The following is a 72,089-nucleotide window of genomic DNA, read 5'->3' on the forward strand; positions in this document are numbered from 1 at the left end:
CACTTTCGAAGAAGCCCTTTACCACATATTGTACAAGTGGGCTTTTCACCGTTACCTTCTTCCCCTGTATGAGTCTCCATCATGTGTCTTTGTAAAGAACACTTTCGACTAAAGCCTTTGGCACAAATTGTACAGGTAAAGGGCTTTTCCCCGGCATGGGTTCTTTCGTGTCCTTTTAGACGACCTTTTAGATTAAAGCCCTTGCCACATATTGTACACTTGAAGGGCTTTTCCCCTGTATGAGTTATTTCATGTACTTTTAGACAAGCTTTTAGATTAAAGCCTTTGCCACATATTTTACAAGTGAACCGCTTTTCGACCGTATGAATCCTCATGTGACATTTTAGATAATTTTTGTCACTGAAGCCTTTGCCACAAACTGTACAGCTAAAGGGCTTTTCCCCAGTATGAGTTCTTCTGTGTACTTTCAGATGCCCTTTTTCAATAAAGCCTTTGCCACACATTGTACAAGTGAAGGGTTTTTCCCCTGTATGAGTCATCTTGTGTTTTTTCATATCACGCAGTGTAATACTGCCCTTACCACAAATTTCACAAGTAAAGGGTTTTTCCCCTGTATGAATCATTATGTGTGCTTTTAGTGAACTCTGTTGATTCCATCCTTTGCCGCATATTGGACAAGTATAGGGCTTTTCTCCTGTATGAGTCCTCTTGTGAGTGGCTAGCTGACTTGTTGTAGCAAAGCTTTTACCACAGACTGTACACTTAAAAGGTTTTTCCCCTGTATGAGTCCTCATGTGTGTTTGAAGTGCAGCCTTTACGCCACAGCCTTTGCCACAAATTGTACATGTATGAGGCTTTTCACCTGTATGAGTCATTATATGTCTTTTTAGTTCACCCATGGTAACAAAGCTCTTACCACAAACCTCACAGGTAAAGCGTTTGTCCCCTGAATGAAACCTCATGTGTGTTTGCAGTTCATACTTTCCTCTAAAGCCTTTGCCACAAACTGAACATACAAAGGGTTTTTCTGCTGTATGAGTCATCATGTGTCTTTTTATATCACTATAACCTTTGCCACATATTTCACAGGTTGAGAGCTTATCTGGCTTTCTGGTATGAGTCATCATGTGTATCTTTAGCTCGTCCTTTCGATTACAGCCTTTGCCACAAACTGTACATGCAAAAGGCTTTTCGCCTGTATGAGTCCTCATGTGTCTTTTTAGATCACTCGTTTGACTACAGCCTTTGCCACATACTGAACACGTAAAGGGCTTTTCACCTGTATGAATCATCATGTGTGTTTTTAGATGACTAAAACCTTTGCCACATATTTCACAAGTTGAGAGCTCATCTGGCTTTTCTGCGGTATGAGACCTCATGTGTATCTTTAGCTCGTCCTTTCGACTACAGCCTTTGCCACAAACTGTACATGTAAAAGGCTTTTCGCCTGTATGAGTCCTCATGTGTCTTTTTAGATCACTCGTTTGACTAAAGCCTTTGTCACATATTGTACATGTAATAGGCTTTTTATCTGTATGTGTCATGTGTTTTTCTAGATCCTCCTTTTTACCAAAACTTTCAGCACATATTTCACAAGTTGAGAGCTCATCATGCTTCTCGCCAGAATGAGTCGTTGTGTGTCTAATTAGTTCACTCTTTTGATGACAGCCTTTGCCACAAACTGTACAAGTAAAGGGTTTCTCCCCTGTATGATTCCTCATGTGTATCTTTATCTGACCCTTTCGTGTAAAGCCTTTGTCACAAACTGTACAAGTAAAGGGCTTTTCCCCTGTATGAGTCATCTTGTGTCTTTTTAGATCACCCAGTGTAATACAGCCCTTACCACAAATTGCACAAGTAAAGGGTTTCTCCCGTGTATGAGTCCTCATGTGTATCTTTAGCTCGTCCTTTCGACTACAGCCTTTGCCACACACTGTACATGTAAAAGGCTTTTCGCCTGTATGAGTCCTCATGTGCAATTTCAGATTACTCTTTTGACTACAGCCTTTGCCACACACTGTACAAGTAAAGGACTTTGAATGCATCATCGTGTGCCTCTTCAGAGTTCCCTTATTATCATACATTTTACCACACTCTGTACAACTAAACCTTTTCTTCCCTGTGCAACTCAACGTGGTGTCAGTTTGTTTTGATGACTTCTGGTCCTGAGCCAAAGTGTTGCTCAAAGACAATCTTTTTACTTGCAGATTTTTTGCCTTGCTTGATTTCAATGTGTTCAAAGCTGACTGATCTTCCATGGTTTCACTCTCATCACTGTCATCAGAGTCAGATTCAGAACAATGTGAAGAGAGGTGCTGGTCAACATTAGCTTGTTGTGACGGTACCCAGTGCTGTATGTAAGCTTGTGTTTTCATGTATTCAGTTGAGGTACCGGCCAGAGGCTCTGTCTCTGTGTATTCATCTTCATCTTCACTTTTCACTGCTAGTAATATCTGTGTTGACATATCAGCCTCCTCTGGTCTTTGAAGCAGCTTCTCTGGTTCTTCTTTAATGTGTGGAGGTTCTCCTTCCTCCTGGTCCAGACTGGAGCTCCTCTCCTCTTCAGAGGAAACCTCTTTACACACAGGGAGGTGCAGGAAGTCTAGACAAAAAGAACAAAAGAGAGAAAAACTATGAGATATTTGAAGTTCATATTGCAGTATTAACTCTGTTTTACAGTATATATATGCTAAAGGATCTCAGAACTTATTTTCACATTTTGGTCTTAGAATTTGGAATATATTTGATTTATTAGGGTCAGAGCACTGCACCAGTGCAAAGCCCTATTGTAATTGTAAAGATTATTATTATTTTATCCACTATGAATCGCGTTTGAGGTGATAAACACACTCCAAAAGTTGTGTAACTTTGCACACGTCAGAAGTGCCGTCCCCTACATTGAAGCCCCACAATATCTCACCCACATGTATGGAAATCGGTACACACATGTATCATGTCCTGACTTCGATTCAAGCTGAGAATCGTCCAGAAGAGATGCGCGCACTGCACATCAAAGAGGCAGTGCAAGACTGCAAGTCAGAGACATTAACACACTGACTGCCAGAAACGCACTAAACGTCATTTTATTAATGTGGTTATAAAACAATCTCATAATCTATCAATATATATATCAGTAGTGGCGTTTCCATAAAGCCACTTTTTGCGCATTAACGGCTTATTCGCTAAATCTTTTTATGGAAACACTTCAAAATGCGAATAAACTTTCATTATCAGCAAAAAAAATTATCCGCTTGGAGGAGGAGGATTTTGAGCCTTTATCGAATAAACTAAATGCGCTTAAGTGAATGGAAACGGGTCAGACATAAATGCGAATAAAATATGACGTTCTGGTCCATATCGTCCTCCTAAAACACTTCCCCCCGCCGCTTAATTAACGTCCATTGTATAGCGTCAGCCCACAAAACAAACCGGTTGTTGCACACGGGGTGACCCTTCGTCATCACACCGTGTTGCGCGTGCCAAACGTGGCCGTACAAGCTCACAGCAGCTCGCATCTGCGACGCTGCAGGATGCAGTCTGCCCGGAGGAATCAACCGGGCGGCGGGGCGGCCGCCTCGGTTCGGGGACGCCACTCGGGGCGCCCCGGCCGGGGTCGCTTTTTCTGTGCTCCCGCGGGCTGCACTTTCTCCGCGGCGGTGCGACCGGCTCTGGGTCAGGATGCGTGTGCAGCGAGTCACAGCAGTGCCCTCACGTCTCTCGGCCTGAAAAAATCAGCCCCCATCCCAGCTCTGTGCACTGTGTGCAAGCCCGTGGGAAGTATTTACAGCACGTCGGTTAGACGGACCCAGGCAGGATCTCCCAAGAATCGCATTTCATCAGTTTAATGGAAACGGGCTAAATTCGCTTTGTCTTAATGCGTATTTCTGATAATTCGCTTCCCTAATTCGAATAAGTTTATGGAAACATGGCTATATAGTTAAATAGTGTCTATTATGTATCTATGCCTGGATTACTCCGTTACAAGTTAAAGTGCGGAATTCAAAATTTAAGTAAAGTACAAAATGTTTGAAAAAGAAAGTGCGTTGTGAGCTTGTAGATCGGTTATTTTCAAACATCCTATGTATAAAAAGGGCTAAAGTGGATTTTGTATGTTTAACAATATTATAATGTATACCTACAAACTAACTAGTAACTAAAGTTTTTTTAAATAAATGTATTGGAGTAGCCTAAAAGTAGGCTTCAGTATTTGCATCCGAGAAGTAGCGGAGTAGAAGTAAAAGTATTGGAAATTGGAAATACTCAAGTAAAGTACAAATACCTCAAAACTGTAAAAAAAAAATAAAATAAAAGCATGGTGTGGCCACACCATGCTTTTGACAAGATATATCTATCTATAAATGTGAGAAGTCTCTGCGTGTCTGTAATCCGCGTATCGCGAGAACCGTTCGTCCCACCGGCTTCAGATTCGGCACGCGCGTTCCCCGCCGCGGCACGGAGTGCAGTGCCGGGTCTCGACTCGACCCGACGCGCGGTTTTCCCGAACCGGTGCGAAACGTTCGGAATCTCCTTATGCGGGGTTGATTGTTGACATCAGGCTGTTCCGGAGGAAATCGGCGCAAGCGCTGACTCATTGTGACATCACTTCATAAAAGGCTCTGACATCACGTACGCCACATGAGTCAACAAAAAATGCCATGGTTACGTATTCTGATGTTCCTATATGGGCATAAAAGGACACAGGTCAAAACGGCTCTTATGACAACAAGTATAATGGGGTTTGCAATAAAGGGTGGGGCATTCATTCCCTATTTCAAATTCGGCACGCGCGTTCCCCGCTGCATGCAGCAGGTAGTGCAGTGCCCGGCCTCGACCCGATCCGATACGCGATTTTCTGGAACCAGCACGAAAGGTTCGGATTCTGATGTCTGACATCAGGGTTTTCCGGAACCGGCACTGTGTCTGCATAGATCTCCATTTATGGGCATAAAATGGATGCAGACAGACAGATACGGATATCTCCTTATATGAGCATAAATGGACACAGGCAAACAGATGGTCAAAGATCTCCATATATGGACATAAAATGGACGTAAAAAGACAGATACATATCTCCATATATGGGCATAAATGGACACAGGCAAACAGATGGTCAAAACGGGTCCTATGACAACAGGTATAATGGGGTTTGCATTAAAGGGGGAACCAGCACTGTGTCTGCAACACAGTCGGAGGCACAGACAGATACAGAGATCTCCATAATGGGCATAAAGGGACACAGACAAACAGATACAGAGATCTCCATATATGGGCATGAAATGGATGCAGACAGACAGATACAGATATCTCCATATATGAGCATAAATGGACACAGGCAAACAGATGGTCAATTCAGATCCTACAGAGATCTCCATATATGGGCATAAAATGAACGCAGACAGACAGATAACTCCATATATGGGCATACATGGACACAGGCAAACAGATGGTCAAAACGGGTCCTACAGAGATCTCCATATATGGATATAAAATGGACGTAGACAGACAGATATCCCCATATATGGGCATAAATGGACACACACAAACAGATGGTCAAAACAGATCCTATGACAACAGGTATAATGGGGTTTGCATTAAAGGGCGGGGCATTCATCCCCTATTTACATTGTTCCCGAGTTGGCCAGGGCGCCGACTAGACGCTCGGCCGCCCTTGCTTCTAGTTTTATATAAATATTGGTCCATAATACAGTTTTATACAGGTTTTAGGATAAACAACCACTCTGATATTGAAATGTCATGTTCCGTCTGTCTCTAATTCCAAGCCGTTTCAGATGCAATACCAAAATGGCCTTTGATGGCAACGGGGCGTTGTCTTTGGGCTAAAATTGGAACGATACAGAGAAGATTAGCATGGTACCATGGAACAAGACCATGCTAATCTTCTCTGTATCGTTCCAATTCTAGAATGGTACCATGCTAATCTTCCCTGTATCATTCCAATTGTACCCCAAACCCCCTTCTCTTCAGTTGCCAGGAAACTGAAGTGGAGGAGCGGTACTATGGAAATGAGCCGCCTGTGACATCGAATGGGGCCAAAAGAGTACTGTTCAGACACGCCCATTCAGAAAATCACTGAAGCGAAAGGCAAGGCTTAGAGTTAAAGGAGCTATAGTCAACTTTTTGTTGAAAAACGGACGCTAAAATAAAAATAATGTTTCGAAAATATTTTATAAAAAAGATTAAGCTTCATATATGTGTTTCTATTCACAAAAATAATGACCACAAAAAGCATAAAATAATGATACAATAATCATTTTGGCCATTGTCAGACTGACTTTGTTTATATCCCTCTTCTATTCTTCTATAATGGATTGTATGTAAACAAAGTCTGTCTGACAATGGCCAAAATTATTATTTTATCATTATTATATGCTTTTTGTGGTCAGTTTTCAATAGAAACACATATATGAAGCTTAATCTAAATTTAATAAAATATTTTCAGTTTTTCAACAAAGAGTTGACTATAGATCCTTTAATGAATTGTTTTTGGGGGGGCTTGAAGAGACACTGGGAAGACCAAAAAAGGAAAACATTTTGAAAAATGTGAAAAAGACAGTACTTAAAGGAGTAGTTCACCACTTTTCAACCTGTCTTCATATAATAGGTCCTCACTAATGTTCATGATAAAATATCTCAATTCTTTTCTACTCAGTCCAAGTCTCCTAGGAGAGCTGTGGGAAGTTCAGAATCCATCGTCTTGTGACATCATCATTTTCCAAAAAAAAAAAGATTTTTATTATCGCGAGAACAATGGCTTCCACTTTAAAATTGCAACTTTTCAGGAATAGAAAGCCTGCAGTTTCTATAAGCTGTATTGGCAATCGATGATGTCACAAGACGATGGGTTTCTGACCTGCCCACAACCCTCCAACGAGAGAAAAAAGAAAAGCTATTTTTGAGTGAGGACCAATTATAAGACACGAGAGGAGATAGAGGTCACTACCACTCGCCTTGACGCTGCATATACAGACAAGACTGTATTTTTAGAAATTAAGAAATAGATTGACCTTTTAAAAACTAAAACCTACGATGAATTGCTGACCAAGAAACGCAAGAAGTTCAGCAGAGACACAAAAGACTACAAGAACGAGAACGTCTACTTCTGGAGGAAGACTACGGCACCAGACCTGGCACCAGATGGAGCTCAACTATCGCAGAGTGACCATCCCCCCCAGGGTCGCCTCCCTCCACTACCATCGTGGACCTCCACCTCATCCGTCGACTCTGATGCCAACAGTCGGGGGGGCCCTTTTTTAGGAGATCCCACCCGGCGTCAGCAGCGCGGCGGGGTGAGAGGACGAGGACGGGGACGTCCCAGAACCCACCACCACGGGTCAGACGGATCAGAAGAGGCCTACGGAAGAGATCGCGTACACTACACCCGGTCCTCCAAGAAAACACGGTAATGAACTTCTCCTCCAAGCCTCTGTCCGACCTGGCCATATCGGCCTTAAACAAAGGTCTGTCCTTTTCACCCACTGCAACCACCAATGATTTTGAGACTTACATTGACTTTCAGAAATTTTTTCGAACATTGAGACTCAGAGAATTTTTTCATCCAAGTACTTCTAATTATTTCCACTCTACTACTTCCAATGTGGATGTGTCTTCTGACAATGTACAGAATGATGTGGTTCCAGTTACTACTGAACCAACGGGGCTCTCTCTTACGAATAATAAAGTTACTTTCAGAAAAAAATCCACATATATGCCTCCTAAAAATAGAAACGCTTCTCTTGAAACTTACTGTCGTATGGTTGAACACGATGTACAATGTGCTTTGAAAAAGAAACAGGATTTTAAAACTTTCAATAATTTGTCTAAAGCTGAGAGAGAATGTCTAAATGACCTAAGAAAAGACACCACCATCATTATTAAACCAGCAGACAAAGGTGGTAGTGTGGTCATCCAAAATGCTACTGACTACAGCTGTGAAATTATAAGACAACTCAATGATACTACTTTCTATAGAAAACTTCCTTCCAATCCCACTGTTCAACTCAAAGCACGTGTACATGACAAACTTGATTTTTGGTTTAACAATGGCGAACTAAACAAAGATGAATTGAACTTCATGAAAACTGACCACCCTATTATTCCTGTGATCTACACCCTACCAAAGGTTCACAAATCCCAAATCGTTCCTTTGGTCGGTAGACCTATTGTAAGCGGGATAGGGTCTCTTACTAATAATACCTCTACTTTTGTAGATCATTTGTTGAAGCCTTGGGTCATTACTCTTTCTTCTTATACCAGAGACTCTATTGATTTTATAAATAAACGTAAAGCCATCGATGTACCCTCTGACTGCCTGTTGGCTACTTTTGATGTATCCAGTCTATATACCTGCATTCCCCATAATGGTGGGATTGAGGCCGTTAATTATTTTCTCAGGCAAAGAGACCCCTCTGACAGACCCAGTACTACCTGTGTAACCGAACTTACAGAACTTGTACTCACCACTAACTATTTTAAATTCAAAAGCGACTTTTATCTCCAAACCAAGGGCACTGCTATGGGCAGTACCATGGCTCCTAACTATGCCAACTTATATATGGGTCTGTTCGAACTCTCTTTTGTGCTTGATCCTGAAGTGAACCCTTTTCATTCCTACATACTGTCTTATCAGAGCTATATTGATGATATTTTTATAATTTGGAAGGGCACGGCTGAAGATCTGGGTCTTTTTCATAATTATTTAAACTCCTGCAATGAACATTTAAAGTTCACATGTGAATCCAGTGATTCACATATCAGTTTCCTTGATGTTCTAGTCAAAAAGAAAGATGGTTCTCTTCAGACAGATTTATTCCGGAAGCCCACAGATAGAAACACTTTACTACATGGTGACAGCTTCCACCCTGATCACCTGATCAGAAGCCTTCCCATTAGTCAGTTTCACAGGGCCCGAAGGATTTGCAGCATGTAAGCTATCAGGCAGATGTAAGCTATCAGGCTCAAGCAGCTGATTTAACCAACCGCTTTTTGTCACGAGGGTACAAACAAGAATGGGTTGACTCTGCAGTTAAACGGTTCGAATCTATCTCACAAGAAGAGTGTCTAAATCCAGTCAAGCGTCCTCAACATAAAGACAACCCTCCCCTATGTATCACTAAATATTCATCCATGGGCTTTAAACTCAGAAAAATTCTCCATAACCATTGGCATATTATAGATACTGATCCCAAATTGAAAGCAGTTTTCAAAGAGCCACCTAAATTAGTTTTCAGACGTTCCCCTAATCTAAGGGACCAACTGATACGGTCTTATACACCACCTCCTATCCCCACCACTTTTCTTTCTAACACTTCGCCTGGTAATTATAAATGCTCCAATTGTGCTCAATGTGGTTACACTACGAAATGCACAACGTTTACTCATCCCCACAGTGGAAAGGTACTGAGCATAAAAGGAGTTATCTCCTGTTCTACTACTTTTGTTGTCTACCTTATTAAATGCCCCTGTGGGCTAGCGTATATAGGTAAGACTACTAGAGCTTTACGCACACGCATTAGCGAACATAGAAGTAATATCAGATGTGGAGACATAAGCAAACCTGTAGCAGCCCATTTCAAGAAAATGGGACACAGTATTACCTCTCTACGTTACTGGGGAATAGAGAAGGTAGATAGGCCTCCTAGAGGTGGAGATCAAAACCGTTTACTGTTACAACGAGAGTCTTTTTACATTTATGCATTGAATACCATGGCCCCTCATGGGCTAAATGAAGAATTTGATGTGAAACCCTTCTTATAACTCTTATTTTCTATAATTGTTGCATTTCTGAGAACTTGTTTTTAATCTAGTCTCTTTATAATGTATACTTGTTTTGTTTATTTGTTTGTTTTCTTTGCCTTTCTTTATACTTTATTTTGTACTGCATATCTGTACCCACTATGTTTTTGTACCTACTCTTTTATTGGTCCTGTGTCTAGGCTTTTGATGAGGTGTTTTTAGGAATACATATGTGTATATATACCTTTATTCCTACTGTGTTTTGGATCCCAACACCCTTGATTATCCAGATTTTCTTTGGCTTTGCCTCTCAAAACTGTAAACTGTTTACTTTGTAAGCTACTACTAAAACATTTTCATAGCTACTACATTTTAAAAACAAATATATATTTACTACCAAAAAAGTACAACTTTTCCCCTGTAGAGGGGGTGGGTGTGTCACCGATCCTTTACAAACACAGCTGTGACAAATTTTGCTACTCATCAACTATGTACTTAACCTGCCTAGCATGCATACTGTGATCAGACCTGATGAAGACCCGCTAGGGTCGAAACGTTGTTTCCTACTAAATAAATTGTCGCTGGAGCTACAAGAATAGTGTGCGGACTTTCCTTCTTCTCTATGGTGTGTATTTTTTGGTCCAGCACCTAAAACTTTTTTTAGAGATGTGCGTGCTTCCCTCTCTGCTCTGAGGACCAATTATATGAACATAGGTTGAAAAGTGGTGGAGTGCCCCTTTAAGTAAATGTACTTGGTTACTTTACACCATTGGTTCTCAACCTGTGGGTAGGGACCCCCAGGGGAGTCCCCAAATTATTTTGGGGGGTCCCCAGATTATTAACTTAATGTGCAACATTGTTTTCTCACTCTAACAGTAAATCTGACATAAAGTTTAAGTGTATAGAGGGTATCTGCACGTCTCTAAAGTGACAATTTAAAGACTTTTTAATACCTCTAAAATGATAAATCAAACAATGGCCAAATAGTCAAATATTAGCGAATCGCGAATTGAAGACTGTCAGTTGACGCTACAGGTTGTTATGAAGTAGATAATGCACTCATGTGGAAGTTCAATGAAGTTTCTCAACTTTGGAATTGACCTCCCCCTTCTCCCCTGAAGCCCCCAAGTAAAGTACCATGCATAGTAGTACATAAAGACCGCAGGAATACACAAGAAACGGAGGGGGAGAGACATTTAATCCGGTTGCTCCGTAGCTCCGTACATAATTGACTCTGTCCGTAACCTTACGGACAGCACTCAACCCGACGGATCAAAACCGATAAGGACGTACGAACCTTTGTCAACCGTGGCAGTAGTTAGGAAAATTACTTATGACAGCTGTTCTGAAACTGTGTCCCAACAAGAAATATAATTTAGCAAGAAATGTGAAAAAAGGAACGTCATTGCAATCACTGCAAGAGGACATCTGGACTCCTCACAGTCACAGCCTGAAACGGCTTTATTGGCATGAGAAAACATACACACAAACGCGCGTGCGCACACACACTCACACCGCCTGTCCTCCAACAGCAAGAGGGGTGCAGTGTGTTTTGTTATAATTACTCAGTCCGGGTGGTTAATCTCAATCTGTACCTCGGTCCCTCACGGAGTTGCATTTACCGCAATAACGTTGCCGTTGCCGACAGCAAATATCACGTCGGTCGTCGGGTCAAGAAATTCTGTGGTACAACAGGCTATTTTGGCTAAAAAAAACACCTCCATGTGGCGCGGCCCAAACGGGAGCAGAATTGGAGCGGAGAGCGGGTCGGCACATAAATAACGGAGAGAGCAACTATGTATGTCGACGCAATTACCGTACGTACTGTCTCACCCCCAAACGTACACAAAATCAACCATACGTAACTATAAATGGCCCTTATCTGAAAGCGATGATGTAATCTGACACCGCTGTGTGCTGCTGCCTGCCTGGGGACAGAGGTTAGCCTGTAGCAGAGCCCTAGCCATAAATTATAACTACCAGGAGAGGGTGCTAATATGCGGAGGTTATGTCTCTCCTGGAGTTATAAACAAGAGTCATATGGCTCTCGCTGGTTGAGCCCCAATGTCCATACTACGCTCAAAACATGTACAAATCAATAAGTTGCTCACCGATCCGTCGAAACAGCTTTATATCTACCGGACGGCACACTCGTTGGCATGTGTTAGTCCATATGTTTCTAATAAATTAATGTTTACTAAAACTTCTCTGAGACTCGCGTTTCCTCGTCGGAATGTTTCCGTATACAGAGCGCTTCAGAACTACAGAACGTTGGAATACTTCCGCATACAAAAACGTCATGTCCTAGTATGAGCAAATCGCAACGGCGATCAACGTCACGTGATATGTAGCCTCGCGTAGCCAGGCTTTTACTCATCTCGCGTGATATGTTCGGCCATTTTTACCCAAGCAGTTCAAAAACAAGGAAAGCGATGAGACTCGGAGAAGTTTTAGTAAACATTAATTTATTAGAAACATATGGACTAACACATGCCAACGAGTGTGCCGTCCGGTAGATATAAAGCTGTTTCGACGGATCGGTGAGCAACTTATTGATTTGTACATGTTTTGAGCGTAGTATGGACGTTGGGGCTCAACCAGCGAGAGCCATATGACTCTTGTTTATAACTCCAGGAGAGACATAACCTCCGCATATTAGCACCCTCTCCTGGTAGTTATAATTTATGGCTAGCAGAGGGCGGGCCGGCAGAGCCCTATACGGAGAGTTCTGCCATCTATGTTCACTTCATGGGTCGAGTCCAATGGCGGCTCGGGAGGAGCTTCTAAAGTGGCAAAACTCAGAACTCAGAGTTTACAAAATGAGTGAGACTAGCCCTTTTAGGCCTATAATTATTGAATGCTTTAACCAGTGAAAAATAGCAGATATACAAGCTCACAGCGCGACACCGAGTGCCGCGCTGCGAGCTTGTAGATCTGCTATTTTTGGAAAAAGTCGCGAAAATGTGTGCAAATCATTGAATATATGTATTGTCAAAGCGAACGTTTGTAACTAAAATGTTGCTTCTGGGGGGGGTCCCTGGAACTAAATATTTTGAGATGGGGGTCCGTGGCCAAATAAATATCATTTTGGGGGTCCTTCACATGAAAAAGTATGTGAACCACTGACATAGTAGTCTCTCAAGAACAGACTAACTGAGCTCCAGTTAAGTGAAAAGGACCTTTTCTTTGACGACGGCTAGCCAGATTGCTGACATAGAAACATAGGTTTTTCAAAAAACCTTAGAAGGATTCAAAAGACACTTATAGAATCGGGTCAAAATTCGAATTTTCACGATTTTTCAAAGATAGCAGATCTAAGTGCCGCGCTGTGAGCTTGTATATCTGCTATTTTTCAATAGTTAAAGCATAAAATAATGATACACAAAATGTGTACCCGTTCTAAATGGGCTAGAGTGTCACTATAATAGGTCCTCACTAATGTTCATGATACAATTGCAAAAAAATAAGTCTCTTAGGAGAGCTGTGGGAAGTTCAGAAATCCATAGTCTTGTGACATCATCGTCTGACAGATTTCTTTTAAAACAATATCTTTGAAAATATATTATATTTTTATTATCGCGAGAAAAATAGCTTCCACTTTAACATTGCAAATTTTCAGGAATAGAAAGCCTGCCTTTTCTATTAGCTTGGATTCCCCATTGATGATGTCAAAAGACTATTGATTTCTGAACTTCCCACAGCTCTCCTAAGAGACTTGGACCGAGTAGAATAGTGAGGACATATTATATGAAGATAGGTTGAAAAGTGGTGAAGTAAGGTGAAGTAATCCTTTAAGTATTGATAATTGCTTATAAAAACATCAGTCATCCACACGAAAACGTGGTTTTATAGGGTACACATTTTGTTTCTCTACATTTGTGCCATAGCTGTTATTTAAAACTGCTTTCAAAACAGATGCAAATATAGTACATGCATGCACACAGACATGTCACCTGCAAAGCAAATAGATATCTACCAAGGAAGCTGTCGTAATTTTTACCTTTTATTTGGTTGTCATTCATTGCTGAACTGTCAGTCTGGCAAGATGCCATCAGTTTGAAGAGAAAGCCGAGGTCTGGCTTTGCACCATATCCTTATTGACAGCTGATGTGCAGTGGCCTCTGGTCCTGTTGGGATAGCAGGAAAGAAACAAACATGTCAAACCCAACCTTTACATTATTCACTGTAGCCGTGCCAGTGTTGCCAGGTCTGCTAATTATAAGTGACTTTGGGCTTGTTTTTCTGTAAGGTTTCTTGCAAATATTGGGAATTATGGGTTGCAGTTTTGTTGGGCTTGTTTCTAAAGAGCAGAGGGTCCGGGACCCCTAATGGGTCCTCAGAGTTACTACAGGGGTGCCGCCAAATCTTTGTGTGATAAGATTATTATAATTTTTTCCATAACCACATCCCTATTCTGAGGGGAACATTAGCCAAACATAGCCAATCTAATTTACTTGTGAGCTTGTAGATTGGCTATTTCCAACAAAGAGGTTTAGTGGGGAAAAGGTCTACACCTGTCTACAGTCTACACCTGTCCTAAACAGGGATAAAAGTCGGTTTAAGAGCTATACAATGTAGAATGTGTGTGCCAATCCATGCTTCATTTTATAGAAGCAGCTTATTAAGTTCTGTTGCATTCTGTTGCTAGTCTTGCCAATTCAAATATTCAGATCTTAAAATGATGTTAATAATAATAGTAATGATAATTATTATCATCATCATCTTCGTCATCATTATTATTATGTGGAAAAGCGCTTTTTACCTTTGCTGCCATAAAGCAGCTTTCTGTTGCACAAACAAATGCATGCTCCCGGTTCTCGGAGCTTTTTGCAACATGACACGCCGGCTTTCCATTGGCGAGCAATGGCGACAAAATGCAACACAGTAATATGAACCCTGGCAGTGCCGGACAAATTAATTCATTAATACACGGTAGGCAGTGTGTTAAAATAAATTAATCCTTTAACTATACGATGACAGACTGCTTATTTTAATTGGGAGGATTATGAAAGTCCGACGTCTCATTGGAGCATAACGCTTCTGTATCAAAGAGCTATGTTGCAGACCAAGTCGTCTTTGTGCAATACAAAATGGAGGCACTAGGAGAGGTGGGCACCAGGACAACTGGGCACTAGGTACATGTGGGCACTTGGACGCTAAAACGATCTGGGCACTTGGAGAAGTGGGCACTTAGGGACAGAGACATATGGGCTAGAGGGACCTGTGGACAACTGGGCACCTGGAAGAGTGGGCACCTGAATTAGGATTTGTATTTTGAGTGGGCACCTGAATTAGGATTGACTGACAGACACACAGATCTCCATGTATGGCCATATCAGTCACATCGTTAAACTTATGTGGCCCGATCTCTAGACGTTCCATAAGTGCCCACTTCTCCAAGTGGCCAAACTTCTAGTTAACAATGGGTGCCTAAGACATCCACAGGAGTCTTAGGGTCAAAGGTTAACGGACGCCAATTCCCTGTTGAGACGCTTGGAGACGCCTTACCCAGTTACTTGCGCCGTACCGTGGTATACTGCAGCCTACCGCGATGTCAGCTCTAAAGCTGCACAGAGAGCACTCATAGGATGGGAAGCCCATGGTCCAAGAATCATCACTGCATCCTTCCGAACCAAAAATAAGAGGATCAATTTGAACATCATACAGTGCTACTCTCCTACCAATGACGGAGAGGAAGCAGACAAAGACCAGTTCTACAACAGACTGCAGTCTATTATAGAAAAGCACCCAGAGAGAGACATCACAATCCTGATGGGAGACCTTAATGCCAAGATAGGAAGAGACAACACAGGGTACGAGGACATCATGGGAAGACATGGGCTGGGGGGCATGAATGAAAATGGGGAGAGGCTGGCGGACCTGTGCGCTATGAACAACCTGGTAATTGGCGGCAGTGTCTTTCCCCATAGGAACATCCACAAGGCCACCTGGGTATCGCCAGACCACAGAACCGAGAACCAGATCGACCACGTCTGCATTAGTAAGAAATTTAGGAGGTCCATGCAGGACGTACAAGTAAAGAGAGGAGCAGATGTGGCTTCAGACCACCACCTCGTCGTAGCCAGCCTGAAGCTGAAGCTGAGAAAGAACTGGATGTCAACACAAACAACACAACACAGGTACAACACTGCTGCCTTGAGAGACCCCAGCAAGCTGGAAGAGTTCAGAGTAACACTCAGCAACAAATTCCAAGTACTACAGGAGCTGCTGGAAGATGACGAGTGCCCCCTGGAGAGTACATGGAAGGAGATAAAAGAGGCAGTAACATCTACCTGCCAGGAAGTGCTTGGCCCCAAGAAGCAACAGCACAAGGAGTGGATCTCAGGGGACAGTCTGCGAAAGATCGAAGAGAGGAGGGAAAAGAAGGCGGCAGTGAACAACAGCCGGACAAGAGCAGAGAAGGCCAAGGCACAAGAAAGGTATACAGAAGGGAACAAGCTAGTAAAGAAGAGCATCAGAGCAGATAAGCGACAGTATATGGACAACCTGGCAACAGAGGCAGAGTAAGCAGCAAGAGAGGGAAATATGAGAGAACTGTACAACATCACCAAGAAGCTGGCAGGAAAGCACAGCAAACCAGAAAGACCTGTGAAGGACAGAGAGGGCAGAGAGATAACGGGAGATGAGCAACAGAAGAGCAGATGGAAGGAGTATTTTGAAGAACTCCTAAACCGGCCAGCACCACATAACCCACCAGACATCAGACAGGCTGACACAGACCTACCTATAACCCTGCAAACCACCAAGAATAGAAGAAATACGGAAGGCTATCAAGCAGCTGAGGAACGGAAAGGCGGTAGGACCAGACAACATCCCTGCGGAGGCACTGAAGTCGGACCTGGAAATTACAGTGAAGATGCTCCACCACTTAATGAAGATGCTTCATTAAGATATGGGAGGAAGAAGTAGTCCCGGCAGACTGGAAAGAAGGTTACCTCATCAAGATCCCAAAGAAAGGCGACCTTAGCAACTGCGGAAATTATAGAGGGATCACACTGCTATCAGTGCCAGGGAAAGTTTTTAACAGAGTGATCTTGAACAGGATGAAGGACCTCATCGACGCACAACTCCGCGATGAGCAAGCTGGTTTCCGCAAGGACCGATCCTGCACAGACCAGATTGCAGCGCTGCGCATCATTGTGGAGCAGTCGATAGAGTGGAACTCTCCCCTGTACATCAACTTTGTGGACTACGAGAAAGCCTTTGACAGCCTTGACAGAGAGACCCTCTGGAAGCTCCTCCGTCATTACGGAGTGCCGACAAAGATCGTTTCCATCATCAAGAACTCATATGAGGGACTGACTTGCAAGGTGGTCCACGGAGGGCAGCTCACAGAGGCATTCCAAGTGAGGACAGGGGTCAGACAAGGTTGTCTACTCTCGCCTTTTCTCTTCCTGATGGCCATTGATTGGATAATAAAGACCTCCACAGCACAGAGAAGGTACGGGATTCAGTGGACACCTTGGCGGCAACTGGACGACTTGGACTATGCCGATGATCTGGCACTGCTGTCGCACACCCAACAACAGATGCAGGAGAAGACCAACAACGTGGCATCCATTTCAGCACAAATGGGACTCAACATCCACAAAGGTAAGACCAAGATCCTCAAGACCAATGTAACCAACACCAACGCAATCACGCTGGAGGGCGAGGCATTGGAAGAAGTGGAAGCCTTTACCTACCCTGCTTGTCATTGACAAGCAGGGTGGCACAGACGCTGACGTTAGAGCACGAATCAGAAAAGCCCGCGCAGCATTCGTGCAGTTACGGAACATCTGGAGCTCAAAAGAACTGACTCCCCACACCAAAGTCAGATTCTTCAACACCAACGTCAAGGCAGTCCTCCTATATGGAGCAGAGACATGGAGAACTACAGCTGCCACCATCAAGAGAGTGCAGGTCTTCATTAATAGCTGCCTGCGGAAGATCCTCCACATCCGATGGCCAGACACCATCAGCAACAACGAACTCTGGCAGAGAACAAACCAACTGCCCGCAGAAGAAGAAATAAAGAAACGCAGATGGCGCTGGATAGGCCACACTTTGCGCAAGCCCCCAAGTACCATCATTAGACAAGCGCTAACATGGAACCCGCAGGGAAAGCGTAAAAGGGGTCGCCCAAGAAACACCTGGCGCAGAGACCTGGAGGCAGACACCAAGACCATGAAGATGACCTGGAACCAACTGGAGAGAACAGCTCAAGACAGAGATGCCTGGAGATCGCTTGTTGACGGCCTATGCCCCAGAAGGGGTAGCAGGCGTAAGTAAGTACCGCGATGTCAGGTTCCTTACCGCGGTAAAAAAAAAGAAAGAAAAAAGGTTTGTATTTAAAAAATGTTATGCTCCCCCAAAAATATGCTACTTTTACTCAAGTAAAACATTTACTAAACAGGCTAGTGTTGCTGCAGGAACGCGTGTTCTCTGTCGGCGGTTTTACAACCTTTTCTGTCAAGTCTGGTAACTAAAACCTGTCTACTATATGTTTATATTACCACTCAATCAATGCAACTTTGAGATGTGAGTTTACAGAATCACAGTACACAATCATTATGCGTCTCATCTGTTTGTTCACACATCATACAGTGTCTGAGAAGCCCCAGTAGCCTACGTTACTATAGTAACCCGTCACTGCACAGATCTACAAGCTCAGCCCAAACGTGACGCGTTCCGACGCGGTCACCAAGTCTTACATCATCCATGCAGCTCCGGCATGCATTGACAGAGATGAGCCTGTTCATCAGGGAACAAATTTTTCTCCGATTGGATTTTCCAAAACAGATCCCATCACCCGTCGAATTGAGCTCAAACAACTTGCTAGTGTTAGCCTACCTGTTAATGAGGTCATGCATCAATGCGTTTTTAATAGGTAAAGTAGCAAATTTTTTAACACATTTCCTAAGCTGTTTTAGCTGGTTAAAGGTACAGTACATTCGATGGTCCAATTGTTCAGTTTTTGAAGCGGTGAAAGCCGCTTCCAAGGAGTGGCGGTCCCATCCTCTTTTACAGTACACTTTAAGACATAATAAGACATAATAAGACAGAATAAGAAATAATGTGTTGGTAATTAGAGCTAATATATTTTATTAGACAGAAACAAAGACAGAATAGTAGAAAGAGCGAATACATTCTCTGGCACCTGCAGCAGCAGACACTGCCGCAGAACCGGCAGTTCGACCAGCAGTCGCACTGCATCGCCGGCGATAGGACCAGCAGTCCCGCCAGTAGGACCGGCGGCGGCCGCCGCATGGACCGGCAGGTCCCATAAACTGCCTGTCCGTGCGGTGGTGGCTGCCGCGGCAGTTACCAGCGATGCCGGTCCTACCTACCGCTGGTCCTACTGCCAGGACTGCTGGTTGAACTGCCGGTCGTGCAGCGGTACCTGCCGCTGCCAGATAATGTATTCGCTCTTTCTGCTATTCTGTCTTTTTTTATCTAATAAAATAATATTAGTTCTAATTACCAACACATTATTTCTTATTATGGCTTTATTCTGTCTTATTATGTCTTAAAGTGTACTGTAAAAGAGGATGGGACCGGAGTGGCTTTGTGTGTCCCGTTCATGTCCATATATGGTCATTTCAGTCCAGAATGAACAGGTTTTATCTGTCCCGTACATGTGTGTCCCGTTCATGTCCATATATGGTAATTTCAGTCCAGAATGAACAGGTTTTATCTGTCGCGTACGTCCAGAATATGTGTGTAATGTCCGTCCCGGTCTGATGATTGGATGATAAAAATGTCCAATGAGACCATACTTTGAGGATTGGTCAAGCTTCACATTACAATTCGGCCCTCCAGATAAAATCATTCATTCATTCAGAATTGGAAGAATGTATAGATCACAGAGTTCATAGCTCTACACATAGAATAAAAGTTCACCGCTTCACTTCGAACCGAGGTTTGATTTTTATTAAATTAATTAAAAATCGATGGTCCTTTCAAATCACACTCCCGACCATCTGCTCCATTAGATTTCTGACCGTTACCGCCTAAATAAAAGCCTGGGTTTCCGAGGCTAATTACAGCCTGTCCCCTCAATGATTTCCTTTCTGACCGCTGATCCTCCGCAATGACCGCATCATTTATTTGTGAGGAGGAGTTGCTACAGTCACAGATAAAGGGAAAGTGCCACGGGAGTCACTATTATATAGCCTATAAAGAGAGAGAGACGTTCTCTTAGATTCATTAGATAGATTCATTAAAAGCACCCATTATCTTTTTCTGGTGACTCATACTACCCTCCTAATATGTGAGCAGGCCGTGTTTTTTCCATAACCTTTTTAATTTATTTTTTATAATTATTTGGGAAAATGGAAAAAATGAAATACAAAAAATAATTATTAAAAATAAACGAAAGAAGTTATTGAAGAAAACACGGCCTGCTCACGTATTAGGAGGGTAATATGAGTCACCAGAAAAGATAATTGGTGTTTTTAATGAATCTATCATGGTTAAAATGGAGTTTGAAGTTACAATGGGTGTGTGTGGGCCGTGGGGAGAGGCCCTGGGCCTGGAGGGCCTGGTAACTAGGGATGGCCAACGGTTAACCGTTACCGGTAAACCGATAAGAAATTGGTTACCGGTAAGCACTAACGGTCAATTTTGACCGATAAAAAAGAAAAGAAAAAGGAAATCCACCCATGTGTCACACCAAAAGCCCCGTACACCAATATCTACGCAACATCAAGTCATCAACCATGCAACTAGACACGCTTTGGTCACACATTTCTGGACACCAATGTCTATGTAACATCCATGCATTATGATTCACGCAACTGCGAGTCTGCGACGAGTCGTACACGCTGACTTGTTCAACAAACGCTCCGTCGTCGATTGGATTTTACAAAACAGACCCCCGTCACATTGAATCCCGTTTAAGAAGAGCTTAAAACACAACTTTCTAATGTTACATGTTGATGACGTGAGGAACGCTAAAGTCGTCTTGTTTACAGAGTAGGATATGCGAAAATAACAAAGCGCAGAGTCGCAAATTCAATGATCGCTGCACCAGCACACACAAAACACGGGCGAGAGATAAGAAAATGAATGAAATGGACATCACGTTTAGCTGATTCAACCATTCCATAAGTCATACGATTGAAAGTTATTGCGCTACATGCGAGCATCTCGCTGCTACTGTTTTGTTAAGCGATAGCCAGCCTGAGCCAGGGAGTGCACATAATGTTAGAGAGGCATGGGCTGAAGGGCCTTTTGGTGGACAATTCTGTTGATAAAAGTTAAGGGCTCCAGCCCCCTTTGCTGTATGTGCGCACGTGCCTGGTCAGCGCATCATATTACAGACTGATCATTTCAATCCCACAGTTTCTTTGCAAAAACACATTTCTTTTAGAAAACATTTGTATTCTTGTTTCTCCTAGTTTTATTGTTTTTAATGTGTAAATATGGCACTTTATTATGGGGAAAAACGGGTGTATTTTCCTTTTTTAAATCGCTAAAATAGCGCATTTTTGAACACATTTCCTTAACGGTTAACGGTTAATTAACTGATAAGGCCTTTCGGTTATCGGTTAAGAAAAAATCTCCATTTGGCCATCCCTACTGGTAACATTTACATCAAGAAAATTAAAAACTGTGGACAGACATGGTCTAATGTGGTTCCTTGCTGCAAGCGGTTCAAGTGCAGTGTGAGCGCAAACACATTAATTAAATATGCAAGAATGTTGCAATTTAACCCCTCCCAATCGCACCCAGTATACCGAATTATATGTGAGAATGCGCCATTAGTTAACATTTCATTATATAATAATGACAATACATTCTAATTCTAATTTTGCTTTAGCCTGCACATGCTTGTCACACCTGCATGGTGTCACTGCTGGCCGAAGACGGATGCACACCTAAGGCAGGGGCTGACTGTGGAGCAATGTATGAATTGCAGTTATATGTCAAGGGAAGCTGGCCAGACTGGTTCAGGTTGAAGAGCAGCCAGAAAGCCAGATACCCCCATCTGGGGTCCTTCCACAGAGGAGTAGGAGGCGGAGAGGTTCTCTGCCTCAAAATGTCCCCAAGGGCAAGAAGCCAAAGAAAACCGACCGTTTGGCCGCTAAGGTTGATACCTTGGCAGGCCAATTTGCTGAGATGAAGGAGTTGCTTATTAAACTCCAACCGCAGAGGCCTGTTCCCCAAGCCGACGGTTCACAGGCTGCCGCTCCTGCCCTACCAGTATGGGATGAGGATGCACTAGGGCTTCATGCACTGACTTCGGTGATGAGCCCAGGGAGGAGGAGGCGGAAGAGCCCACCAATGACTCCTATAGCTGCTCTGAGTGCTATGGGAGTGAATCCAGAGCGAGCTCAGGGCTCGCTGCAACTTCAATTAAGCCGGTGATTCGGATGGCGCTGGCACGCTTGGGCCTGGATCTGGATCAGGCTCCGGCGGCAGTACCTAGAAACCCCTATTTTAGACATGCACCACCTCAGCCTACCTTTACTGTCCCCCCTCCGAACAATATATCAAGGAGCTCCATAGATGCTGCGGGGGACCCCAAGTCCCAGACACACAGAGTTTTGGATGCCAGGGCCTTGGCCTCCATGCTGGATGCTGCCACCTATGGGCTGAGCAGCATGCCATCCGTGGAGCCGACCGTTGCCTCTCTCATCTGTAGACCTGATGAAATCCTCCGGCCAGTTTCACGTTGCCCCAGGCCTCAGTGTCAAAAACTGATAACTTTCTGATCAAGAGCTACGATATAGCATCACGGGTAGGTCGCATAGGTAACTCACTATCTCACATCTTATTGGCCTTGTCTCAGTCCTTGCAAACATCGGCTGCGGCATGCGCAGACACCTCAACAGGCGCAGAGGTTGAATCAGACGTGGATGCTTCCATCCAAAGCCTGAGCGACGCTTCTCTGGAGGCGTTGGCTTATATGACAACAGAGGTTGGCAGATTAGTGTCACATTGACCATTACTCGCCGACAGGTGTGGTTGGGAGTCCTCGGAGTCCACAACACACTGCCCTCTGTGGTTCTCCCTGATGGAGACATCAAGTCCGTTGGGACATGATGCTCTGGGACACCCATGGCCGGATCGCCTCCTCTATGTGTTCCCACCGTTCCCACTAATAGCTTTAACTCTGCACAGAGTTCAGCAGGGCAACCACAGGCTCCTGCTGGTTGCTCCGAAATGGCCAGGGAGGACATGGTTCTCGATGCTGCACAGTCTCTGTTAGAGCTCTCCGAGCTCTATCTCGGCCAGGCATAGCAGGGTAGATAACCAGACTGTGGGGTCTCATGATCTGGTGACCCGGTTTCTTTGGGGAGCCAAGCGGCACGACCCCCCGCGGGCTGTGAAACATCCTTCATGGGACTTAGCTCTGGTCCTGGATGCCCTTCGTCTCCCATTTTTGAGCCTCTAGGGCAATCGGAGCTGAAGTGGGCTTCAGTTAAATTGGCCTTTCTTCTGGCGATGGCAACAGTAGGCATATGGCCATTCAGGGTTTCCTGCAGCACTTTACAGGCCAGGCGCCCCGCCCGGCCAGAAAACCCCCCCGCCCCCCCCAAGGGTCTTCAAAAAAAAAAAAAAAAAAAAAAAATTTTACAATTACTATTTTATTCACATTACAAAACAAACATTACCCGTCTGTCAATTGCGCAGAACCATAGAGTTAGTAGGTCTGACTGACTGACTGACTGACTCTGAACTGCATGCACTTTAGTCCGGGAGCCAGCCCAGCCCTCTGAATGTTCTCTGCTAACTTTTTCTCACTATTATTTCCTGTTAGCATATACCTTGGGCCATCACAAGTTCATACTGAACACCCCCAACTCGGGGCCGTTTGGTCGCAGGGGCCCCAAAACCCATTTTTTGGTACATTCATTATGTAAATGTATATAATAATTCACTAAAATTACATACATTGTCACACATGTATGAAATTTGGCATGGAGTATCCTGACACATAGGGGTAAGTAGAAAAAAAGGTTGCTGGTGCTTGCTACCTTTGTATTTTAAAATATCACCCACAACATCCCCAGAAACACCAAAAAAGTGCTGTCCGCTTTACAATTCCTCATCAAATATGATTATTTTCAAGCACTTTATGGTGAATATAATTACCTCTCCTCTATATAGAAAACTTCCCACATTCATAAGCTACAATTTGAGCCCAAGATGATCTTTGTATCTTGAACATTACTGTTTCTGTAGCCAAAATAAGACAATATACCTCAAATCGGAGAAAATTGGATTTTCAGTCAGTAGCTTTACAGAAGCCTAGAATCTAACAATGGGTTCACAAATTGAAGTTATACACATGAGAAATGAATACTAGCAGGGAAGCAAATGTTTTGAAATGTTATTATAAAATATGTTTTATGTTTGATATGCACAGAATAGCTTGTTGCAATACAATAATAATACAGTAATACAGTATAGCAAATACATGTGAAACTAAATAACAACAGACCAAGTATTACACGGTAAATATAGAAAATGGGAGAAACAACAAATAAAGTCAATGACAAGGGTGTCTAGTCTGCAAACAGTGCCCTTCTCAATCTGTTCCTGTCTGTACAGTAGGCCTACAGTACTGTTGTGGCTAGGCTGCACGACAGTGCCCTCTGGTCACCCAGCATCATTGCTGTACCTTACTGTACTGTACTGTACTGTACTGTAATGTACTGTACTGTACCTTACTGTAACGTACTGTACTGTACCTTACTGTACTGAACTGTACCTTACTGTACTGTACTGTACCTTACTGCACTGAACCTTACTGTACCTTAATGCTCTGTACTTTACTGTACAAGTAAATTGTTTAAGAAGCGCTAATCCACACTATGTGTACCCGGGAGCAGGTTGGGTTAGCGCCCCAGCCTGTGTCTTCCGTGAGGAAGAAGCCCAACAAACCCACGGTTAGGCCTTTAGGAGGGCCATTCAAGCCCTCGGCACCACCGCTGGGCGAGGTGGAGCCTGCAGTACCATTGCGGCTCAAGAATCCACCACTCCTGAGTGAAATGTCTGGGGCTGAAGTCTGGTGCAACGCACATGTCCTGGACCTGGTGAGAGCAGGAGTGGACATGGTGAGACGTAGGAGGGGCCCGGACAGGAATAAATCCACAGAGCCTAGTCCTTTCAAGCACCAGATTTCCTTTCCCAGTCTCGGCAGAGTAGTTCTGGAGTGGTGGAGTGAATGGTCCTGTCTTTCCCTAATGGGACTGATCGTGGGTAGCTACTGGGACATAAGTCGGGACTTGATCAACCCCGGCTGGGTCACCCAGGTGAGGGGTATGATGTTGCGAGACCCGAAACCCCGATGAGCTTGGGCTACATCACTGAGGATACGTCTGAGGTGCATCCATGCAATGTTTTTTCGTTATAGTTGTGGGATTTCTGTCTAGATCTATGAATTCTGTGTTCTAGATCTGTTTTTGATTCTATCTGTTCTAGATCTATGGATGCTATGTGTTCTAGATCTATGTTTTTGATGATATGTGTTCTATATCTATATACATTCTATGTGTTCTAGAGATACTTAGAAGGCCCATCATCTTCATTGAGTATGGTCAAGCCTACAGGATAGAAGGTCTCTAGCTGGAGACATTTCTAAAACACTTCTACTGTACCTGAGCTCTCTTCAAACCATGAAGAAACTGATGTGAGGGTGGTCTACATCAATCATATCCAAAACACAAAGCCTCACATCAAAACTGTCAGAGTCAGAGCAAAAGACTCTGGCATTTTCTTCATTCTTCTCTATTATGCCAAATCCTTCACCGTAGACATCATATTTGACATGGGAGATAAGCTGATTAATTGCGACCGTAGGTCGCATTTACTACCAAAACCTCCACCAGCTGTCCGTCCCCGAGTGAGTCAGTCAGTCAGTCAGTCAGTGAGTCACACGTCACACGTCACACTTTTGCCCGGCTCATATCTCCACAACCGTTGCCCCCATCCATGCCAAATTTTGCACACACACTCCTTACCTGCCAAACTACAACCTCCAAGGACCCACGGAGCTCCAGGGACCCCCAGGTCCCTGGGGGACCCCCAGGTGTAAAAAAATGTCCGTCCGTGAGTCATACGTCACACGTCACACTTTTGCCCTGCTCATATCTCCACAACTGTTGCCCCCATCCATGCCAGCTTTTGCACACACACTCCTTACCTGCCAAACTACAACCTCCAAGGACCCCCCGAGCTCCAGGGACCCCCAGGTCCCTGGGGGACCCCCAGGTGTAAAAAATGACCAAATGTGCAAAAATGACCAAATGACCACCCCAACGGGGCTGCTCACGGGGAATTCCTGGGGACCACCCACTCCTGGTGCTCCAGAACGGATGCAAAAGTGGTGGCGCCCCCAGTGGAGGACCCCCTCTACTGCAGCTCACATAAAATGCCGTAACTCGGGCTAGGAACGTCCGGGAGAGCCGGGGCCGGTACCTATTCGTCCGCCAAGGCAACGCGGAGACCCCACCCCTCATTTCTCACATGGCCCTCTTCTAGCGCCACCTTCAGGCAGATTTTTAAAACACATTTTTGGACACTGCTCCTACAGTTTTTGCCCTAAAATCACGCAAATCGCTACACAGTATGTCTACACTCATCCCATCAACATGAATCTCTCCCATATAGCGCCACCTTCAGGCCGATTTTTAAAAACACATTTTTGGACACTGCTCCTACAGATTTTGCCCTAAAATCACGAAAATCACTACACAGTATGTCTACACTCATGTCATCAACATGGATCAGGAACATTTTGGAAAAACAATTTTTTGCCCTATTTGTGGAGATAAGCGACCTATCTCCCGATTAGGGAGTCTTACTGGTATCAACCAATCGCCAAGGAAAGGTGCGCCCCATCAAGCTTCTGAATCAGCATTCAAATTCATGCCGATCTTTGCTGCAGTGGGGAACTCTTGGGAGCTTGATGAGCTTATGATAACTTGTGTTGAAGAGTTCACCTGTCGCCTCTATGGCTTTGGTCCTAGGGTAAAGCAATCTGAAGCATGTGTATGAAGCAAGAGATATTAAGGTGAATAAAATGTGTGTCTCAAGCCTCGAGCTTCGACCAGTTCTCTCCATTGACCTCTCAACGTTTCCGCCATGCAAGAGGGTGCTCTTTCAGCACATCAAAAGAGTAAACTTCCAGACATGCATCTGGAAGAGGGCTCATGAGAACAAGCCAGAAATTCCATCACCTCCTGACCATGGGTTTCACCTTAACTCAGAAAATGGTAAACTAAAGCCTCTGTGGTTTGAAGGTGAAGTCATCCCTAAAGCCCTCATTGATGTATTGTTTGAAGAGGATGACCTTGAAGAAATTCATTCAAATATGAATGATGACGATGATGATGAGGAAGATGAATATGATGATGATGATGATTAAACATGAAGCCGATAACATGATCTACTGGATGGGTGAATTAAAGGTGTAAAATTAGGCATGACATAACCACTCTTTTTGCAATTCGTTTTTTCTTTATATGTCAAATGATGAAAAAAGAGGAAAACAAGGACTCTGCTGCCCCTTGTCATTGACTTTATTTGTTGTTTCTCCCATTTTCTATATTTACCGTGTAATACTTGGTCTGTTGTTATTTAGTTTCACATGTATTTGCTATACTGTATTACTGTATTATTATTGTATTGCAACAAGCTATTCTGTGCATATCAAACATAAAACATATTTTTTAATAACATTTCAAAACATTTGCTTCCCTGCTAGTATTCATTTACAGTTTACAGTTTAGGCATTTAGCAGACGCTTTTAATCCAAAGCGACTTACAATAAGCAGATAACATCACAATAATAAACAAGATAATATGTCAGTACATCAACAATATAACAAATGCAAATGGATATCTATCTAGAAAAAACACAATATAATCAAAGTTCTAAAAACCTAAAAAACAAAAACAAATGCTAACTAGCTTCATGTATTCATTGATTTCTTTTCTGTAGTGCTAAGGGTTTAGGTGAAGTCTGAAAAGGTGAGTCTTCAGTCCACGGCGAAAGCTAGCGAGTGAGTCCGTTGTTCTAAGTGCGACAGTCATGTTTATAACTTCAATTTGTGAACCCATTGTTAGATTCTAGGCTTCTGTAAAGCTACTGACTGAAAATCCAATTTCTCCGATTTGAGATATATTGTCTTATTTTGGCTACAGAAACAGTAATGTTCAAGATACAAAGATCATCTTGGGCTCAAATTGTAGCTTATGAATGTGGGAAGTTTTCTATATAGAGGAGAGGTAATTATATTCACCATAAAGTGCTTGAAAATAATCATATTTGATGAGGAATTGTCAAGCGGACAGCACTTTTTTGGTGTTTCTGGGGATGTTGTGGGTGATATTTTAAAATACAAAGGTAGCAAGCACCAGCAACCTATTTTTCTACTTACCCCTATGTGTCAGGATACTCCATGCCAAATTTCATACATGTGTGACAATGTATGTAATTTTAGTGAATTATTATATACATTTACATAATGAATGTACCAAAAAATGGGTTTTGGGGCCCCTGAGACCAAACGGCCCCGAGTTGGGGGTGTTCAGTATGAACTTGTGATGGCCCAAGGTATATGCTAACTGGAAATAATAGTGAAAAAAAAGTTAGCAGAGAACATTCAGAGGGCTGGCTCCCGGACTACTTGCTCCATTTCTCTGTCAGCTGTGCCTGCCTGCCTGGCAGCTGTCTCTCTCTCTCTCTCTCTCTCTCTCTAGAGACAGCCTGCAGCATAAATGATATCCACGGGATAATTCCACTGTTGATGTGAAAATAAGTTAGGGTCGTTTCATACCGTTATAAGGAGCCTAACTAATTTCGGTTCGGGAGTGCTCCCCGACCCGAAATTATTTAGGTACGGGGGGAGTTCATCCATACTTTCTTAACGGCTAGTGCCTAGTCGCTTGTAAATATTGGAGGTCCATGGCATGACGACGTTTGTGGCCGATACATGAGCGTTGCAGGGCGGATATATATATCTGACTAACCCTCGCGCTGCAAGCTGAATGACTGGAAGTCCATTAAGTAGCAGGCAGCTCCAGCAGGCAGCAGCACCAGTGACAGGGACACGGGGTCTCTTCTCTCTCTCACTCACTCTCACAAACGCTCAACATTTAATCTACAAGCTCACATTATAGACGTGCCGCGGCCGCCTCATTTGCTGCATGCATATCATCACGCAGTCACAACTCGTCGTGGAAAACCTATCAACACGGAACATTAGCAGAGTTGTCTATGCTTTTCTTTTCTCTTTAAAACGGTCGGCGAGAAGCGACCAAAGCTCTGTGTGTGTGTGTGTGTGTGTGTGTGTGTGTATGTGTGTGTGTGTGTGTGTGTGTGTGTGCATGTGTGTGTCACGCGCGCACCTGCCTGCCATCACTCAGAGCGAGACCCTATGGACCCAGCTGCTGTCTGTATTCGCTATGAAACACTCAATACACGGCGTCCACAATCATTTGGAAGTCGGCGTGTCTCCCTCCCAGAAACGAACGCTGTTTCCTTGGATTCACAGCCGAGAATATGCACTTGAAGCCGGGCTGAATGAATGAGAAGACACCGCTAAGTACCGAAATTAAGTCGGGAGGTCACAACATTTTGGCAGCCCTAGGGTCGATCCATACCGTTATAAGGAGCCTAACTAATTTCGGTTCGGCAGTGTCCAGACCCAAATATGGGTTTCCCCTCCCGGTTCGGGAGGGCGTCAACCGACTTTAGTCGGCTCTACGGTGCTGCCTAAATGTTGTGACCTCCCGACTTAATTTCGGTACTTAGCGGTGTCTTCTCATTCATTCAGCCCGGCTTCAAGTGCATATTCTCGGCTGTGAATCCAAGGAAACAGCGTTCGTTTCTGGGAGGGAGACACGCCGACTTCCAAATGATTGTGGACGCCGTGTATTGAGTGTTTCATAGCGAATACATTACAGACAGCAGCTGAGTCTGAGTGATGGCAGGCAGGCGCGCGCGTGACACACCGTGACACACACACACACACACACACACACACACAGAGAGCTTTGGTCGCTTCTCGCCGACCGTTTTAAAGAGAAAAGAAAAGCATAGACACAACTCTGCTAATGTTCCGTGTTGATAGGTTTTCCACGACGAGTTGTGACTGCGTGATGATATGCATGCAGCAAATGAGGCGGCCGCGGCACGTCTATAATGTGAGCTTGTAGATTAAATGTTGAGCGTTTGTGAGAGTGAGTGAGAGAGAGAGAAGAGACCCCGTGTCCCCGTCACTGGTGCTGCTGCCTGCTGGAGCTGCCTGCTACTTAATGGACTTCCAGTCATTCAGCTTGCAGCGCGAGGTCAGTCAGATATATATCCGCCCTGCAACGCTCATGTATCGGCCACAAACGTTGTCATGCCATGGACCTCCAATATTTACAAGCGACTAGGCACTAGCCGTTAAGAAAGTATGGATGAACTCCCCCCGAACCTAAATAATTTCGGGTCGGGGAGCACTCCCGAACCGAAATTAGTTAGGCTCCTTATAACGGTATGAAACGACCCTTAGAATGAGTTTTAAAAAGAATGCTCTGCTCCAGTCTACGCAACACTCCTGCTGCTTCTCTCCCTCCTCCCCCCTGCTTCATTAACTACCGAATAGTCCACAGCTGTGTGTGGAAGGAATGCAGCAGTGTGAGGCTGTCAGAATGGCATGGAGAGGCTACATGTTTGTATATGCCTTCTTGCAGTTTTGTTTCCCAAAAAAGAAGAGCATAAAAGGGTGTGTAGCCTATGTGTGTAAATTGTAATCCATATTATAATTGCTGCTCTCTCTCTATCTCTCCTCCTTTCTCTCTTCCCCTCTCTCGTCTCTCGATCCCCCTCTCACTCACACACGCACAGAGAGGGAGAGCTTATTAGCCGACATGCTAACAGTGCCGCTATGTGTCCGATGGGACGCGATGCCAGATGAGAACCACAACAAAACGTTTTTATCATCTCCACCTACCCTCCCGGCGAGTCAACAGTTTGAAAATGCGGATCCTACATTCTGCGCTACATTGGTTGTGGGCAATAGTGCAAGAGCAGTGGTGGAAAAAGTACTCAAATGTTTTACTTAAGTAAAAGTATCAATGCTGCAATCAATGTAGAAGTAGCCTACTCAGTTACAAGTAAAAGTCAAGCTCACAACTAGCTTGTAGATCGGTTATTTTTAAATGGCCTAGGTATGTTTTATAATATAATCATGTATATCTCCAATGTAACTAAACTAAAGTTTTCCAAAAAAAAAACCATAGTGGAGTAAAAGTACAATATTTGGATCCGAAATTGTGGTGGAGTAGAAGGAATGAAAATACTAAAAACTGGAAATAGTACTTAAGTAAATCTACTTAGTTACTTTGCACCACTGCATGCATGCACACACAGACACACTCTGGACAGCAACATCTGCTGGTCAAGAAAAAAAAACAAAATGCCATCAACAGCTTGGCCTAAATTGGCCCCATTACTCTTCAATAAGGAATTAAACGAAACTTAAACAACTGAACCAAAAGGATTTAACTGATATTGGACCACTTCCCAAACTGTGCTGGTTGATTAACTTGATTTAAAAAAAAAGTTACTCCTGTGTGACACAATGTTGAATAAATTTCCCCCTTGGGATAATAAAGGTATCTATCTATCTATCTATCTATCTATCTAAATGTCAGAATGACAATAGCAAGTAGTTTGTTTTCCATCATCACACCAACTGTTACCATGATGTTTGTAGGTTTGAAAATACCTGTAATTGATTAAGACACTTCTCTTAACGTGTTAACATTTTTAGGCCAAAAATAAGAATTAATATAAAAAATTAAGAGAATTAATTAATTAATTGTCAAAAAATAAGCGCGTGCGCCAGGAGACCCCCCCTGGTCAACACTTTTTCCTGCAGGAAACCCTAGTCTAATAATAATAATATGTATATACAGAGCCAACATTATTAGCAACGGCACTGTTAGCTCCTTTCGGAACCTCTCACTCCGCTATCAAACATATAATTCTCTGAATCTCTGTCTGTCTGTCTGTCTGTCTGTCTGTCTGTGTGTCTGTCCGAATGCATCTCCACGGTGGCTGGAGCAATTGATCTGAATCTGCATGACCATTAGCATATGGACACACCTGACATAACTACAAAGCCCGTTTGTCACGTTCACAAATCGTATGCTGTATATTAGCATTTTTATTGTGTATCTATTCTGCATCTAGCATGAGGCATATCTAAGTCTGCATCTAGCATGAGGCATATCTATTCTGCATCTAGCATGAGGCAACATTTTTAACCAAAATCTTTGCTTCTGGAGGTCCCCGGAAGAAAAAAAAAGAGATGGAGATGGGCGTCCGCGGCCAAACACATATCTTTTTGGGGTTACTTGACATTACAAAGTTGGAACCACTGAGGAAGGCCTTGCATGGTTGTGTGCGAGCGCGTGCGTGCGTGCGTGTGTGTGTGTGGTGGTGGTGGTGGTGGTGGGGGGGGGGGGGGGTCCCTATGGTGACACTATGACCAACTATGGGCGGGGCTACTGCCCACAGGGGAGAGCACTTTCACCTCACATGTTATAAGCTAGCCGCAAATTGCAACACTAGATTTTCTTTTATAATCGGATGAATCTAGGGTTGCAATACCTCCCATAGGCAGCCAATGCATCAAAACAGTTTTTGAGCGGTGGTCACACCGTCTCCATAGCGTGGCCGTGTGTGTATCCGTGTGTGTCTGCCTGTCTGTCTGTAGCCTGAAGTACCTTTTTTGACCACACATGTTAAGGGAGGGGCGCTGTTGTTCAGGCCACTGAGGCCAGGCACACTCACACACATTCACACTCACATTCACGCCCGCACACACACACACACACGCAGCCTCCACCGCTCAGTTCACACGAGTGTGATTTTTTGCTATCTGATTGTATTAAACACGACCAATATTACGACTCTATGGAAAGCTTGGAATTTACTCTTTCTATCTGCAGAGTGTTTGTTTCAGAAAAATCCACCGTAAACATGTTATGATTTATTTTTCTGTCAAGAAATCCGAGCAGACATGGTTTATTTTCTAAGTGTTGAACTTCGGAAGCGCTCGCCTTCTATAAGGCAACGTCCCGCTGCCTCCTGCATTCGTGTGACATTTAGAACCCGGTGGTCACAGGACCATTGAGAGATTTTCGGTCACAGGACCATTGAGAGATTTTCCACGAGCGCTTCCAAACTCTAGCACTTAGAAAAAAATTATCACCTGAAGCCAATTTCTTGATAGAAAGTAGCTCCTAACATGTCTACGGTGGATTTTTATGAAACAAACATAAAAATCCAAAAGTGTGTGTGTGTGTGTGTGTGCGTGCGTGCGTGCGTGCGTGCGTGCCATAATAATAGTGGCATGGCAAGAGAGAGAGAGAGAGAGAGAGAGAGAGAGAGAGAGCTAGATCTCACAGTATCAACACCTTTCAACAAAAAGAACAATCAAAGCCTTGCCTTGCATATCAAATAGCCAAGGAACTATAACATTTGGCCGGCTGCATATCAGTGGCTCTTTGACGTCTGCTCGTTTTTGCCAACATGGGTTACTTGCCACGTAAAAAGGGTGAAATCCCCCCAAACCAAAACCAGGAGGAAAACAAAAAGCTTGGAATTTACTCTTTCTATCTGCAAAGTAGAGGTCTTCGGACCTGCCCGAGATCCGAAATTACCCGGGGTCCGACCCGCCCCGAGCCGGGTAACGGGGCCGTTTATGCGCAGTGAGGTCGGGGCCGGGTCGGAGCCGCCGCCGTATGTCACGGGTCCTGGGTATTTGATAGTGAAATCGCCGGTTCCTGTCTACCCGAGGGGAACCGAGTCAGCCGAGATTGAAAAAAGATGCATACAAGTGCACTACAACGATTTCGCCACAAGATGGCCCTAAATGATACAGCAGGTTAGTCTAATCTTAAGCCTAGATAGTGAAATAAAGTTGTTTAGAAACTCAGCCTCAGGAGGAGGACACTGTCTGCCGTGTCTGGGGCAGTTATATTATTATTATCAAAGATATTAACGTAACGTGTTGGTTTGTGGTTCACAATGGAGTTGTCATCGCGTTTTGTCATGCTCTGCAAAGCATAATGGAAACTTCAAAGCAGACTATTATCAACAACATGCGACAGAAAATGATAGCATTAGCATCATTGGCTAGCCAAAGAAGAAGGAATAAAGAAGACATGGATTTATTTGTATTTACAAACTGTCCACATTGATTGACTTACTGGTCTGGGAAAAGATCATGTTGTGACGAGACGCAGCGCCGCGCTGACAGCAGCAGCAGCTGCTGCAACCATTACCATGGCGACGTTTAGGTAAGAAATAAGTCTCATACAACTCTTAATAATAACGTTGGTATTCCCTCATTTCGGGGCCACAGGTTCGGGTCTCGGACCTCTCGTTCTGCGCGGGTATCGGATCTAATTTGCCTATTAATAGTACGGGGCCGTCGGACCGGGTCCGTCACGTTTCGGGGCGAGACGGGTAACGGTTCTGAAATTCCAAATTATAGACGGGTCCAAATGGGTCCGGCTCCATTTCCCCCGGGTCCTTTTGGGTTCGGGTAGTTACAATTGGACCCGTGAAGACCTCTACTGCAAAGTGTTTGTTTTGGAAAAATCCACCGTAAACATGTTATGATTTATTTTTCTGTCAAGAAATCCGAGCAGACATGGTTTATTTTCTAAGTGTTTCGGAAGCGCTCGTCTTCTATAACGCAACGTCCCGCTGCCTCCTGCATTCGTGTGACATTTAGAACCCGGTGGTCACAGGACCGTTGAGAGATTTTCCACGAGCGCTTCCAAACAAAAAAAGTATCACCTGAAGCCAATTTCTTGATAGAAAGTAGCTCCTAACATGTCTACGGTGGATTTTTATTAAACAAACACTTTGCAGATAGAAAGAGGATACTCCAAGCTTTCCATACAGCCCCACTATTGGTGAGCTTGAAGCTGTTTAATACAATCAGATAGCAAAAAAACTGTTTTGATGCATAAGCTGCCTATAGAGCATCGCAGCGGAAGTCGATGCCTGGGGTCACTTTCACTTTCACCATTCATTTTCGCCATAGACTTTTACAAAAATATTTATAACAATTATGTTAAGCCTCGAACCAAGCCATCCAGGATGGAGGTGAATCATGATCATATAACCTTTGATCCTATGTGAAAACATATTTTAATATTACATTATTTGATATACTACATTTAATAACTACCCTTTGTTTAGCGATTTTCAAAATGTTCTTTTCATAGAAAAAAAGGTTATATGATCATGATTCACCTCCATCCTGGATGGCTTGGTTCGAGGCTTAACATAATTGTTATAAATGTTTTTGTAAAAGTCTATGGCGAAAATGAATGGTGAAAGTGAAAGTGACCCCAGGCATCCACTTCCGCTGCGATGCTCTATGGGAGGTATTGCAACCCTAGATTCATCCGATTATAAAAAAAATCAAACCTCGGTTCGAAGTGAAGCGGTGAACTTTTATTCTATGTGTTCTAGAGTTATGCACTCTGTGATCTATACATTCTTTATATTCTGAATGAATTAAGGATTTTATCTGGAGGGCCGAATTGTCATGTGAAGCTTGACCAATCCTCAAAGTATCCAATCATCAGACCGGGACGGACACTACACACATACGTACGTACGTACGTACGGACGGACGGACGGACAGACAGACAGACGGGACAGATAAAACCTGTTCATTCTGGACTGGGATGACCATATATGGACATGAAACACACATTTTGTTTTTGAAAAAAACTGTTCATTCTGGACTGAAATGACCATATATGGGCGTGGGACACACAAAGCCACTCATTGGAAGCGGCTTTCACCGCTTCAAATATCTAGTGTTGCAATGTGTAGCTAGTTATAGGCCTATTTATATTAAACCAATCCCTCTACAGATTTACCAACACTGTCTGTCTCAATACATTGCACTCCTCCATGGGTTAAACTAAAATCTACAATTGTGTGTCCATTTAATACCAATTCCCAAAACACAGCCTGAAAACACACATAAAAGCTACTTTCAACGCATTTCATGTTATATTGTTTTTATTATTGATGCTCTTTACATTTTGCTGGGTTCTCCAACAATTCTTCTGATATTCGTCATGCAAGCACCACTTCTACAAACTACAAAGATACTTTCAATCCCTCATATATTGTACACAACCCATCACCTACACTCTGCACATAATTTGAAGCATAGTACACATATCTTCAAACGGGTATACCGCTAGTAGGCCTATAGCTAATCTCGGAGCTAGAGGAGGGAGAGGTTCAGAAAGGAGCTCGCTAGCAATAAGCTATGGCGCCCACTGTAAACATCATTACATAAGCCCAATAAGTCCAACAGGCTTATGAAGTATAATTGTGTAAATGCAATGGTGTACATTTGATGCGGTTTGACTTACCTTTTTTCTATGAATTGAGTAGAAAGGACCCCAATGGAAACAAGCCATAGGCTTTCTTGGGTTTTAAATCCACTTTGAAGACCTTGTATTGAACTGTACTTTTGGGGGGCAAACTGGTGATAAACTCCTTCATCCACGGACCTTTGACTTATTGTAAATGTTCATTTAGTATCTCTGCTGCTGTAACAGACTGCATTTGACGAGTTTTCACTGTTTATTCGGAGGGTTTTTGCAGCTGGTCTTTGTTTCTCCTCCAGTTTCACCGCCATGAGCTAAAACCATGGCTAAAACCAACGGCTATGTTCCGTGAACAAATTTAGTGTCAGCAAATATAAGACTTCCGGTGTCAATCTCTTCAGAATAAGAGTACCCCTAAAGCCATTGAAAAACTATTAATTTGTATATGATATAGGTCTACACATAAAAAATATAGATTAAGCATTTAATTGAAGCTGTACAACGAAAATTATGTTTCTGTGTAAAAATAACGTTTTAATGACAAAAAATATATATACATATATATAAATATATATAAAACCAACAGCCTCGAGGAAAAAACTACAAGCAAGCATTTACTTCCGGCAGCACATGTGACACGCATGCGCAATAAGAGATCCAGACCTTCAGTTCAGACCCTTTTCCTTGTTGCCTTTCGCCCCCTGGTGGAGGAGGTGTGTAACTGTCACTGAAGAAAGAAATACTTCGATCATCTAATTAAAGACTTTATTAGAGGTTTGCAGAAAAGGTACAGGGCAGTTACAGCTGACAGGTCAACTTAAGCGCCCCAAAATGGTGTATTGTCTGTGTCAACCACACGATATATGGACCGGGGCCGTCAAGGGTGTAGTAGTGTGGGCAAAAATGGGCCCATACCCACTACTCACCCTTGACCTGCTAAGTGTGGCACCAAGGGAAAATCTCACAGATGCAGTAAGTCTTGTTTTGTGAGCAAGTGTTGTAATTGATATTAAAGTGATTTTTAATTGTATAAATGTTTTTGTGTGTAGACAATAAATGCATATCTGACATGGGTGGCCAAAAGGGCCCAAAGGGCCATCCATGTCCTCTCAATCAAGGAGATGCAGTTGGTGTGGGACCAAAAACGCAGGGGGGTAAAAAACGTAAGTAATGTTTGCTTTTAAAAGTCTGGGTTATGATCACACCATAGTCACAAATGTAATTATCAATTGCAGATCGATGTCCTTGCATTTGATGTGGTCATGGGAGTGGTACAGAAGAATGACCACTACACTCTAGTAGTAAGTGAACTTTAATCAATGCAAATTATGCAACGATATTTACAACTAATCTTTTGAAGTATTAAAGTATCCTATCTGCTGAAGGTGATGTATGTCAAAGACAACAGATGCGTTTTCATCAACCCCAACACCAGCAGAGATCAAACACTGCCAAACGGTAACAAGGCAAGTAACTCCTAAATGTATTGTGCTTCAAGTATGTTCCATGGTTTCTGATATGCAAGTAACAAGGGAAATGTTTTTTTCCTCAGATCTTATATGCGCAGGATGAGAGGCGGGACCATCTCACATTGGCAGTGTGAAACCGTCTCTCATCCTGCGCAAAGAGACACCGTTTCCTGTGGGGTGTTTGTTTGCAAAGTAAGATTATATAGCCTAGAATATGTGTTCAAATAACACTTTAATACATTGTAGAATAACGCAGCTAACATTAACCTGTGTTCTAAGATGGCTGAGCACCTGATCCTGGACACTCCTGGGATTGAGCAGGGCCTCCTGGGAGACCTGAAGGCAATGAGAACGAGCATTGCCATGAATCTCATGGAGGACTCTGGTACGCTTCAATCAGATTTACAGTATACACAGACACACCTACTGTAGTGTGTGTGCGCGCCTCACCAAAACATTTGACTTCACTGAAACTCCTCCGGGAATGGCAACTGTAGATGACTGGGTAGGAAACCTTTAAAGTTCTTTAGATGGAGAGCAATTTTTTTTTAAATAAATAAAAACATAATAATAATAATAACAATGTATCCATCTTTTTCCAGATTCAATGCTCAACCTGTTCATTGTGGTTCCACTGGGTATGTGCAGATAAGCCTAATCTAAAGGAGGATTACGCCTGCCCAACCTGCACATAACCCAGTGGAATCACAATGCACATCTCCACTCCACCTTGCAGCTCTGGATCCAGTCATTGTTGATGTGTGTGTGTGTGTGTGTGTGTGTGTGTGTGTGTGTGTGTGTGTGTGTGTGTGTGTGTGTGTGTGTGTGTGTGTGTGTGTGTGTGTGTGTGTGTGTGTGTGTTTTAAAGAGCATTTGTGTTCACTCACTGCACACTAGGTGTGTGTGTTTTTTTAATCACTGCACACTAGGTGTGTGTGTTTTTTTTAATCACTGCACACTAGGTGTGTGTGTGTTTTATTTTTTAATCACTGCACACTAGGTGTGTGTGTGTTTTATTTTTTAATCACTGCACACTAGGTGTGTGTGTGTTTTATTTTTTAATCACTGCACACTAGGTGTGTGTGTGTTTTATTTTTTAATCACTGCACACTAGGTGTGTGTGTTTACTTTCCTTTATTTTTGTTCTTTTGGCCCAAAAAAGCCGACCTGATAAGGGGCCTGCTCACTCCTCATGCATTGAAGGAAGCATGAGCTCAGTTTCAGGCTCCCCAGGTTGGCAGAGGGAGAGCAGTGCCCAAGATGATATCTTGAGCAATTGGCACTAGTGTTTAATGCCGGGATTCCCGGGAAGCGGGATTCCCGGGAAAAACGAATGTATTTAGCCTCCCGGGAAATGGCTTTGTTACCCGGGAATCCCGGAGGTTGTTTTTTTCTTGCTAGAAATTGCTACTAATTACTAGAAAGGCCTCCTTTCTTTAACAGGAACAAATATCAGAATGCCCAGTCCTGTCCTGCTAAAGCCCAACAAGGCCTGCAATACAACAATCCTAGCCCTGAAACATGCTGGTCGTATGATACGACCAGCATGTTTCAGGGCTACAATAATCCTGCCAATTTCAATACCAAATGAATCTCTCTCTGACTCTCTCCTCTGGCCGATTCTCAGCATGAGAATGGAAGTTTGGTTTGTCTATCATGGGAAGCGGTGGACGGAGAGTGCTGTGGAATTCTACATGTCCCATATACTACATAAACTTGTTGTTTTATTAAATATAACGTGGTGGCTCATTAAAAGCTCATTAATACTGTGTTCCGACAGTCCCTTTACCACTACAGAGACACAGCATAATATTCTGTAAGTAATAGCCAAGTTTTGTGTTCTATACCTTGCTTTCTTTGGGGTGAAATATGAAGAATGATCTTGCAAACGTTATATCCCCCAAAATAAATATCCATGTAACTGTAGGTAGGCCTATGCGATGCTTTATAACGAGCCATTGAGGAACATTGTTTCTGCATTGGGAAGAGCTGTGCGTAGCCTCATCCATCTCCCATTAAGCTTGATTAGGCTATAGTTTGTCGTGCGAAAGTTGTGTCGTGCTGAAAATAGCCGATCTACAAGCTCACATAGCGTCTAATCTACGAGGCGTTGTGAGCTTACAGATCAACTGTTTTCAAAGACACATGGAAATTCAGACGATGGGCTATGCAATGTCGCCCCCAATAGAATCTATAATTAATTTCAGCTTCGTTAAAGGCACATTCCATGGTTTTAATTGAAAATTATTATTATTCTTTTTATAACGGGAATTCCCGGGAAGCCCGAGAAAAGGCCAGAAAATTCCCGGGAATTAAAATGTGATATTTCCCGGAAAATCTTAAACACTAATTGGCACTGAGTGAAAAATGGGTTACAAAATTGTGGGATAAAAAAATAGACCTAGTCTGGATGACCATGCAGACTTCTGCAAAGGTTAACATTGGAGGCCTATTTACGTGGCATGCAATTTTGACAGATGCTAGGTTCATTATTATCTAAAACCCTGGAGTCTGCAGAATGCAGATTATTAATTGTTCTCACAGTTTGCTGAGGCAACGTTTGTCTTGTTGCAGTGTACCCTGCTTATTGTAAGTCTTTCTGGATGAAAGCATCTGCTAAATGACTAAACTTTACGTTCAACCCTACCCAAAGTACATTATGATGTATTTGTAAAGGTTACAACCTGATACACAGAAGCATACTGCAATGTATCACTGTGATCAGGAGCAATCAGAAATGAAATTATTGTTACACTGTAGAAGAGACTATAAAGGCAAGAATCGTACTCTTGTGTGCCATGTATGGTATGTGACAAATAAAAGAATGCTACTTTTGAATCATGTGGTTGTCTGATTTACTTAGTCCTCTTTATTTGCTCTTTGTGTAATGGGGGAATTTCATGTATATAGTGACTATCAGAGCATAGGGCTGTCCTGGATAATATTGTCAAGTCTAAGTGGACATGCCTAGCCTCTGTGCAACGGCTGCAACTGCATCTTATAACATAGGCTTACAACTTCTAGGTGATTACATCAAATCACCTTAAAATTAGACTGTTCATGAGGTCAGTTATGAGGTCATGCTATACAAACTGTCTGAATAGATTTCATAATTAGAAGTTTGCATAAGAAAAGTACAGGGCAGTACATTTCAGATACAAGGTCTACTATAGGATTTAAAATCAAAGAAAGCACAATGGCTTGCTTACATTGGGGTTAATTAATACAAAATAAATATCAATAAAAACAAAAAACAGTATTCCAAAAAGGCTAACTTCAGACTTTGTTATAGTTTCATGACAGTCAAATCACTGGTACAAGGTCAACTAAAAGGAGATCCTAGTAAGCTTTTTGGCTCATTTACAGAGGAACCACTTTCGATATCTCATATAACATTGAAAGACAGACGGATAGAAGTAGGTACTCTGCACTATCCACACCTTTCACACAGATTTAATTTCTTTGCTAAATAGTTACTATATCGATTTTAAATAATTAAATCGAATCGTATCGTATCGCCATGAATGAACCAATATCGTCCATGTATCGTATCGTCAACCATGTATCGTGATATGTATCGAATCACTATTAAAATGTATCGTTACACCCCTAATATATATACATTGCAGTCACTACACTTACAGATTCACATTTATTATATCAATCCAACACCACCACCACACTTACTTCTCATATATCCCACATAGATATCCTCATATTGCATCGATCTCATGAAAGTGCATTTGATAGTTTAAAAACAATGTCTGTTGAATTCAATACTCACATTCACATTTATTACATCAACACGAAAACACCACCACACATTAACTTCACTACTCACTCTATAATACATTTTATTCACTATACTGACAAAGTCACAAACACTTTATCTCTCTCTCTCTCTCTCTCTCTCTCTCTCTCTCTCTCTCTCTATATATATATATATATATATATATATATATATATATATATATATATATATATATACTGTATATATATATATATCATTCAAATACCTCACATCTAACTACCTTCACTTCTCAGCAAAACGCCTCGAGAAACGCAGGCAGGCAGCCACACAGAAACGCTCCTTGGAAACTGCCGAGGTCACCGGTATGGTCACTACTCATATTTCCCTACTCACTCTTATAATACATTTTATTCACTGTACTGACAACTTCACATTTATTACAGCAATACACAAACACTTTAGTTCTCACATACATTACATATATATCATTACGGCTCATTTAACTACCTCATATCCAACCATCTACGCCTTTCAGCTCAACGCCTGGAGAAACAACGGCAGGCAAGCAGACAGAGACTCTCCCTGGAAACTGCAGAGTCGAGAGGTAACAACTGAGACTCTTAATACATTGCCTCCACCACACTGACATACATGTATGTATGCTCACTCACCTCATATCCATCTCTTCACTTCTCAGCTCAACGTCTTTCACGAAAAAGGAAACGGCCATTAGAGACACCATGCACCACACAAGTTGCTCACAAAATTGCCAGAGCCACTTCACGATTCTCAATGGCGAACACCTGATCTACGAACTGTCACACACAGATGATACTATTGGCCAGATGAACCACAAATGTGACGACTGTGGCGCATTCAAATTCAACAATGAGACCTCCGGTTTTTGCTGCTTGAATGGCAAGGTTCGCCTGCCACCCTTCCCTAAGCCCCCACAGCCCATCAACGATTTGTGGTTCCACAATACCCCTGAGGCAAAACTATTTCGGACACACAGCCGTGTCCTCAACAATGCTGTATGCCTCTCCAGTCTGGCAGTACAAGAGAAGAAATTCTCCAACTACTCTCCCACTGTCATTTTCCAGGGCAGGGTAGTGCAGCGCATAGGCCCACTCCAGCCACAACCAGGTGTCCAGCCTCGCTTTGCACAACTTTATGTCCTCGACTCAAATCTTGAGAAAACCACCAGATTTTCAAACATCCCACCAAAATGACACAACCCGAGAAGGACACAATGAAGACTTTGCTGGAGACTGCAAGAAGTCATTCACAACCAAAATGTTTTCATTCAAGATTTCAAGCAGATTCTGGAAACCCCTGAAGACCAACTTCAGGGAGGCACAGTTGTCATCAGTGCTGCAGCCAGGCCACAGGGAGGCCATGCCAGAGTTTACAACGCCCAGTCCAATCTCAAAGAACTCAGCATTGTCACCAATGAACAGCCACATGATCTGGTCCTACACTTACGTGATGGAGGTCTAACAACCATATCTGACCTCAATCCCAAATCCATGCCCCTCCACTTCACACTCCTCTTCATTCAGGGGACATCTGGCTGGGACAAGCATCTCACGCATTGTGACAGTGAGAAGAGGATCACATGCCGTGCATTCTTTACCTACCACCTCAATATCCGCCACACTGGCAGCGACTATCTTTTCCAGGCTGGAAGACTGTTCCAAGAATGGATCCTCAATGGGTGGATAACATGCCAGAACCAGAAGCTGTCTTTCCAGCGTCACAACCAGAAGGCATTACGGGCTGACACCTACAAAAACCTCCAAGAAGCTGTGGCTGAGCGCAGACGGCAACAGGAACCAGAGCGGGAAAATGCTCTAGGTCGAGTAATCCTTGCCAGCTCTTTCGTAGGCAGTCCACGCTGGTACAACAGCAAGTTTCAAGATGCTATGGCTATAGTCCGTCACCTGCGCAAGCCAGACCTCTTCATCACCATCACCTGCAATCCTAAATGGTCAGAGATAGCAGATAACCTCACCTCTGGTCAAACAGCCTACGACCAACCTGACCTGACGGCCAGAGTATTCAAATTAAAGAAAGATCAGATCATGACTGACATCACCAAGGGCTGCATCTTTGGCAAACCCATTGCCTTCCTCTGGGTCATAGAGTGGCAAAAACGAGGCCTGCCCCACTGTCACCTCCTCCTCATCCTGGCAGATCAGGACAAACCCAAGACAGCAGAGCAAGTGGACGAAATTGTCTGTGCAGAACTCCCCCCTGACCCTGATGAAATCGGGATCTCCACCACTGAAAAAGCAAGGCGAGAGCCACTGTGGAATATTGTACGCGATAGCATGATCCACAGTCCCTGTGACGATCTGGCAGGACAACATTACTGCAGGGAGAACAAAGTCTGTACCAAGCACTTCCCAAAAGAGTTCCAGCGCACAACAACTATGGATGACAAACACAGCCATCCTAAATACCGCCGTCGCTCTCCAACTGAAGGTGGCCGATCTACAACAATCAAAAAGAAAATAAAAATAACTGGATCAAACAAAACAATGGTGACCGACCAGTACATTGATAACCGTTGGGTAGTGCCCTACAACCCCTACCTCAGCAACCGATACGACTGCCACATCAACGTAGAAGTATGCGCCTCTGCACTGGCTGCCAAATACCTATATGTGACAAAGGGCGCTGACCGTGCAATGGTATGGGCTGAAGTTGAGGGTGCCCCACGTGATGAGATTCGTGAATATGAAGACATGCGTTGTGTGTTGGCTCAAGTGAGGCCTGCTGGAAACTCTTTGCCTTCGACATATCACGAAATAATCCTCCTGCCAAAGCTCTCCGATTGCATCTGGAAGACCAACAACAAGTTGTTTTCGTCGAGGGAAATGAGAAGAATGTTGTGCAGGAAGGCAGGGAGACTGAATTGACAGCTTTCTTCCAACTGAATGCCCAGGAGAAAGCAGCCAAGGGTCCAGATTTCAACCCTACAACCATGCAGCGCTATGTTGACATGCCTAACAAATACACCATCAACAACAAAAGCTGGCATCTCAGAAAAAATAAAGTTTTCTCCATTGGCCGTGTCCACACCGTCAGCCCCCTGGCTGGAGATGTCTTCTACCTGAGAATGCTCCTCCACCATGACCACTGCAGGGGTAAGACAAGTTTTGAAGACCTATGCTCCATCAATGGCAGGCGCCTCGACAGCTACCAGGCAGTGTGCAGGGAGCTTGGCCTGTTGACGGATGACGAAGAGTGGACAACTGTCCTTACTGAGGCTGCTGGCACACAACTCTGCCCCCAGATTCGTGCCCTATTCGTTATCACCCTCATCTTATGCCAACCAGCTAACCCCTCAAAACTGTTTGATGACTTCTGGCCTGACTGGACTGACGATTTCAAACAGACAGCAATGCACAGGGCTCTGACCTTCACTGAAGACCAGCTCAAAACCATGGTGAGGCTGGATCTGCAAGTCCGTCTCCAGTCACATGAACGGGACCTCAAAGACTATGGCCTGCCTGAAATTACGCATGGGGAAAAAGCCACTGTCCATGGCCTGGTCAACATCGAAGAGGCCCTGATCCGTGAGGAGATGGACTATGATGTGAGCGAGCTGGCAGCCAATGTGCAGGCAACTATTCCACACTTCAGTACTACCCAACAGGAGATTTATGACGCTGTCATGACAGCAGTCACGCAACAGGACAGCCTACAACTCTTCATATCAGCACGTGGAGGTTGTGGTAAGACCTTCTTGCTCAATGCTCTTTTGGATTCGGTGCGCAGTCTGGAACCTGGTGGCTGCATTGCCCTTGCCATGGCAACCACTTGCATTGCTGCCCAACTCCTTCACCTTGGCAGAACATTCCATTCACGGCTAAAAGCTCCACTCCACCCAACAGAGGACTCAGTTTTAACCATCACAGCTCAGAGCACCCTAGCCAAGCTTGTGCGCCGGGCACGCCTCCTGCTGATTGATGAGGCAACCATGCTACACCGCTTCCTGCTGGAGGCACTTGACCGCACACTCAGAGACCTGATGTGCAAGCCAAACTGCCCATTTGGGGGGAAAATTATTATCTTGGCCGGCGACTTCCGACCATGTCTTCCAGTTGTTCCAAGGGCTAATCGTGCATCGATTGTAAAGAGCTGCCTTAACCACTCCGTCCTCTGGCCACACTTCCAAGTTTTCACCCTCACAGAGAACATGCGGGTCAGGGCCAGTGGCGACCCACGCCTCGAGGAGTTTGATAACTGGACTCTCAGCCTTGGAGATGGGATAGCCAATGACCACACCAGCTTGGTCCCCATTCCAGACACCATGTGTTTCCACATTCAAGCCAACACAGACCATGACACCACAGCAGAACAGCACTCCATGAAGGAATTCTGCAACACAGTGTTTCCTGACTTGCCCACCAACTTCACTACCACTGGATGGCTGAAAGGTAGATCACTGCTTGCCCCTACCAACAAGGAGGTGGATGCCATCAACGACCTAATTGAGACCTGGGTACCAGGTCTGTCAACCAACCTCAGCAGTGCTGACACCCTGGAGAACTATCAAGATTTCCTGCGGTTCAACGTGGAATATCTTAACACCCTCTCCCCCAATGGATTTCCCAGGCACCTCATCACCCTGAAGCCTGGGATGCCCTTGATGCTACTCCGCAACATCAGCCCCAAAGAGGGACTCTGCAATGGGACCAAACTCATCTTCCAAAGAACCCTCAACAACAAGCTACTTCTGTGCAAACTCTCAGCCACTCAAAAGGAGGTCCTAATCCCTCGGATCAAGTTCATTCCTGATAGTGGACTTTTTCCTTTTGACTGGGCCAGGCGACAGTTTCCAGTCCGCATGGCTTTTGCCACCAACATCAACAAATCCCAAGGCCAAACACTTAAAAGAGTGGGAGTCTGGCTTCGTTCCCCTGTCTTCAGTCACGGACAGCTGTATGTTGCCAGCTCCAGGACGGGTCACCCCTTATCCCTCAACTATGCCATCCTGCAACAGCAAGGACAGCCAGAACACCACACAGAAAATGTGGTTTTTAAAGAAGTGCTTCTTCCCCATTAAGGTAAGGCTGGATTTGTTACATGTGTCATTTCTGATTTATCTACATAACTGATGCTGATGCAACACTTTAGAGACATTACTTAACTTTCACATCTCCCCTGCTGCACATGCTACACTGTGTGGTTGATTGAGTCTACTCTTACTCCCATTCTGCAGCCACTGCCATGACAATCTGTGCGATCTGAGGCTGTTGAACCTTTCTTCCATGAAAACTGATTCTTCCCCATTGAGGTAAGGCCGTTACATTTGATCATGTCTCATTCTGATTCATCTGCATAACTGATCAAAAAGATGATGCTTACCACTTCACATAAAAAATAAAAAATAAACACTGCTAAATGGTAAATGGGGCAAATGATGATAATCATGCTGATGAACACTTTACAGACATCACTGTCAATTGTTCCACACAATCCCTGGTGGACATGTCACATTGTGTGGTTGATTAGTGCCGTTTCTCCCATTCTGCAGGGTCTCCCTCAGAAATCTGTGGCACTTGACTGCATTGAAACTTCATATCATGGAGAAGTTGAGGTAAAGCTGTTTCATTATTACATCTGAAATCTCTCAATACTCTTAAAAGATCATAATGATGCTGATGAACACTTTACAGAAACATCACTGTAATTTATTACACACCATCCCTGCTCGACATGGTGACAAGTGCTAATATAATGTCCATTACTAAATAGTGCATATTGCATACTGTAATGTATCATACCGTCTCATTTCACATTAAACCACTCCCGTGCAACACAGCTCCAGCATTCCTCACTTACGCCATCCTGCAACAGCAAGGACAGCCGGAACACCACACTGAAAGTGCTTCTTCCCCATTAAGGTAAGGCTGTTGATTTGCTTCACCCAACCTCATACTACAACAGCACTCACAAAAATGGAGATTTGTAACAATCAAATCAGCCTAACTCCGGGACAACGTTCCTTTTAAAATGATGCCTCCTCCTTCCTTATCTCACCTGTGCTGTCTGTTTAGCTCACCTGCCACCTCCCGGACACCACCCAGCAGCAGGCACCACCATCACAGGCCCTATCTACAGGGGGCAGGCACTGAATCCCTCTAGGTATAGCTTACTTATTCATTATTTCATAACTCTGTGTGTGTGTGTGTGTGTGTGTGTGTGTGTGTGTGTGTGTGTGTGTGTGTGTGTGTGTGTGTGTGTGTGTGTGCGTGTGTGTGTGTCTGACAGTTACAGAAAGATCACTACGCATTCCTAACTGTGATTGTGAGAGAGAGAATTTCTGATTTATCTACATAACTGATGATGATGCAACACTTTACAGACATTACTTAACTTTCACATCTTCCCTGCTGCACGTCACACTGATGTTCATTCCTGTCTACTCTTACTCCCATTCTGCAGCCACGGCCATGACAATCTGTGCAACTTGAGGCCGTTGCACCTTTTTTCCATGAAAACAGATTCTTCCCCATTGAGGTAAGGCCGTTGCATTGCATTGTTACATCTAAAATGTCTCAATACTCTTGATTATAATAAATGATTATAATGATGCTGATAAACACTTTACACACCTATAACTTTCATGTATTCCACACAATCCCTGGTGGACATGTCACATTGTTTGCTTGATTCCTGCTTGCTCTATTCCTCCCGTTCTGCAGGCCAGGCCATGACAGTCTCTGGAACCTGATGCCATTGCATAATTCTTTTTTACACTCTTACCTTTTCGTACAACTAAATGGAAACTTGAGCTCCTGGTACTTTGTCTATCTGTACACAATACTCTTTTATACTCTTGTCATTTCATGTCACTCCCTAATTACATCTTCAAATAAAATTGCCTACACCAAAATATGCTGTGTATTCTCTACACATACCGACATATCTATATTGGATCAAATAACACGTCATGCTGCTGCAACTCACTGTGAGGGCCGCGCAGCGGCCCGAGCTCTAGACGTGAGCGGCCCGAAGGGCCGCGAACTTCTAGTACTATTACATGGCTACAATGTTTCAATGCATTCACCCTGTTATTCTCAATAGTATTTTAGAATGTAGCATATGCCTTTTAATCATAGAACTATCCTTTTACTCTTGCTGTTTTGCATTCATGTCTAATAAATTATTCGATCAATTTACAAATAAATAAATCCTCCTTTCACCTAAACCTGTGAGCAACATACATGACACATTGTGTAAATAATTCATTGTGTACATAGTCTATACAGTATGACAATAGGCTATATGGGCCAATCCAGCCAGCCAGCACCTCGATTTGCATGCAAATGGGTGGGTGACGTGACGTAACGTTTTCGCTGTCCTCGGTGTCAAACATGTATAAATAAAAAATATATTTGTCAAAAACCTTCTGAATATTGTGCAGGACATTAAGCTTTATGTGAACTTACTCAAGATTAAAACATTTCATTCCTCATTTCTTCAGAATCTTCAACCAAACATGGCAAAACTCATATGGTGTGACTGTCCTGACCTTGTTTCTCAAAGTGGGAACTTGAATAAAACTAAGAAAAAGAATTGCTAAAAATCATTTGAAAATGAATTTAGGCTAAAAAAAAATGTCTATTTTGAGCCTATATCTTTTCAAAGTCAAAGCATAATGTTTTCAGTCATTTCTGATCAAAAACATTTTGTCCCCCAACCCAAAATCATTTGGTGTGACACTAGTTTGGAAAAATTAAACAGGCAATTATTTGGACACCTATTGGCTAGAGAGGTCCTTCTTCTGTAAGGCTATTCAGCACTCCCAGCACAACTGCAAGACAGGTGTCTGAGGTGAGTTATGATTTTAACATTTTCATGAAATGCCATCTTGTTGAAACGTTGACAAACTCACCATTCTGGATGTCTTTTGGTGTGACACCTTTTCTTTAAAAAAAGCTTAAGTTATTTGAAGTTTTGGTCATATTTCCATGTAGATCTAGGCTGCTTTGTTATAGCTAGCATGCTGTTAGCATGCTAATGTGTACATAGTAGCCTCAAGGTAAACCTAAATGGAGAAAACAGTAATATGGTGTGACACTTAATCATATGGTGTGACATGTCTGCTTGTCACACCATATGACTTGACTGTCACACCATATGATTTATACTGTATTTAACTACAGATATAACAACAAATAACAAAGTTCCATGTTTCTTTTGTACATTTAAACATTTGTTTTAAACATTTTTACATAAAATGTAATTTAGCTTCATTCAGTGATACTTCAAATTCATCAGACAGAGCAGAAACCCCTTCACAGAAACCTTAACATATTGTTTCAATCTAAACAATATTTTCTCTTTGTCTTAAACTATACATTGCATTTTCTTTTGTCAGCTGGAAAATGACAAGTGCTGAGAGAACGAGAAAGTACAGGGAGAAACTAAACAATGACCCAGCAAGGAGAGAGGAGCCAAAGGGGCGAGACTGCATTTTCTACGAAGAGCAGGAGGTTGTCTGTGGCATAGCAGAACCGCAACAAGGCAGCCGGTTTGCTACCCTCACCAAATACGACTGGCTGATGTACAATACAGTCTAAATGTATAATCTAATCTGATCTAATACTTTTGTACTTTCACTCACTGGACTGGACAGTGGACAGTGTTAAGGTAGGACCCGAGACAAAACTAGCGAAAATAGCTGATCTACAAGCTCTCAACACGTTGTGCTGCGAGAGCTTGTAGATCAGCTATTTTCGAAGTTGCGCAACCCAGCACTCTTTAGCTAGTGGAGATGTGGTGTAATGTCATGATTCCTAATTACATTTGTTCAACACAAAATGCTGTGTTCAAGTTCAGGAGACTTCGGAAAAAAGCAATTTACCTGAATGCTGAGTTCTGTTTCCACTAATTGGTGTTAATAAAATGTTGCCTTCAATGCCTTGGCTCCAAGTGTGGCTATGCGCCTTATTGTCCCTTTAGGATCCTTCTGCCGTGGGCCGGCAGAAGACTTAGGTGTGCGTAGCATTCCTGTGCACATCCTCATCATCCATCTACTACTACAATTCTTTCTTATCCCATGTTAAAGCCCTACAATAATATCCTGTTCAGAAATATTAAGGCCATGTTATCCTGGGTAATTGTTTAATCAATCAGTAGTTCAGTTCAGTACTCACTAATAGGTAGGTTAAAACACAGTTTGCTTTGACACATGAAGATATGATCATACGGTGTGACACTAAATCATTTGGTGTGACATTCCAAATAGTGAGAAATCATACCTTTATTAATGATTAAACCAAAAAAATGTTTATGGATTACATAGAGAATATTATCAGGAAGAGTCACAAATATTTGTGTAATTTTAGAGAAAGTTTTGACAGAATACATTTAAAATATGTTGTAAGATCATGAACATGGGCCTCACACAGAGTGTCGATTATGAAAAAAATATACAGATATAATTAATTTTCAAAAAACTATAGTGGATCACTGGTTAGTTATGATAAAGGACTTTGATAAAGTGAGTAACTTAAGAAAGATGTACTCCATTTTCATTTTATGAACAATTATTTTCATGTCACACCATATGACGATTTTAGGCACAAGTACAACAAACTGCTGAATAAAGTCTGATTCCAATAAAATATCTAAAAACAAAATGTATTTCCATAAGGTTGAGAGTGAGTAGAACAAAAGTAAATAACTTTTATGCCTGCAATTTAAAGTTTTTTTAAAAACACATTTTTTGGGGCGTCACGTCACTGACCCACATACATCAATACCATGGATTATAAAGAGTGTCATATCATCGTCTGTCATTCAATGTTATGAGATACTTAAATGGTTTCCTGTGGAAATAAGCTTAGTCTTTTCTAGGATCTCCTTTTAGTATAACTTGTACCAGTGAACTGTACCGTCATGAAACTGTACCTTTTCCTATGCAAACTTACAATAAAGTCTTTAATCAATCAATCAAAATCAAAAGAGTCAAAAAGAATAGCCAACCGATTTTACAGATGTGTTCCAATGTCAAAAAAATCAAATTATATTGAAATGATCAAATGTCTTCTTATGAACTGGTTATCCTCAATTTAATAAAGACATATTAGGATTTCCATTGCTATATTGTTTAAACGATTATTTGTCTCATAAAAGTAAGTAAAATTAAGACTGTAGAATGTAATAAAATATTCAATCAATTCAATGTATACATCCTTTGTATTTTTATTTTTAGCAGCTTGTCAGGTGTTTAATAGAACCAGTCCATATGGCAGTATGTGTAGTTGTTACAGTGACAAGTTGAAGGCATATTTTGTTATTATTTTGATTGAGAAGATGTTTGTTTGGCATTCCAGCTGCATGTGATGTCTCCACTCCCATTGTCGAAGGTAACTGGACTGAAGGTTTGCAGCAGAGCTAAGAAGGGACTCCTCCAATGTTGTCTCCTTGAGAGGAAAATTAAAAATAATGTTCAAATGAATACATTATAGATGACATGATAGAAAAAAAACACGATAACATTGTGGCATTAACATTTTGTAAATTGGTATGGAGTGGGGATTGACACACAGATAAAGACCATGGTTAGAGACAAAAGAAAGGAATGTAAGGTTAAGCATGTTGGTACGTGGGGGAAGGGGAGATATTCAGATGTGTAAAGCCAAGCTAAGTACTGTACTTTACAGTAAAGTACAGTAAGTTTACTTGAGAAACGTATTGTGAGCTTGTAATCTGCTATTTTCAAATATTGTATACATTTGAAAACTTGTGAAATGGTTTGAGTAGTCTACTTTTCCACAAGTGGAAATACTACACGAGACATGATACAGCAATGATTGACAAAGTAAAGACTGATACAGAGCTCCGTAGCTAATTCAAAAGAACAAAGGATTCATTTATATTTTGCCGTTGCCGACCGTTCCCAGATAAACTCTGCGTGTGTAAACACAACAGTAGCTCGTTTGATATCCCCTCGCTCGCCCCCATTATTAGTGGATCGCGTTTACTTTTAGCTTAAGTTTACAGCATTTTATTTATAATGGTAGTTAGGCTATAGTCCCAGTTTGAGCAGTGAGATGTTTAACTGCACTAAAATACAAAGTCATGAAGTGTGCAGCAATACCTTACACAGCTGTAAACACTGTAATGCAGCGTTGTTGAGCCATCGTTATGTAACGTGTTGTTTATAATCTGTAGTTGAAATATCGTCAGATTAATATTTTTAGCAAGAGTACTACAGTGCTAACCTGGCATAGAGCATCGCAGTTGAAGGCCGTCCTCACTCTGGTGTCGGAAGCGTTTTCCGCATTCATTTCTTCCATAGACATTTCATAAAGTATTTATTTAAACGTTTTTAAGCCTTGGACAAAGCCATCTCGGCTGGAGAGGGATCATGTCAATATTCACATTTTTTTGAATGCAAAGATTAATTAGAAAGCTGAAAAAAAGGGCAGGGTACAAGACTGTGTACATCATTATTTTTAAAATTGCGGAAACTACACTCCCAGAATGCATTGCGAATGTTGTTGTTGTTTCCTGAAATATAGCCCTTAAATCACGCTCAGTTTAGTTATCCAGGCCAGCATATGGCCTGAAATGTAGTGATTGTCATCTCTGTGGACGCTCTTATCGTCATCCTTAACATAGTGCATCATATTTGTAAAAGAAAGACGATCGCTCACGGAGTTCTTCTGAAGTGCAATAATCCGCCGGGAAGACAGGGGGCAGTAGCTACTTCCGTGGTAACCGCAAGATATGTGAAAGAAGAAGAAGCTAGACCAATCACAGACGTCGATTTCACCGGATGTACATGTTTAGAAGTATGGGAAATGCAGTTCTTCTCCGTGCGATCTTGATTAAAACATGTTTTTACTAAAACTTGAGTGATTGCATACATACTCGGGGGTTCTACAGGAGCATATAGAACCATTTTACAACCACCAGCCTAGTGGTAAGTGTACATTGAATTGCTACGACTTTGTGGCTGATAATGAAAAACCCTATGGTGAAAATGAATGGAAAATGGACTTCCGACACCTCACTGCGATGCTCTATAGTCATAGCCTACTAAATCACACACTGCAGTTAACTGCGTGAGTATTAGGGATGTTAATCGACGCATTATTTGCGAATCGACGCGTCGTGGCCGAAAATCGACGCGTCGATCGACTTTTTTCACTTTTTTTACCGCTAAGCAGCAGCTGAGAGGAGAGCAGCACAACGGCGCATTACTTTAACCCTTAAGTTCTGTTCAGATTCACTACACCTTCGTTCTGTTCGGGTCATTTTGACCCGGGGGGTATTTGGTTTAAAAAAAACAACACTAATATAAATTTTAACTTAACAAATCATCATGATACATTGACTTTGACTCAATACCAAACAATTCATATGATATAAATGGTAAATGTTTGCATTCTTGCTTTGCTATATCACATTAAACACTGAAAGAGCTAGGCGTTTTTAATGACTTAGCTGAAATTCATGTAAAAAAACTACTTTATTTAATACTCGGCAATATTGCTCATGCATATAGGACAAAATGAAAATCAGACAATATTTTTATGAACAACATGCCCATTAATTGAATACTTGTGGTTCAACAGGACATCATTCTCACATAGAGCTGAACACACATGTGAACACACATGAACGTCACATATGAATATACACATGAACGTATACACTAGTACAGAGGTTTTCAAACACTTTGGTCTCAGGGCACCCCTGTAAACAACATTTTCATCCACAGCACCCCTGAAATACAGTGTTACTTTACAGCACCAATATGTTTATGTAAAATAATGTAAAATTTCCCCTAAGATACAGTACAGTCACAAGGAAAACTTCAGATAAGTGAGGGGTGAGGAGGGGAGGGGTGAGGGGTGAGGAGGGGAGGGGTGAGGAGGAGAGGGGGTGAGGAGGGGAGGGGTGAGGTGAGGAGGAGAGGGGGTGAAGGGTGTGGGGGGGGTGAGGGCGATAGGAGGGGGGAGGGGGAGAAGGAGGTGACTGTGTGTCTGTGTTAGTATACATGCTTTCTTTTATTTCTGTGCATCTGGGGTGGCGGGGGGGGGGGGGTGTGGGAGGGAGGTGGGGGGGGGTTGGGTTGGGGGTTTGGAGGGGAGGGGGTAAGGGCGAGGTGAGGGGGGTTGGAGGGGTGGAAGGGGTTAGGGGTGATTGTGTATCTGTGTTTGTACATGATTCCTTGCATTTCTGTGCATCAGGGGTTAGGTGTGGGGAGGGGGGGGGGTGCGGAAAGGGGGGGGGGGTTCGGAATGGGGCTTCGGAAGGGGGGTGTTAGAAGTGGGGGTGACAAGTGGGGGTGACTGTGTGTCTCTGTTTTGGCATAATACTGTGTATTTCTGTGCATCTGTGCTTCCGGGTCAAAATGACCCGAACAGCACTTAAGGTTCAAAAAATATGAGGGGGGTGTAGCATGGGTGTAGTGCAAAAATATTTTTTTTACATGTTCATCTCAGAAGAATCTTTAAGGCCAGTGAGTTTCAGGTGGAAACAATTTAAACTTCTACCTTTTTTTTCAAAATGAAAATGTAAAACGGGTCAAAATGACCCGAACAGCACTTAAGGGTTAAAGGAGACATCCAGACCAAAACACATATAGGGTTAAATCTGCCTTTTATCATACCCCTTCATACCTGCTTTAGTCGATTTTTTTCATAGCTGCCCCTGTTGCTAGATTTCGGCTGCCCCTGTTGCTAGATTTCGCGAGCTCTCTCATAACTAACACAGTGGATTGTCCTTAAGCAAGTGCGGTCATTTCTTGAGCTTCAAAGGTAGTATTTTTTATTGGATTGTGTTTACACAACGTCCTGAGACGAACCACACCGCTGTTTTGACCTCACAGGCACCGTTACTTGTCAAACAGACCCATCCCTCCCCCTCCCTTTCTAGCCTCTCCTCTCCCTGCTCTGGTGCAGAGCAGAAGCCGTTTGACAAATAAGGGTGCCTGTGAGGTCAAAACAGCGGTTTGGTTGATCTCAGGACGTTGTGTAAACACAATCCAATAAAAAAATACTAACTTTGAAGCTAAAGAAATGACCGCACTTGCCTAAGGACAATCCACTATGTTAGTTATGAGAGAGCCTGCGAAATCTAGCAACAGGGGCAGCCGAAATCTAGCAACAGGGAAAAAAATCGACTAAAGCAGGTATGAAGGGGTATGATAAAAGGCAGATTTAACCCTATATGTGTTGTGGTCTGGATGACTCCTTTAAACAACACAACGTATGCTGCAACCATCAGAACTTGCATCAAAGCCCTAATAATAATGATAATACACAATTGCTCTTCCTTGTTAGCATGGAGTCTGTTCTCTAGAGACTAGAAGCGGAGTGACAATAAGTCCATGGAACGTGCGGGAGCGCTGACCGCTCGCTCTCATATATCCCCGGTGTGTCGCATTAACGTTAACGACGAGTAGTGTGGTTTGTGATCATCGCACACAACGGCGACGCTGCCATTAACAAGCGAGCTGCATGCATGCAGAGGCAGGAGGTAAACAAAACGCATCCAGTCCATAGAGTCGCACTGCTATGACGCGCGCGTCATCCCGGTCCAGCAGTGTTTCTCAACCAGTAGTCCGCGGACCTGACTAGCGCCGCATGCATGCACAACAGTCTCTGACACAGACACACACACCCGGTCCTCTCACATTTGGAAAACATTAACGCTTATAACCTTTTTGAACAACGATTAAAACAGTCATTTTTGGGGGAAAAACTTTAGAAAAATAAAAAAATATATATATTTTTCAATTTTTCGACTCGTACTTTTTGAGTCGCGGTGAGCATGAGTCGATATATTTCTGTCTTGTGTTAACATCATGGGTGGATTATAGTTTAGCTGTGCTAGGCGAACTTTATTCAACTGCAACACTGTTATGCAATGCACTCATGCACTAAACACAGATTTGACATCTAGGAAAATAACGAAAATACTTACAGTTGAAAGACGCTGAGTTGGTACTGATCCACTTTTGAGAAAGCGCTTTTTCAAAACCAGCTTTGTGGTTTGAACTAAACTAAGGTTCCAAGTTGTGTAAACATTAGAATGGGGAACTGGTTCAATTGCTTCCCATCGGAGGATAAACACTGACGGAGTGGCCTGGGGAGGAGGGGTGAGGCGGTGAGCGGAGGGGGGTGGGGAGGAGGGTGGGGATCGGTGAACCAATGGGATCTCGGCGCTGGATCCAGGCGGGAGGTTTGAATCCGCCCCCCTAAGCCAAATTGCCCCCCTCTTCAAGAAGGCTAGAGCGTTAGAGTGTGAGTTTGCTGGTTTAATAGATAGATGCCCATATACCTGTCCCTCAGCTGATTAATGCAGCTACAGTAAACACCATTTCACACATCTGTCACACATCAATCACAAGACCAGAAAAACTGCTTTTTTCTAAGGCTGTAGGAGCCCGGGCAAAAAAACATGACATTGTGCATTCATATGGGATGATGTAATAGACTGCGCTCTACACACGAGCCTGTATCTCGCAAACGGATCGTCGCTTATGGTGGATCAGAATTATATGAGTGCCTTCTGACTGCACCAACGGGCGGATCGGGCCGACAGAATATTCTATGATTTTTCAAAGGTTGTTTAAAAAAACTCTGAATCCTGGCAGTCAATGTGTTTGATGGACGAAGTAACACACATGTCAACAGCTACACAAATCCAGCAGTTAGTCAGTGCTTCATTGCTGCATTATTCCACTAATTTGTAACCAGGGCACTTAGGCCGGGTTACAGATGAATACCAAACTACGCCACCTTGAGAGTTTCACCCAGATAATACCATATACTGCACAATGTACATTGAATACCCAACCACTGGTTTGATAATAGGAAGATGTGCAGAGACAAATGTTTCAATTTTAAACAATGATAATCATTTTATTTATAAATCAAGGCAAGGTACTTCATTGCTGCATTATTCCATGGAAATATTAATATTATTGTATAAAAGTTGGACAGACACTGATGCTCATAATATTCACAACAACAGTAACCCATGATGGTTTTCTTCATTGATAAATTGATGACCTACTACGTCATTCCAGCGCAATGGCCTTGTGGTTAGGGTCTGCCCTGAGACTGCCTCATGCTACAGAAACAGCAGATAGGGCTCCTATATGGGCTTCATGGTTTGGCAAGGCTAACTTAAGTCAGACTACCAACAAGCTTGCAACACATTGTGAGATTGTATAGAGCTACTTGCTGCAGCAGAAGGCTGCGTTCAGTGTATCTGTGCGTCCCATGTGTCCCATGCGTCTGTGTTTACTTCATCCAATGGGAAAACCCTTGAAAAAACAACGGGTGACATCAAGTGCGACCTGAAATAACAAGCAGAGTGCTCCTCTTGCCCACCCACATACAGACAGCACCGATCGCAGTACTTGTGCTCTTTTGCTGCACACGCAGGCCATATATGGCCACGAGTGCACAAGATGCAAGTTGGCACCTCAACAGAGTGCAGTCTAGTTCTATTTGCTACTACCTCTACCCTGTATGAGTCTTCATGTGTTTTTTTATATTGCGCATTCGAGTAAAGCCTTTGTCACAGACTGTACAGGTAAAGGGCTTTTCCCCAGTATGAGTTCTTTCGTGTTCTTCTACATCAGACTTTCGAAAAAGCCCTTTACCACATATTGTACAAGTGAAGGGTTTTTCACCCGTACCTTCTTCCTCTGTATGAGTCTCCATCATGTGTCTTTGTAAAGAACACTTTCGACTAAAGCCTTTGGCACAAACTGTACAAGTAAAGGGCTTTTCCCCGGTATGGGTTATTTCATGTACTTTTAGATGAGCTTTCAGATTAAAGCCTTTGCCACATATTTTACAAGTGAAGGGTTTTTCTCCTGTATGAGTCCTCTTGTGAGTGGCTAGATAGCGTGTAGTAGCAAAGCTTTTACCACAGACTGTACACTTAAAAGGTTTTTCTCCTGTATGAGTCCTCATGTGACATTTTAGATTATTTTTGTTGCTGAAGCCTTTGGCACAAACTGTACAGCTAAAGGGCTTTTCCCCGGTATGTGTTCTTTTGTGTACTTTTAGATGACCTTTCTCAATAAAGCCTTTGCCACATATTGTACAAGTGAAGGGTTTTTCCCCTGTATGAGTCATCTTGTGTTTTCTTAGATCACGCCGTGTAATACTGCCCTTACCACAAATGTCACAAGTAAAGGGTTTTTCCCCTGTATGAATCATTATGTGTGCTTTTAGTGAACTTGTTTGATTCCATCCTTTGCCACATATTGTACAAGTATAGGGCTTTTCTCCTGTATGAGTCCGCTTGTGAGTGGCTAGATGACCTGTAGTAGCAAAGCTTTTACCACACACTGTACACTTAAAAGGTTTTTCACCTGTATGAGTCCTCATGTGTGTTTTAAGTTCATCCTTTACCCCACAGCCTTTGCCACAAACTTTACATGTATAAGGCTTTTCACCTGTATGAATCCTCATATTATGTCTTTTTAGATCACCCTTGGTAACAAAGCCCTTACCACAAACTTCACAAATAAAGCGTTTTTCCCCTGTATGAGTCCTCATGTGTATCTTTAGCACATCCTTCCGACTACAGCCTTTGCCACAAACTGTACATGTAAAAGGTTTTTCGCCTGTATGTGTCATCATGTGTGTTTTTAGATGACTCTTTTGACTGTAACCTTTGCCACAAATTTCACAAGTTGTGAGCTTATCTGGCTTTTCGCCTGTATGAGTCCTCATGTGTCTTTTTAGTTCACCTTTTTGACTACAGCGTTTGCCACATACTGAGCACGTAAAAGGCTTTTCACCTGTATGAATCATCAAATGTATCTTTAAATCACCTGTTCGACTAAAGCCTTTGCCACAAACTGTACATTCAAAAGGCTTTTCAACTGTATGAGTCAGCATGTGTTTTTCTAGATCCTCCTTTTTACTAAAACTTTCACCACATATTTCACAAGTTGAGAGCTCATCAGGCTTCTCGCCAAAATGAGTCGTCATGTGTGTAATTAGTTCACTCTTTTGACTACAGCCTTTGTCACAAACTGTACAAGTAAAGGGTGTTCCCCCTGTATGAGTCATCTTGTGTCTTTTTAGATCACCCTGTCTAATACAGCCCTTACCACTAATTTCACAAGTAAAGGGTTTCTCCCGTGTATGAGTCCTCATGTGTATCTTTAGCACATACTTCCGACTACAGCCTTTGCCACAAACTGTACAAGTAAAAGGCTTTTCGCCTGTATGTGTCATCATGTGTTTTTTTAAATCAGACTTTACACTACAGCCTTTACCACAAACTGTACATGTAAAAGGTTTTTCGCCTGTATGAGTCATCAGGTGTGTTTTTAGATGACTCTTTTGACTGAAACCTTTGCCACAAATGTCACAAGTCGACAGCTTATCTGGTTTTTCGCCTGTATGAGTCATCAGGTGTGTTTTTAGATGACCCTTTTGACTACAGCCTTTGCCACATACTGTACACACAAACGGCTTGGACTTGGAATGAATTATTGTGTGCCTGTTCAGAGTTTCCTTTCGAGCAAACATTTTACCACACTCTGTACAACTAAACCTTTTCTTCCCCGTGTGACTCCATACGGCGTCCGTTTGTTCTGATGAATTCTGGTCCTGAGACAAGTTTCCTACCACATTTTGTGTCTTGCATGATTTCAATGTGTTCAATGCAAACTGATCTTCCTTGGTCTCCCTCCCATCATTGTCATCAGAGTCAGATTCAGAACAATGTGAAGAGAGGACTTGGTCAACATTAGCTCGTTGTGACGGTACCCAGTGCTGTATGTAAGCTTGTGTTTTCATGTATTCAGTTGAGGTACCGGCCAGAGGCTCTGTCTCTGTGTATTCATCTTCATCTTCACTCTTCACTGCTAGTAATGTCTGTGTTGACATATCAGCCTCCTCTGGTCTTTGAAGCAGCTCCTCTGGTTCTTCTTTAATGTGTGGAGGTTCTCCTTCCTCCTGGACCACACTGTGGCTCCTCTCCTCTTCAGAGGAAACCTCTTTACACACAGGGAGGTGCAGGAAGTCTAAGCAAAGAACAAGAGAGAAAAATTATGAAATGTTTAAAATTCATAATGTTCCATGCAGTGTTACCTCTGTTTTACAGTAGATATGATAAACAATCTCAGACATTTTTACTGTTCAGATCCACCTTAACACTTTGCCGTCCGAAATAGAATGGTGGTTGGTAGATTAGCCGTGAAATTTCTATTATTGTATTGTGATCTGAGACATAATATTATGTTTCTAACATGAGCCCACCGCCCCTCCTTCTTGGACAGCGCCGTTGTTTTTTATTCTTTTTTTCCCCCCAGGTCAATAGCTCACCGTGATTTTCTCGATCTCCGTTGGGATAGAATGGGGGTTTTGGCCGAGCATCGATCTCCCCGTGCGTTTCGCGTGCGCGATCCGTTCACGTAAATGCCCCCGCAAATAATCCATGTGTGACTCAAGAGCAGAACTGAAAATTTTCGCTAGCATAGCCCCTAGCATGGCTGCTGTAGCAGCACCAGGGTATAGACAGTAACCGAATGGGGGAATATGCCTTGGAAAAGGAAAGGCCAATGACATCACTTCTGCTTCAGCCCAGCCATGAGCTATCGATGCACGAGTGGTGACTAGGGAAGGTTAGACGATCGCCGATTTTCGGATGAAAATCATTTATTTCGGTAAATACGGGAAAGTACGATTGGCTGCCCCTCCCCCCCAGGAAGTCCGATATAGTACGATTTTAACATTAACACATTGGCCGCCATTTTAACATTGACTGTATGGCTCTCCTGCCATTTTGGTTAAGCATTTTCTTCATATTTATACATTTTTCCTAAATTCCCTGTTTGCACGAAAATGTCATACAGTGCCTAAAATAAAACGCGTCGCGTCGCATCGCGTCGCATCGCGTCGCATCGCGACGCGTTGTGAGCTTGTAGATCGGCTATTTTCAAATAGCCAAGGGATAAAATAAGGCTTAAGTGGTTAATATATGTTTTTTTTATATTATAATGTATAACTGCAAAGTAACTAGTGGCTAAGGTGTTCAAAAAATGTAGCGAAGTAAAAGTACAATATTTGGATCCGAGATGTAGTGGAGTAGAAGTAAAAGTATTAGAAATTGGACATACTCAAGTAAAGTACAGATACCTCAAAATTGTACTTAAGTACAGTACTTAAGTAAAAGTACTTAGTTACTTTACACCACTGACTGGAGCTGCGATGATGGAGTGTTCCAGCAGAGGTGCTAGATAAAAAAATCCCATTATCCATACTCAGTCTATTGAGGTGTGTTTGGTTCTCTCCACTGCACACGTAAACAGCTGCTGGTTTGCAAATCTCATCCACAAGACAAACTATTGTGTTTGTTTGTTTGTCTCTGTTTCTTATTGCTTTCATTGTTGTTGACTATTTACCCACTGTTTGGCAGAATTCCATCCATCATCAAACCTGATAGCTCTACAACCAGGATATATCCGAGCAGTATTATATGCTTCATTGGTTCACCTTACTAGTAGGACGTTCTGCCTGGAGATGGTTGTGTTGGTTCATTCCCATACCAGAGGCAGTATATATACTGCACTATACTTAAATAAAAATATATCTATTGGTAGTAAGTAAGAAACCAAAAGTTCTCCACGTGTCAATGGCACATTTTTTAATAATCAGTGTTTCGGTGCCGGCACTATTTTCTTATGATGGTTGTGTTGGTTCGTTCCCATACCAGAGACAGTCAATCAATCAATCAATCAAACTTTATTAAGGACACTTGATCCATAGCAACATAAAAACATAAAAATAACATACAAATACAAACAAGGTATATATACCGTACTATAGTAAGTAAGAAACTAAAAGTTCTCCACGTGTCATTGGCACATTTTTTAATAATCAGTGTTTCAGTGCCGGCACTATTTTATAATGCTGCCGTGTGATATTTTGACCTGCGTAGTAGTATTTTCAAGGGGGTGGTGCGTTTTTTGTCAAATGGTCCAATAGGAGCCGTGTCTCGTTGCCATAGCTTCAGAGCGAAAACAAACTTGGTGAAGTCAACATCTTCCAGCGAGGAAGAAGAAAGGAAAGCGAAAAAAATTGGAAAAAACTGCAAAAGTCCACAAAAAGCGATCAAAACAGTGCTATATGCACCTTTCATCCGTCCTGAAAGAAGACGTCCAGGATTTTACACAGACACGATGGGATACGTATGGGGCTGTTAAGTATGACATCATTTTGTAGGCAGAGGAGAATTTCTGCCCCCAGTTTCCGTGAATCTTTTTACTATTTTTACTATTTACACATTTTTCTTCTCTTTGTTGTTGAAAGGAAAGTGTTAGAATTATACTTTAGTCGTTATTTTTTAGTCGTTTTTTGAAATAGCGAGGGACAGAAAATGCTCTGGGGGCAGATTCTCCTCTGCCTACAAAATGATGTCACGGCTTAAAAGCCCCATAGAACCAGTGTCTAACGGTGGCTGTGTCTGCAGGGTGAGACTAAGGGTGAGACGTTGCAGAAGCGTATAAACATTGTGTTGATCTGGATATTGACAATCGTCCTGATGATGCTGGGTTTCACGCTACATGCTACAATCATGTAGTCTATAGAAGAGCACTAGACATTGTGGTTAAGTCTGACCTGCCTCCCAAAAAGCATCAGACTTTTTAAGATGATTTGCCTGATGGGAATAGACGCTGTGGGTCGTGTGCCCAGTGTCATTTCACAGACTTATTTTTTTACTTATTTCATCACCCATCTACAGGACAACAGGTTAAAATAAGAGGCAAAATAACTTGCACAACTACTCATGTTATCTACATGCTCAGGTGTCCTTGTGGGAAAGCATATGTTGGAAAGACCTCCCGGTTACAGTTAAAGACACGTAATGCATAACACAGGAGTACCATTCGAAATGGGGATGAAAAAAAGCCCAGTAGCATTACATTTTAAGCAGGCACACCACAATGTTTCATCGTTAAGATACCTAGGAATAGAGAAAGTGCATTCTCTGAGACGGGGAGGAGATATAGATGATGTCCTTTTGAGGAGAGACGTGTGGTGGATCCACTACCTTAAAACCATGGCACCTATAGACAACATTCCTGGCCGATTGCAGGAGGGACGCCCCGCCCCCAAGTCGAAAGGGAACTTCCGGGTTCTCTCTGTCAGGCATGCATATAAACGTGTTGCCAAGTCAATTTATTTACCTAAACTATCTTGTTTTTTTTGCTTATTTATATTGCAAGAGTTGGCTTGTTTGGCTTATTTCTCTCACAAATTTTGGCAACACTGCCCAGCGCTGCAGTAAAAGATTATGACAATGAACTGAAAGGGTTAAACCAACGGAGGTTTTTTTTCCAGCTGTCAGATGGTGCGGTGACTGCGGTCATGGTCTCTTGATATGCAAGCGCACCGCTATCTTCGATGTTTTTATTCTATCTACACCAGTTAATAGTATTGATGACATCCTTAACATATCCTAAACTCAGCAAACTCCCCAGAGAAGCAGCACGACTCACAACAACAACAACAACAACAACAACAAGGTAAAACTCTCATGCTAGCTAATTAGCCTTGTTAGCTACGATCTTTTACTGTATGGGGACTACTCTTGTTACAACTAAGTACAAGTTATTTTCACTTGTGACAACACAACATTGATTATAATTGAAATACAAGCTCTTCGCTGTTGTGTTGTATCTGTGAATGCAATTGTTTTCTGTCTTTCAGACCTGTACTGTACGTCCAGGACCAATGAAGCCAGATGTGAGGGTCTCCTCATCATATTTATTGCAATAAAATATTTATACACACTTTTCTTTGACTTGTCCATGCCTTTTTTTTTTAACTGTTGAGGGTTTCAAATGTTGTACTGTATATTGTGTTATTGAGATAAGGAATGTTCCCAATGATGCTTTGAAGGAATGCTTTTAAACACTTGTCATTTTCAATTAATCCAGTTTGTTTTTGTATCTATTAAAGCCAAATGTATTCATTGTTTTGACGTGACAGTTTAGGATTTAATGATTAAATGAGCATTAAATATGAATGGATATTTATATTGCCTTGATTAGGATTAAATCGATGATTTACAGTGATATAGTGAAATGAACACAGCATAGGATGCACATAATAGGTGGGCTAATGTGTATTATGTCTATTCTGGAGTGGGTTGAGTTGTTGACAGGCCTATTTGTAAAAACATTAATGCATATCACACAACACAAGCCAACTGTGACTTCATCCCAGAACAGAGGAGAATGGAGATGACAACGTTTGACATGATCAACCAGCGTTCTGAAGGGAAAAGGTTTGCTAGCTAGAAATCATACAACATTCGCTTCCATGAAATACTGATTAGGTTCAATGCTTGCTTTCAAATACACAAATCTGTTTATTTGTAGGCCTATATCAATTCAATTCAAAGGAGCTTTATTGGCATGAGAAGACATGTTTATATTGCCAAAGCAAGTGTCAAATAAAATAAAAACAGTTTAAAATGGCGAACATATAATATGACATGCAGTTGGAGGGAGTACAGCATTGTGTAAAAAGCTATGTCGCATTGTGACATTTTATATATATATATACAGGGTATAAAGCTTTTGAAACAATTTAAATAGCGTTATTTTTTAAGAAGTTTGCATATGAAAAAAGGTAGTTTCATGACAGTACACTAGTACAAGGTCAACTAAAAGCATACGCCCAAGAAAGCCTATGGCAATTGTTTCAATTGAGATCTCTTTTTTTTTCCTCCAACTCATAACATTGAATGATGGCAGAACAGGTGTGTATCGTCACAACTCATTTATTTATCAGCAGAGTGGATGAGTGTTGCCATTAAGTGACATTGTTAACATAAGTTACAAAGTAAAATTACAAAGTAAAACAATCCCGTCTCATTAGTTAAGAGGAGAATCAGATCAGATGAACGTAAACAGGAAATCGCGCTACGATCAAGCCCAAAAAAGGGCTTCCGGTCGGAAGTAGGGGGCGTGGCCAGGCATGTTGTCTATAGGCTTGAACAAAGAGGTTGACATTAGACCTTTTCTATAATGAAGCCATTGGAGGGTCTTTTGTGTAAAGTTATTTTATGTTGTCTGTGTATTCTGTGATTTGTTGTTTGGTTTTGAACTAAGTCATGGTCTGATTTTCTCTACGAGCAGTTTTTAATCTTGTTCTACGTTTTTCTCATTTCTTTATGAAAAGTAAAAAGTACAAAGATATTGATGCACTGTTGGCTATAATCATGTATACCTACATTTGCAGTGAACTATGTACATTTAGAAGAATCATGTAACATAGTTTGTAATGCCCCAGTTTTAGAATCATGTTTGTAAATATTATCATGTATTATTGGTGGCGTGGGGCCAATCACTATTCACCCCAAATGTGTATTTATTATTTAATGACACAGTTACTGGTTTCCGGATATACTGAAGAAGACCAAGAACGGTTGAAACATTTATATGTATGCTGTGCTGCTTGTCCTCTCAAATAAATATTGGAGCTATTGAAAGTGAATTGCGAGCTATTTTCTTGTTTCTTAGGACTGCAAGATATACTCATTGAGTCTGAAGTCGTGTCCCCAGGATCCATGAATGGGGTGATAAGTGGTCATCAGTACAACCGCAGCATGAGGGCACACAAACGTATGTATGAGAGTCTGCAACTCGCCAGATTTAGCACATTCCTAGACTCTTTGACACTACAGGATGGGAGGGATGAGAGCATGGCTGTCATCAGAGAGATCAAAAAGCATTCCCAGACAGAACAAATTATGTTTTGTGTGCAAATGAGACATTTGAAAAAAATGTTTTCAAATTATGCAGTCTTTGTGGAAAAGAGAAGTGCAGAAAACCCAGGGGTTGACACGAACGCCTGCCCGACTGCCCGGGGCAGGTAAATAATATGGTCGGGCAGGTGAAGTTTGCTACCAGGTTGCCCGACCGTGCAGGTGCCCATTTTGAGTAACATAATATAAGATATGTTTCGTTAGCCTACTTGAACGCTGAACAGGGCTATAGACAAGTGTTCCGCCTCTCTCTCTCTCTCTCTCTCTCTCTCTCTCCCCGAGTCCCTCCATCCCCACACACACTGAACGAACGTTGTGTAGTGGGATAGTTTGCTTTGCTGCGACATGAGCTCCCTTGAAAACCGCTATTCTACAAGCTCAGAGTATGCTAAAAAATATGTGCATCGGACACGATGAGCGCTCAGCTGCAACTAATTAAAAGTCGCGCGATGCAACCCGTAAAGCGACAGCCTCATTGTGTGAACATGAAGCGACTGCTATGGAGAAATTAGTTTTAGCTATGAGTTCTCTCAATCCCCAAAACAGGCGCAGGAGTAGCGCTAGGTAGAGTAGCGCGTGTGTCTTTGTTTTCAAAGAGTCAGAACAAACGTTCTCAGCGTCCTGGTCAACAACAATGCTTTTCTCGACCAGTGCATTTCATGTCAAGGGCAAAACAATACATTTTCTGTTGCTTGTCAGAAAGATGAATTCCTAACTGGGTTCACAAATATATGTGGGCCACCTGTATGGCCAATCATCTGCCAAAAATGTTAAAGGACCACCTCACCTCTGGGACAACCAGATCTTATTTTATTGTTGTTTGGGACACCATCAACACAATCCTGAGTTATTTTTTGTGTTAAATCTGTGTTTTTAGATATTGTAGTATTTCAGCATGCAACAACTGGTCATCATGCATCATATGACCAGTTGTTGCATGCTGACATACTAAAATCGTGTCCCAAACAACAATAAAATAAGATCTGGTTGTTCCAGAGGTGAGATGGTCCTTTAATGAGGCAAGATAAATGTTTCTGCATTGCCTCGTCAGCTTTGTCAGAACTGTCCATTCCCCCAACAAGAGATGCCCTGTACCAACACTGCAGGAGGGCAAAGTACCAAGCAGCAGTAATGAGGCATTGTCTGACTGGTAGAATGTCTGCCCCTTCACCCATTGGCAATGGATGGCACATTGAGAATGGGGAGATAACAGTCACATGGATGACTAAAAATCCTGCCCCTAATAGTGTTTTGCAGGTAGTACACTGTAGTTGCAAGACAAGCAGATGCGAGACTGCAAGACTGTCTTGTGGTATTTCATAGTTTCTATAATTTGCCATAACTTTTGAATAGTTTGTCCTAGAGCCATGAGTAGCCTCACTGGACTCGGTTGAAAATCCTTGTCCTTCATAAGAGTTACTTAGCTCTGCTCACAGTTCTGATTGATCGATATTTACCCTTAATGTGCACAGACACGCAAGGGCCCGGATATTGCTGCTTACAGCATTAATAATTACTACTATTATTACTATTAGGGGGCAAAGCACTAAGTCCTCTCTTGAAACTGTACCTTTTAGGGGTGCTCCGATCGATCTGTGGCCGATTTAAATGAGACGCTTTATTCAATTAATGACGCGATCGGCCGTCGCCAAATTCACAAATACGGGAAAAAATAAACGATATTCAATAATATAGCTGCGTAGTTTACATCTAAAACAGCTGTTGCCATACAGCACAATCTGATCAGTTGAACACTGTTTGGCGCTGGGTACCCAGAGCGGTTACCAGGTTGACCCAGTCTTCATTTTTGTCAGGCCACGCCATTTTCGATTTGAAATGCAAAAAAACTGAGTAAAGAAACTCTTGTCAACAGGCGGAAGTGGCAGAAGTGCTGTTTAAGGGAAGTTACGTCATGCGTTGTAGTATTCTGGAGAAATTCTCACAGCGGAAGTTGATTGATTGATTGATTGAATAATTTATTAGAAGTTTGCAATAGAAAAAAGTACAGTTTCATGACAGTACAAATCACTGGTACAAGGTCAACTAAAAGGAGATCCTAGAAAGCCGAGGCGTATTTCCATAGGAACCACACTTTAACTCATTGCATGCCAGGCCCGATAGTCCCGAGATTTCAATGTCTTTCCCTGCCAGGCCCGATAGTCCCGAGAATTTCCGCCATTTTGAAAAAAAAAAATGATTTTTTTCAAAAAAAAAATTTTTTTCAAATTTTTTTTTGGACCCCAAAAAATGTAGTAGGCATGATAGAAATCGCGAAATTGCATGTTTAACCCCCATAGCAACCCCATCTATCAAACATGGCAGCCATCTTTGTTTACATTTTAGGAAAACATAATGGCTTGTATCTCATGAATGCTTGAACGGATTTCCATTCGGATTTTTTTGTTTGAAAGCTGTGAGCAATGTGGACACACATGGTGCATTATCTAGGCATGGGTGTGCATGATCCGTGCACTATGAATTACATGGAAGTCTATGGAGACCAGAGGCACCATAGAGTACGAAGGTATTGTTAAATGGCGGGGAATGTGTTAAGTATCTCATATAACATTGAAAGACAGACGGATAGAACATAGTACTTTATCTAGGATAATATCAGTTTCAAAAGCATAACATCAAATACAAAGGCAGGAAAAAAAGGGGTGGGGGGAGCATGGAGGCTTAGTCTATTTACAAGTCACGGGTAGCAGCTGCCTGAAGGTGACTTTTCATGCCAATTTTGAAGGAGGCTAGGAATTTGCTCTCCTTTAAGGCTTGTGGAAGGGCGTTCCACATGTTGATCGTATAGCAGGAGAACGATTTAGAGCCTTGTGTTAAATCTACGTTGATGATTAGTGGAGCTGCCTCTGCTGTTGTGATCGTGAACATCCTTGACCTTTAAGAAGTAGTTTGTCAGGTATATGGGTATCTTGGAGGTGTAGTGTATCTTGTACACCAGGCCCATTGCAAGATGCTGTACTCTGTCAGCTACTTTGAGCCACCCCACGCTTTCGTGGGGATGATCGGTAAGGTGGGTCTGAGGAGGAAGAGCACAACCCTAATTAGTTTGTTCTGGGCTGTTTGGAGCTTTAACTTTAAGGCAGCTGGGGCGTCGCGATACCAGACAAGGACTTCGTAATCAATGAGGGGCCCAATAAGAGCACCTCCTAGTGTCTTTCGAGATTTAATATTGATCAGCGGGGCAACCCTTTGCAAGAAACAAATTCGTTGGTTGACTTGATTGATTACCTTGGTAGTAATTTTTTCACTGGATAGGTTAGATCACAGTGTCACCTACTTTAATTGTGAAGTTCTCAACCAGGCTAAGTTTCTGACTAGATCCGAAGAGGATACATTCAGTTTTACCTAGGTGAATTAGATTCTGTTGTCATTGAGCCAGGTACAGATCATGTTTAGCTCACAGTTAACTCATTGGATGTCCACGTGGTGCCAACGCGCCAATCTCTTTGATGTTTACGTGTGCCCACGACGCGTTTGACGCGTTGTACAGTAAACTATACTGTACTGTAGCTACTGCACTTGGCTACCGCGGTGATGAAACCAGGGCTTAAAGCAAAAAAAAACCCGAGACGAAAATTTATTTTGCAAACCCCCCCCCCCCCCCCCCCCCCCCCGCTTGAAAAACGTTTTTTTTTTTTTTTTTTTTTTTTTTACCGTTGATTCCATAGGCTATAACAGATTTCGGACACGAGGACCTGAATGGCGATTGGCTAGCCCGTGTCAACCTTTTCATCCAGCCAAGTCGACCCGTGCCGAGCAGCCTTCCTTGAGTTCCTTCACAACTAAACTAACCGCTCCATATTGTCGCTGACTGAACCAATACCACACGTGGGTAATGTTATGAGAGAAACAATGCGACGTAGTGGAGAAACCTCCGCCTACTGCCATGAACACCAATCATGATAGGACGTTGCGTCGTTCACAAATGAAACACCACCCCAGCCCGAAGTATTGCATTAGCATCTGTATGGATAACTTTTGTGAGTGACAAATAAATACCCTCGAATTTCTGATTTGCAAACATAACAAGTGTTCCGTTGCCTATTTTAATGCAAGATAATGTAAACAAACATGTATTGTCAATTACGGCTGCCTTCTCTGTAAACACACTTTTAGATAATATAGCCTATGGCCCTATGCCTACCTGCTGTTTACATGGCGTAAAACTCCAGTGACTTCCATTATTCCTGTGATTTCTTTTGGACACTGCTATCCATACAGAGAGAGTGACGTCTCAAATCGCCCATTACTTTGCAGCATGACATAACACCACCAGTGCAGCGGAGCGGAGGTCCCAAAAGTTTAACACACTTCCAAACGGTGTACATCGTTTAAGCCATAGGAGCATGATTTTCTATTCTTATGATAAATATGAACTTTAGCCAAACTATTGCAAGTAATCCACGTGATGTTTTGTTGTGCATCGTCGTAGCTACTAACTTCACGGTACAGCTGCAACAACCTTGCTAACAAACATAGCCATTTCCTCTCAGTACAGCGAGCAGATTTCAAAATAAGAGCCGCCGTAATCTGATCAAGTCAACAGTCAAGTCACGTCTACTGGTTTTATTTTTAAGTCTACTTACAGGAAGTAGTTGGACTGAACTGAATTAGAAGTACATGACACACCAGCACTCTGTACCGCACCACAGTGGAACTGATGCTATAAAAATAATTAGCGCAGATGGCTCACTTTTTTATTTTTTTGCGAATCTGCTCTGATCTCTTAAATAGCCCCTAGGGACTCCTCAAGACGGAAATCCGTCCCCAGGACGGAGAACTTTAAGCCCTGTGAAACAAACTCCATTTCCCAACATGCAGCGCGCAATAGACCGTTTGTCAGCCTTCTGATTGGTCCCTGAGACTCCCTGACTGGCCAACCAGAAAAAAACATTCACTTTTTGCTATCGGGGGTGGAGTTTGTGCAGTGGAGAATGTTGCTTCAGCCTTTCAAAAACTGTCCGCAGTGCGCGACACGGAGATCGGCCGGTACGGTGATAGCGACGGCAAGCGTCAAGCGATCTCGCTCATCATAACGAATAAGCTTCAACAAACTAGTTCACATGTACCTTATCAATGGTCTAAGAGTCACGATTGGGTACATATAATTTAAATGGGCAGAATTACGAAAAGCCAGCCTATTATGTGAGGAGAAACATTCTCTCTGTCCTCTTCCTAGTACCCAAGATGCAATGCGCTTCTCTTTCTATCTCTGATCCAGAGGATTAAACTAATTAAAACATTTATTTTTCGGGGGAAAACTACTGTTTTGCTATGTAATTACTGTACCTTTTTCTTCCCTTGTTATTAATATCACGTAGATGTGTTTTTTGTGGTACTTTATATAGCTGTAATGAGGCTATGAAGGGAAAAAAAATCGCATCCACTACCACTATAAAAGAATCTGCAAAGAGGATTCTGTCCCACTGGGATTAAACACATTAAAACATATATTTTCGGGTAAATCCCCTGTTTTGCAATGTAACTACTGTACCTTTGTCTTCCCTTTTTATTAATATCACCTAGGTGTTTTTCCTTTGGTACTTTATATAGCTGTAATGAGGCTATGAAGGGAAAAAAAATCCCATCCACTTCCACTATAAAAACAATCTGCCCAGGGTTAATGTCCCATCATAGTAACAGGGCAGAATGGGGCGGGATTTGCAAAAGGGTTTATTACGTCACCCGGACGTGCTGTCTGTCTCGTTGACTTCCTGTTTAGCGGCTGCACAAAAATGCTGTTTTCTCCGGATTCTCTTCCTTTTTTCTTTTTTTTCTCAAAACGGCAGCCTCTTCTACCGGCCGTAACACAAACACTGTGGCTCAGAATTGATAAAAAACAGTCCTGACTGAAAGAAAAGATTTTCGTGAAATAAACAGGACATACTCGGATTACATTTACTCTGATTACTTTTCTCGCCAGTACTTCGAAGGTAGGTAAAATGGCGGGTTGCCAT

At 42.6% G+C, this 72,089-nt stretch overlaps 1 long non-coding RNA gene across 1 annotated transcript; it reads right to left on the reverse strand.

Moving 5' to 3' along the window:
• Positions 1-2,332: 2,332 nt before the first annotated feature.
• LOC308285090 lies at positions 2,333-36,310 on the reverse strand. Its single transcript, XR_013962046.1, has 3 exons — positions 36,142-36,310; positions 13,715-13,841; positions 2,333-2,563 (listed from the first exon to the last, which is right to left on the reverse strand). It is a non-coding gene; the product is annotated as an uncharacterized lncRNA (long non-coding RNA).
• Positions 36,311-72,089: the final 35,779 nt, after the last annotated feature.

Source organism: Nannobrachium achirus, assembly GCF_963921795.1.
Source record: "Nannobrachium achirus genome assembly, chromosome: 1".
In the NCBI taxonomy this organism is placed as follows: Eukaryota; Metazoa; Chordata; class Actinopteri; order Myctophiformes; family Myctophidae; genus Nannobrachium; species Nannobrachium achirus.